Here is a 72,089-nt window from a genome sequence, read left to right on the forward strand (position 1 = left end):
AAAGACTGTCATACTGCTGTTTTCTATATTTTTGTTTCTTCTTTCAGTTTGACAGATACAAATCTGTTCTGTATTTCCTGCTTGCTATTTGCCTTTTTGTAATAAATAGGTTTTAAAAAACATTTTCCTACCCTACTTTGTTAACCTGACTTGGTCGTCTGTTGGCATTTTCCTACCTTTCTGTTAATTCTGCTTTCCAGGCAGAAGCAAAGAGTTACCCCTCCATCAACTATACAAAATTCCCCCGTGATTCTCTTTACTATCTGGATGACATCATCATTTCAATTTTTCCACAGTTTATTTTAGAAACTTCCCTTTTCACCACATCCGTTTTTATTTTTTCCCTTCACATTTTTATGCAACTCAGCTCTGAACCGCCACGAATGGCTCTGAACTTGAAGATTCTGCCCTTATCATGCTGCTTCTACATGTCTGCTTTGTGGGTGGTGTTCTTACGAAGAAACTTTGCGAATATTTTGTTGGGTATAAACAGTCTATAGACTTAGTCTTTTAATTATGTATCTATACAATGCTTCCTTCAGCTTCCCATTCACTATACTTCTTAAACTTGCTTGACATTTTATTCTGTTAATAGCATACTTTCACATTTATTTTAATGCATTTTAGAAATATTCGTATGAATTTTTCCTTCCATTTTTCCTGCATGCCTTCGTCAGTCATTAATAGATTTCTAGTAGAGCCTGAAATAATAACATTTGATTTATATATCACCCTTCGAGACAACACCCACTTAGAGTGGTTTACAAAGTATGTTATTATTATCCTCGTGACAATCACCCTGTGAGGTGGGTGGAGCTGAGAGAGCTCTGAGAGAGCTGTGACTGACCCAAGGTCACCCAGCTGGCTTCAGGTGGAGGAAGGGGGAATCAAACCCGGTTCTCTAGATTAGAGTCTTGCTGCTCTTAACCACTACACCAAACTGAAATGAAACTTAATATGCATACGAATTTCACCATCTATAACTGTTACTTGTCTTTTTTAGACCAACTGTCATTTTGATATATAACCTTATTCCAATTAACAATTTCTCCCCCTGCCCCTGGGGAAGGCAATGGCAAAACACCCCGTAACAAAAAGTCTGCCAAGAAAACGTGGTGATGCGACGACCCCCCCCCACATGGGTCAGGAATTACTCAGTGCTTGCACAGGGGATGACCTTTACCTTTACCTTACCCTCTGCCCGACTTTTATTATTGACAAAGCTTTTAAAGGCTTCTAATGTGTTTTGCTCTTATAAGAGATATTTTTGTCTATGTGAGCGGCTCCTCTTTGGAGGGTTTGTCTCTTTTTTTTTTAGTCATTAGGATGGAGAAACCCCCATTCTTGCCTGTGGCTGACTAGGCTGACCATCTATGGATGACCAAAAGAAGAGGACGAAAACCTAAAAAGGGACAAATTTGCATGAAATTTTCATATGCTAATTTATTAAAAATATACCCCACCTTTCCTTTGTAGCTTAAATATCCAAATCTAAAACATCCAAAGTACGATAAACCTCCAAATCTCCCTCCCCCAAATGCCTGTATCCTACACTTCATTAAAGCCCTAGCGAAGAAACCCATCTTGCAGCATCTCCTAAATCTTCTAAAAATGGCACACCTTCACCTCAGGGGCGGGAGCTGTAACAGAAAAAGCATGGGGTCTGCTCGATGCCAGGAGGGCTAAACGGGAGAACAGCCAGTAGGTGGTAACCTGAGGACCACGGGACAGGGGGGGCATGGGAACAAGAGATGGTCCTATGCATTAAATTCATAAACTTAAACAATTACCATAATTTAAATTGAACTCACCATAGTGCCATCTCTGTTCAACAGACAGAGCTCAGCTCCTTGAGTGACAGGCAGCCTGTCTTTCAAATGTTTACAAAAAAAATTTTGACCAGGAAGCTCACTGCCGAGTTGATAAGTATTGGGTGACCTTTACCATTAGCTCAGAGCAGGACTTGAAGCTTGCTGAGAACTGCCCTCCTTGAGAATCTTTCCTTGCTGAAATCACACCAAACCGAACCTGCCTCCCTGGACACATCAGGAAGAGTTCAGATGATGGCTGACCCACCAAGAACCATGAGCAGAGGTCTGTCTGGCCCCTTGCAGGGCCCACACAGGTCTGGCTAACTGGCCCTGAGTTAAGAGGGTGACTGTGAAGGTTAAAGTGTGGCAGTCTTTTGAAGGAACATTTAAAGGAGGAAATTCTAATTCAGCTTGTTGTCTTTGGAAACAGAAGTCAAGGGTAGACATGGGCACGAACAGAAAAAAAAACCGAACATGGTGTTTGTTGTTCATTGCCATCCACGAACAACGAACATTGATAAACATGACCTGTTCATGAACATGTTTGTTGTTCGTGGGGGCCAGCAGGCCCTCCTCCAGCCATCAAGATCCCTACTGCACCACTCCCAGAAACCTTACCTGAGCAGGCAGCAGGAAACGTACCAATAATAAATAATAGCTTGGCCCCAGAGCCTGGGAGAAGCCCTGGAACCTGAAGGGGTAGCTCCCTACCACACCACTCCCAGAAACCTTACCTGAGCAGGCAGCAGGAAAGGTACCAGTAATAAATAATAGCTTGGCCCAGAGCCTGGCAGCAGCCCTGAAACTTGAAGAGGTAGATCCCTATCCCACAACACACAAAGAAAATTCAAGCTCTAATGCACTCACCCTGTCTCTCTCTCAAAATGCCAACAGCAACTGTCTCTCCATCACTGTCTGCAAAACCAGCGCTGGGAGCCCCCCTTCCCTCTGCTCTTTTCTTCCTTGTAACAAATTTGGAGCTCCACACTTGAAAGGAAGTCCTGCCTATCAAGTTAAATTGGGTTTAGATTGGGGTTTCCAGGTCAACAGCAGGAGTTCAGACAGAGTTCAGGCAGTCCCTGCCTCTGGTTGCCAAAGGAATTGATTGCAGGTGCCAGACTGTCTGGCTTGACGAACAGCAATGAACGAGGCTTGCAAGGACCACCTGTTCGTTTAGAATGGGGCCTCAAAAACAGCTTGTTCGCGAACAGCTGATTGGGCTGTTTGTGGCTTTTTTTAGTTTGTATTGCTGTTCGTGCCCATCTCTAGTCAAGGGCAGTCATCTATGATATCATACTACACTTTTGCATAGGCCACATGAAATGGAAACTAGCTCTGGTCCATGAGAAATCTCTAACTGCTATCTTCAATAGTATTTTAGATACAATTGTTTTCATAGATTAAGATTTAATAGGTTTGAACACCGGGCAGAATAAATCAGAACGCTCTCCTGAACACCACGAAAATGAAGGAGGGCTGAATAGTAGCAGATGGGGGGAAAGAGGAAGACTTGCTCACTATCTTCTGCTCCATCCATCAGAGGTCCCAAGTTACGTACCTTAACAATGACCATTCAGATTTGCTAAACTTGGCAAAATTCTCTATACTTTTACTACTGGACCTGGGAGGTTCTGACTCATTTTTTCTAGATGTTAAGGAACCAGCTTTTTAGATGAATGGTCCAATATTTATGCTCAACATTTTTAAAAATGCAGTTATTAACATTATTATAAAATATTTTTCTCCATTAAACATTTTCCTTTGTACAATCTGCTAATGTGATTTTTTTCTAAGAGTACAACCCTTGAACATTGCTGTTATCTACTGATTGTTTGTACTGGAAGCCTAAAGGCCCATGAAGCCACACACAAGTTCACAAGGCACTGACCCTAAACACAATAAAAGCCCTAGTTCTCAGACACGACCCTTGTGGAAATATCTGGGCCAACGAGAATGAGGCAAGACTCCCTGCTGATTAGTTCTCTACAAAAACAAAATGCACGCCCATTCAAAAGTCAAAATACCATACATGTCAGTTTGGAGAATTCCTTTTTTTTAGATACTGTTGTTTTTATCATTACTTTAAGGATCTCTACCACAGCCCTCTCTCCCCCTCCAGAACTGATCAGTTTTGCTTCTCAAGCACATTGCAACCTCTCTGCACATGAACCCCTCACAATAAACCTTCACCCTTTTCCTTAGAGGAAGCCGTTGAGCTGGGCACTTCCCAAAGTTTACAGGACTTTGCAACCTCTCCTGCTGTGGCCCTGAGAAACGGCTTTCATCCCCCCTGGATACTGCTTCAGAAAATGGTGACTCAGCCAATTGAAAATAAGGATTGCATCCCATTTCTGCACATTAATTTCAACACATGTAATATCACCTGTAGAGTGTTACTGTTGTGATCTCAATTTTTGTTTGTTCTTGGTTCAGCAAGTGCCATTTGACACAACTGACACGAAATAATGTTGACATTTGCATAAAAGTAACGGGGGGAATTGACACAAGGAAACAGAAAATGACATAAAAATAAAGACTCATTTGGCACAAGGGAGAAATGAAACCAAATATGGGGGTTTTCAAGTCGAAACAGTGGGGAATGCCAAAATGAGTAGCATCCTTAGCAGGGACCAAGTTCCCTCGTGCCAGTTCAATGATGCTTGAAAAAGCTGAGGCAGATAATGAAAATCCTTTATGGTATGTATTTATTTAGGAGATTTCTATGCTGCCTTTTCAGACTCCTGTTTACAATTTTGCTTGGTGAGAGCTGAAGAGCCTCCATACCACTTTTCAAAAAAACCTGCAGATTGCGAGAGACTCTAACCACAGCCACCTGTCAGCATACCGAGCTGTACCTAAGTGAGGGCAGCCCAAAGCCCTGCTAGCAAAATAAAAATCAAAACTGGGGGTTTGTTTACTGTAACACCCAAATGACCATCACATCACTTCTTTAATACCATAAGTCAGTACCTTCTGGAATGGCATATGCAACTTACACATTTTCTCCCTGATTTGGCTGATCAGTGATAGTTATTCATGATTTTGTAGCTTCAGGTAGGTGTTGGGTGGCACATTTTGCTGGGGACAAACAACAGGCTGTTTGGGGAAGGCAGAGAAAGATCTGCTCTGCTAACTCCTTCCACGAACCCTTCTGCCAGTTCGAACCCATAGGACTGTCCTTAAATGTTATTCAGAAGCTACAGCAAAGTCATAAAGAGGAGGCCTTCCTCCTAACAAGGACGCCTCTCCAGGATGGCGAATTATACTGGTGCTATGAAATTTTCACTTGTTTCCACTGTCTTCTCATACAAGTTGAGATGCTGGCTTTAACTAGGCAGGATTCTTCCCAGCAGGGAAGAATTGGTAGATGGTGTTGGGGACCTTAGGAGGAAGTGACCATGTCCTCCTTGAATTCCAGTTGCTGTGGGGGGCCAAGGAAGTTCATGGCCAGACTCATAGATTAGATTTTCGTAGGGCCAACTTCAATGAACTCAGAGGCTTGATGAGAGTCATTCTGTGGGGGAGTGTGCTGGACGGGAAAGGAGCGAGTGAAGGGTGGGCCCTTCTCAAACATGAGCTTTTGCAAGCTCAAGCCCTCACTATTCCAGCAAGATGGAAATATGGTAAGGGCTCCAAGAATGTGGATGAACAGAGAGCTCCAGAATAAGCTAAGGGAGAAAAGGATATGTTCAGGAAATGGAGAGAAGGACAGACCTCTAAAGAAGAATATATGAGAGTTACTAGGTATTGCAGATCAGCCATCAGAGAAGGCAAAGCTCAGTATGAGCTGGGTCTGGCCAGGGGGGCTCGCCACAATAAGAAAAACTTCTACAGATATGTGAGAAATAAACGTAAGGTAAAAGAGACAATTCGACCACTGTTGGGAGTAAAAGGAGAAACTCTGATGGAGGACAGAGAAAAAGCAGACAGGCTTAATGACTTTTTGGGCCCTGTTTTGTCCCTGAAGAACTTGAACCCATCAAGAGTCAGTAGTAGACATGACAGGACACCTGGGGGGCTAGTTGAGATTAACAGAGAGGTTGTGAAGAGGCACCTGGCTGCACTGGACAAATACAAATCCCCTGGGATGGATGGTGTGCACCCAAGAGAGCTCAAAGAACTTTCTAGAGAACTTGCAGAGCCTTTCTGGTGATGTGCCGCAAGAATGGAGAAGAGCGAATGTTATCCCAATCTTTAAGAAAGGGAAGAAGGTTGACCTGGAAAACTACAGGCCAGCCAGTATGACTTCTGTTGCTGGGAAGATATTAGAACAGATTTTAAAGGGATTGATCTGCAAGCATCTGAAGGACCGCAGAGTGATCCAAGGAAGTCAACATGGTTTTGTCCCCAACAGATCTTATCAGACCAACCTGGTTTCCTGCTTTGATCGAGAGATGAGCTTACTGGATCGTGGGAACTCTGTTGACGTGATTTACCTGGATTTCAGTAAAGCTTTTGATAAGGTTCCCCATGACATTCTAATGGGTAAACTGGAAGACTGTGGACTGGACTATAGGACAGTTCGGTGGATAGGGAACTGGTTAGAGGACCGCACCCAAAGAGTGGTAGTCAATGGCATTTCATCAGATTGGAGGGAGGTGTCCAGTGGAGTGCCACAGGGCTCGGTTTTGGGCCCGGTACTTTTCAATATTTTATCAATGATCTGGATGAAGGGGTAAACGGGCTACTCATTAAATTTGCTGAGGATACCAAATTGAGAGGAGTGGCAAACACCCAAGCAGATAGAGTTAAAATTCAACAAGACTTGAATACTCTGGAGAAGTGGGCGGTTGTGAACAGGATGCAATCCAACATAGATAAGTGCACAGTTTTACATATGGGCCACAAAAATGTGAAGCACAAATACAGGATGGGGGATATACTTCTGGGTAGTAGTGTATGTGAAAGAGATCTTGGAGTAAGAGTGGGCTGTAAACTAAATATGAGCAGTCAGTGTGATGCGGTGGCAAAAAAGGCAAACTCAGTCTTGGGTTGTATCAAAAGGGCCATAGCGTCAAAATCGCAGGAGGTCATAGCCCCTCTCTATACTGCCTTGGTCAGGCCGCGCCTGGAGTATTGTGTGCAGTTCTGGAGGCCTCACTACAAAAAGGATGTGGACAAAATCAAGAAGGTGCAGAAGAGAGCGCCGAGAACGATCAGGGGTCTGGATGCCCTACGAGGAAAGACTGCGGGCCTTGGGAATATTTAGTTTGGAGAAGAGGAGATTGATGGGGGACATGATTGCTCTCTTTAAATATTTTAAAGGCTGTCATTTGGAGGAGGGCAAGGAGCTGTTCCAGTTGGCAGCAGAGGGTAGGACCCGAAGCAACGGGCTTAAATTACATGCAGAAAGGTACCGGCTGGATATTAGGAAAAACTTTTTCACAGTCAGAGTAGTTCAAAAGTGGAATCAGCTGCCTAGGGAGGTGATGAGCTCCCCTTCACTGGCAGTTTTCAAGAAGATGCTAGATGAATACTTGTCAGGGATGCTTTAGGCTCATCCTGCATTGGGCAGGGGGTTGGACCAGAAGGTCTGTGTGGCCCTTTCCAACTCTGTGATTCAGGGCCTATTGCAGAATCAGGCCACAATGTGCTACACCTCCCAATACCCTGTGTGATTTTGCCCTGATCCCAAAGCATCGAGGTCTTGCTACAGATACACTCCCGCACAGATGCATCACACTAAGTCATGGCAGGAGACTTCTGTGGCAAGGCTTGTGTGTTGAAAAAACTGCTGTAGTCCAGATTGAGGGTCAGTCCTTGAACCTTGGAATAGATTCAGACAAAAAATCCATATCTGCTGCTTCCACAGAGTAGAACAAGCTGTATTGTCGAAGGCTTTCACGGCCGGAGAACGATGGTTGTTGGGGGTTTTCCGGGCTGTATTGCCGTGGTCTTGGCATTGTAGTTCCTGACGTTTCTCCAGCAGCTGTGGCTGGCATCTTCAGAGGTGTAGCACCAAAAGACAGAGATCTCTCAGTGTCACCGACACTGAGAGATCTCTGTCTTTTGGTGCTACACCTCTGAAGATGCCAGCCACAGCTGCTGGCGAAACGTCAGGAACTACAATGCCAAGACCACGGCAATACAGCCCGGAAAACCCCCAACAACCATAGTAGAACAAGCTGTCTATCACGTATATTCTTTTTATGATGTATCATATTTTATTTTATTTGAAAATTTTTAAATTTTATTTATTGTATTTGTATTTATTTTGTTATGTATCACATTTTATTTTATTTGGAAATTTATACATTTTATTTATTGTAATTATAGTTATGTTGTTGTATTGAAATGCATCAAATATGTGTCTATCTATAGATTTTTATATTTAAGTCGGTGTTCCATACATTAAATACCATCTACTTCCCTAATTCTATTACATATAAATAGAACGCTTTTGTTTAAAGCTCCTTGAGTCTGCCATCCATGCGGCAGTTTGCCAGAGAAAGAGCAGAGGCGTTCTTGCCCTGTGCCCTTCAATTGCCGCTGCCTTGTAATTCTTTTCCATAAGACCAATAGAACCTAAAACCATTCTAGAAGTGCTGGAAAGCATTCTTATTTGGACCAGTATTCAAAGAGATGAGTTTTTGTTTGATATTACCGCAATTTCAGTAAATATTTTGGCCTCATTTAAGTACTTTTCAGGTTATAAATTAGATTGCCCCCAAAGCAAGGAACAAAGCGGGCTAGAAATTAAAATAAAAACCCATAGCAGTATTTTAAGTCACTTAAAATATACAAGAACATCTCAGAGTAAAGCCAAGGGCTTGCAGACAGTACAAATGATTTAATTTACTGATATAAGTCCCTTTAGTAAAATTATGAAAACATAATTAATGTGAAGCACATGCATTCCATCCTTTGCAATGAAAGTGAAACCCAATTAAAAGGACTGGTTTTTTTCCTCAAAGAAACAATCCAATTATGCCCTTTGAGCAGGACCTCCATGGTGCAGAGTGGTAAGCGGCAGTACTGCAGCCCAAGCTCTGCTCACGACCTGAGTTCGATCCTGGCAGAAGCCGGATTCAGGTAGCCGGTTCAAGGTTGACTCGGCCTTCCATCCTTCCAAGGTCGGTAAAATGAGTACCCAGTTTCCTGGGGGTAAAGTGTAGATGACCGGGGAAGGCAATGGCAAACCACCCCGTAACAAAAAGCCTGCCAAGAAAACATGGTGATGCGACGTCCCCCATGGGTCAGTAATGACTCTGTGCTTGCACAGGCGACTACTTTTGCCTTTATGCCCTTTGAGCATAATTCAGACTAGCAATGCATGGTGTGCATTATATGTAGTCTGACATTTTTTCCTTTGGCAATTGTTTAAAGTCTAATGTTGTATTTCCCCACCTTCTAGAGTAAGCAAAGGATTTGAAATATTTAAGAAACTGGTGCTGGGGTGCTTGAGAGACTCAGCTTGCTCGAACACGCAAAAGGCTCATAAAATAAATCTAGTCAATGAGCCCTGACAAACCAGGCACAGAATCTCTGAATGGACACAAAGGAATGTTTAAAATAGGGGGAAAAACAAGGGTGATTTCCCATATTCAAGTCATTACAAGCCTGTTTAAGGGATTATCAGTTGTACTTCCAACAAATGCTATAAAGGACATTGTTGTATTTAACATCTAGTACAGCAAAGCAATACCAAATGAAACAGAACTTAAAGAGATTTAGAAAATTAAGTGGTTATCCTGAATCACAATATTGGAAGTGTTCACTGTGCCTGTGGTTTGAAGCTGAAACAAAAAAGAAACACAACAGCAAAAACCTGATACCACCAAAGAGGTTTTGTTTTTTTTAAGAATATAGAATCATAAAGTTGGAAGGGGCCTTACAGACCATCTAGTCCAATCCCCTGCCCAATGCAGGAACAGCCTAAAGCATCCCCAACAAAGATTCATCCAGCCGCTCCTTGAAGACTGCCAATGAGGGGGAACCCACCACACCCCTAGTCAGCTGATTTCACTGCTGAATTACTCTTAACATGAAGTAGTTTCCCTAATGTCCAGCTGGTACCTCTCCTCCTGTAGTTTAAACCTATTGTTTCGAGTCCTATCCTCGGAACAGCTCCCTTCCCTCCCCTAAGAGCCAAGCTACAAGTGACGCCTGACACAAGTTGGACGCTTGTCAGCTTCCCTCAAGTTTTGATGGGAAATGTAGGCGTCCTGGTTTTACAGCTTGGCTCTCCATTACAGCTGCAAGACCAGGATGCCTACATTTCCCATCAAAACTTGAGGGAAGCTGACAAGTGTTCAACCTGTGTCAGGCGTCACTTGTAGCTTGGCTCTAAGTGACAGCCTTTTAAATACCTAAAGAGAGCGATCACATCTCCCCTCAACCTCCCCTACTCCAGACTGAACATTCCCAGGACCCTCCGTCTTTCCTCGTAGGGCTCGGTCTCCAGGCCCCTCTTCATCCTGGTTGCTCTCCTCTGCACCCGCTCCAATTGGTCCACACCCTTTTTGAAGTGAGGCCTCCAGATCTGCACACAATATCCCAGGTGGGGCCTGACCAACATGGTATATAGTGGGACATTTTTTTAGAAGTCAAGATTAACAGGTCTAGGCTACATGGGAGTGGAAACCTGGATAAAACAGGCACATCTATATTCATCATGAAATTGCCACTGAAAGCAACGGAGTTTCTCCAGGGAGGAGTAACTAGCAGAATTCTGCCAGTTAACAGTTAACATGAGAAAAATCATACGATAAAGAATCCGTGCCAATTCAAGCTTCAATCCTATATGCACTTGCCTGAGAGTTAGTACCACTGAACACAATGGGACTTACTTCCATGTAAACACACAGAGGATTAAGCTGTTAGAATTTTTTTTTCTAATATGAGCTTTCAGAGGCATAAGTTGCTCACATTTTGTTTCCAGCGTTTGATGTAAAATAGGGGAGTTCGAGATGCATGATGATTCAATGAGACTTGGGTCCCCTTTCAGATGTTGCATTCTGAAGTGAAAATCATTTGCAAGCGGTTTCCTTCATTATTACTTAGGAGTTTATTAGCTGCTTTATGCAGAAAGTACAGAAAAGGTGACTTACAAAATAGTGTTAAAATCCTACATTCAGAACAGTCTCCACGGTTCCAACATCCCAGGATAGACCGAACTAGTACACAGCCAAGGGAGTATGGTTGCAGACGACTGAGGAAGCCTTCAGTGGAATTCCTGCATGCTATGAACCCCACCGGATGACCTTGGCCTAACCCTGGGGCTTTTTTCCAGCTGGAACATGATGGAACGGAGTTCTGGCACATCTTGAAAATGGTCACATGGCTGGTGGCCCCGCCCCCTGATCTCCAGACAGAGGGGAGTTTAGATTGCCCACTGCACCGCTGGAGTGGCACGGAGGGCAATCTAAACTCCCCTCTGTCTGGAGATCGGGGGACAGGGCCACCAGCCATGTGACCATTTTCACCTAGGGCAACTTAAACTTTAAAAAACTCCCCCCTTGTTCCACTGACCCAAAGTGATGTCATTGTGCAGTCCTGGGAGCGTGTGCGCACTTTGCGCATGTGGTACCAGGGGCACCACCTCCCACCAAGAGTTGCCCCCTGTGCTGGCAACCCACTGAGTTCCACCATCTCTTTTCCCAGAAAAAAGGCCCTGCCGAACCCTATTATCTCAGCATAACCCATTTTCGTATGACGGTAAAAATGGGGTAACCCCCTTGCATAACACTTTGGATAAAGGGTGGGATATAATTGAGGGCATAGACAGAACAGGTACATTGTTTCTAGAGTGATCACGGTCCCACTGACGTTTTTTTTGGTGGTCTCCCTTAAAGCCTGTTTTATGCAGTTAGAATTCATCTCAAACTGTTATTTCAAAAGAGTAAGGAAGGAAAAACTGAGTCAAACGAAAGACAAATCTCATAATAATCCAGTAATGGGTATTTCATTTAAAAGCTAATTTAAATGGATTTGAAGCACAAATGTGGTACAACTCCACCCTATGCCTTTCTTCCCAATCTTTTGTGGCAAGTTATATTCTGTTAAGTATACACCATTTCTTCTACATAGATTTTTTCACTTAAGGATTACACAATAAAACAGCAATAAGACCTAGAGGAAAATGTGTAAAAAGCACATAAAGTCCCCCCCCTACCTCCTGCTCCATACGCACAATGAAAAAACTGGACAACTAGACTGATAAAGGCTAAAAATGAATTTGTGGCCAAGTGAAAGAAATGTCCTTGTACAACTGATGTGTTGGAGGGGGGAAGGCCGAAGCTTTAAGGGTTAATCTTTGTTGAGTGCAGTTGATTTGGGGTTGTCTGTAGTATTTTTCCTAAAAACACAGTCTCGGGAGAAGGATTTTTCTTCAAGTAAGCAAATCTTCATCAGACATGACTTCTGCCAAGCCTCATTTCAGAAAACAATGTGGGATTCGGTGAAGACTTCTCCAAAAGATCCACCCCCCCTGCTCCCAAACCAGCGGGGTTGCATGTCTGGAAACAAGAGTTGATCCTGCCTCAGAGCCGCTTGTTGCTCTTGCATTCTCAGAACTGTCTCTATGCTGTTTCAGTCACCCTTTGACTTTGGTTTGGATGTGGCAATGCTGACTCACAGCACCACGGAGGGCTCCAGCTTAGAAATCTTGTCTAACCATGCCGCAGAATGAAGTTTGTGCTGGCTGCTAGCGCTGCTCGGCTGTCTCCAATTCACATCATTGTCCAATCCCAAAACAGGAAGCCCCAAGCCGCTCTCAGCTGTATTTATGCAATCCTTTGGTTGTCTTATACGCCTACGTCTCGCTTTAGACTGATCGTTGGAAGGAGTGGGACATACATTCTTCCTACTCCCAGCCTGAGCACAGAAAGCCAAGGCAGACGTCCACGGTGCCCTTGCTGAGCTGAGGTTTGCTCCCTTCAGCTCTCTTCGTTTTTGTCCTCTTCACTCTAATAAGAAAATGAGTTTTAATAAGTGCTTCAGCTCAAGCCCTTCCTGACAATTCTGAGAAACGAGCTAGGCATACGTCTGCTGTGATACACTGTGATAAGGACCAATGCTTGTCCTTCCCTTGATTACATTCAGCTGTGGTCACCTGCATTCCAGGGACGCTATTTAAGTTTTGAAAGAGCTCAAAATCCAGACAAGACAGTGGTGATACTGGTCAGGAAGGCAGAGGTATGTATCCTACCAGTCATTGCATGGGACACAAAGTTTCCATATGTTCTGTTCCTGCAGCCCCTTCAATCCCCGGGAAAGATCACCCCCAGGGTCACAGGATCTGCACAAAGGAACAGTCCCATAAGAGGGTGAGGAGATGGAGTGAGGAAAGACAACAGTGAAATCGCTTTTGCCTTTCTCTTTCAAACACAGCTCTGCTGACACAAGGGTGTCAACTCTACCCATTTATCAACAACAACAATAACAACAACAATAACATTTCATTTATATACCACCCTTCAAGGCAACGTAACGCCCACTCAGAGCGGTTTACAAAGTATGTCATCATTATCCTCACAACAAACACCCTGTGAGGTGGGTGCGGCTGAGAGAGCTCCAGAGATCCATGACTAGCCCAAGGTCACCCAGCTGGCTTCAAGTGGAGGAGTGGGGAATCAAACCCGATTCTCCAGATTAGAGTCCTGCTGCTATGTAATACAGGAAAAACTCTGTGTGCTTTCTGTGCATGGATGGTTGGAAATACGCCAGAATATTTGGCTGATACTTTGTCAGAATTGTGGGATTATCTTCTTGAAAGCAAGGGAAAAGTTACCCGCATAAAAAACCCGTGAAGCCCCTACTGACAGAAGTTCACATCTGACTATACAAAAAATGTTGTGATTCTCATCAAGTACACACACAAGAAGGGAGGGAACATGCTTAGTCCTTAGTACAGCTGAAAGATTTGCAGTTACATTCCGAGCCACTGAAGGCAAGATAATGTACAGAAAATGAGTATACTTCTCAAACAACCCAAGATCAGGGAAGCCGGAAAGGAAGATCTAGTTAACAATTATCAATCAATTCAGCCAAAATTTCAGATGGCTGCACTCCATGACATATCTTCTTTAAAGCTTATAGGAGGGGAACAAGTCTCCATGGTTTCTTCTTGCCAAATACAACACATTCAGTTGAGCAGCTGCCCCCCCCCACACACACACACCATTTCTGCCTTTTGTATCTGGATTTTCTACACTGAATTTGACAAAGTTGCATTATACAACATTGTTGTAGCGACCTTTGGGGCTTGTGAAGAGGATTGGAAGTGGAAGATGAGTGTACAGCAGGGGGGCAGCAAGGGGATCAAACTTATGCCACCCCAACTGCCCTACAAAAGGCCCAAAGCTTGCACGTGCCTTATGCACTCAAGCTGCCAGGCAACATCTCTGCCAGCAGAGAGCACTCTGTGAAGGCTAACTCTCTGCGGGAGGATGAGGGCTGCTTGTTTTTCTTCAGCCCAGAATAAGTCCTCTTAATAGCATGGGACGGCAATTCCCCCACCCCTTGACTGCTGAAGCCGTTGCAGGGAGTGGAATTGCTAAGACTTTGGCTCTCTAGGTTGTTAGGAGAACTTAAAACTAGACATGGGCACGGACAGAAAAAGAAAACAAACACGGTGTTCGTTGTTCATTGCCATCCACGAACAATGAACAACGAACACTGACGAACATGATCCTGTCACGAACATGTTCGTTGTTCGTTGTTCATGGGGACCAGCAGGCTCTCCTCCAGCCATCAAGATCCCTACCGCACCACTCCCAGAAACCCTACCTGAGCAGGCAACAGGAAATGTATCAATAATAAATAATAGCTTGGCCCCAGAGCCTGGCAGCAGCTCTGGGACATGAAGAGGTAGATCCCTATCCCACCACACACAAAGAAAATTCAAGCTCCAATGCACTCACCCTGTCTCTCTAACAGCAGCTGTCTCTCCCTGAAAGCCAGAGCTGGGAGCCCCCCTCCCCCCTGGTCTTTTCCTCTTGTAACAAATTTGGAGCTCCAGTCCACACTTGGAAGGAAGACCTGCCTATCAAGCTAAATTGGGCTTAGATTGGGGTTTCCAGGGCAACAGCAGGAGTTCAAACAGAGTTCAGACAATCCCTGCCTGAGTTGCCATGGGAATTGATTGCAGGTGCCAGACTGTCTGGCTTGATGAACAGCAACAAACGAGGCCTGCAACGACCACCTGTTCGTTTGGAATGGGGCCTCACGAACAGCTTGTTCTCAAACAGCAGATTGGGCTATTCGTGAGGTTTTTTTTAGTTCGTATTGATGTTCGTGCCCATCTCTACTTAAAACCCTTTCCTCAGGTTTCAGAGGGGGACAAACCAAAGAGTTAGAAAGACAGACAGGTCAGGGCATTTGTTTTCTGCTCTGACTATCCTTTGATGTGTAGACAGCTATTCTCAGGCCTTCCTCTTCTCTTCCTGGCTTTTGTCACACTTCTCCCTTTTCTCCATCTTGCAACCATGAACACAGGACTTGTCCTCCCATCCATGTCAATCCTTAGATTAGATGGTAGATATGAATCACTCTCCTCTTTTCCTATCAGAGAGGGAGTTCCTATAATAAAGAACTCTTTTTCTCTAAATATAAACCAAGTGTAAGTTTATTATTTTCTCTCACACATTCACATCAGCCAGCACGCAAGCTCAAATCACCCATCACACTTACTCTGCAATCAATATTACTGTGCTAAAGGCCCAATTATGGATTCCTTTAAATAGGTTTCCAAGGCCATCTTATTGCTTTTACTTTTAATAGGTCCATGGGCCCAGTTGCCCTGACCTTATTTTAATAAAGGTGTTTCCTTACTACTGTCTCTACTGGGCCAGAGATCAGGAAAAGGAACCATGGTTGAGAGAAAGGGGTGGTATCTGCAGGAAGCCTCTTTGGTGTCTCCTTCCATAGTTGTGCACTGTCTGTGCATAGCCCTGTCATATGCATAATCAAGGAAATCTCATATGCATAATCAAGGCATCTCAGCAGGAGAGAACCCTTCAACTGCACTGAGGAATTACTCCCCTCCCCAACACTGCTTCAGGGATAGACCTCCATGGCTGAGAGCCAAAACAGACGAGATGCCTGACGCATGGAGGACACGCATCAGTTTCCCACAAGGTTCCACAGGAAGTGTAATGAGAAAGAATCTCTGCCAGGGAGAAAAGGGAAAGAATCCCTGGTAGAAGTTCTTTCTCTAGGCGTCTCGTCTAGTCCACTTGGCTCTCTCTTGCCACCGCCAACTCCCTTGCTCCACCAGCACTGGCAGCAGCAAGAGGGACAAGGAGCTGATTGCCGCTGCCAGCTCCACCTGCCGCTGGCATAATCGGCTTTCTTTCACCGCTGCCAGCATGCTTGGCTCCCTCTGGCTGCGGAGTGTTTTTAGGGGAGCAAGGGGAGCCAGCAGCAGTGAGAGGGAGCCAAGCAGACTGGACAAGATGCCTAGAGAAAGAACCTCTGCCAGGGAGAAGACGGATTCTCTCCCTCTTCTCCCTGGCAGAGGTTCTTTCTCACTACACTTCCTGTGGAACCTTGCAGGAAACTGATGCATGTCCTCCATGTGTCAGGTGTTTTGTCTGTTTTGGCTCTTAAGCTACTGCTGATGTGTGTGGGGGGGGGAGGGAGATTGGGTCCATAATTTTTCTTTGCAAAAGATGAAAATTGCTGAGGACGAAGGAGTAAAAAGCGAACAACTCCTCATAAATTCTAGCTTGACTTTTACACAACCTGTTTCTCTTGAAATAAACAACATAACATAATGTTCTTACACTAAACGGAGCCTCCACATTTAGAGGCAGAATACCTCTGGGACAACAAAGAGATGCCAAGACCTGCCTGTAGGCATTCCAGGAGAATCTGATTATTCACTGCATGAAGCAGGATGCTAGATCAGATAGACCATTCATTTGATGTAGCATATTCATTTGATGGGCATATTCTGCTGCAGTGTCAACATTATGATGTTCTATATTCACACAATAAAAAATATATATAATAGAGAAGGAGACTTGCATCTTTTTCAGAGCAGATTTCTTTTTTTCTTGTGTCAGGGAAACCTTGTACTTTTCTTCATCAGATTTTCCAGAATATTCAGATGTTCCAGTGGGCAGGTTCTCTTTCTAAATCAAAAGGCAATACAGATTTTTTAAAAAAAAATAAAGAGACAGGTGCTATCAATACTAGGGCATACAGGTGTTCATATTGTTGTATCATCTCTAGTTGGGAAAGCAGACGGAAACAGAATCGGGCTTAAATCCCCATAAAGCCTCTGACTAGACACGGGCATGAACCACATTACGAACCAAAAAAACCCACGAACCACCTGATCATCTGTTTGCGAACTGGCAGTTCATGAGGGTCCATGGCCAACAAACCAGCGTTCATTGGAAGCCCGGTTCGTTGCGTTCGCCCATGGTTTGTGAAGCCAGACAGTCAGGCACTATCAATCAATTCCCTTGGAAACGGAGCTGGGGGAATGCCTGAACTCTGTCTGCACTCCTTCTGTCGCCCTGGAAACCCGAATCGAAGCCCAGCTTACCTTGATCAGCAGGTCTTCCTTCCAACCATGGAGCTGCAAATTGGTTACAATTGGTTACATGGGAGAAGACATCCGGGGGGAGGGAGGGGGAAGGGGGGTATTCTGTAGCCATGGGCACTCCAATCTCATCCCTGCAAACCTTGATAGGCAGTTCTGACAGCCAACCCCTTGTACACTGGGCCAACGTCAACTGGTGGCTCTAATTGTATCGAATGGGAGTTTCCTGGGGGCCTCGGATTGGAGAGGGTATAACTCCAAGATCCCTATTGCAATCTTGACCAAACTTGGGTGCTGGCTGGAGGAGAGCCTGCTAAACGCTCCCTGGGAATATGGGCTCTCTAAGTCCAATGTGGGACGTTCTGACGCCCATGAACCACGAACCTTGAATCAGTTCGTCAGTGGGAAATGTCCATTTCGGTTCAATAGTTGGGGTTCGGCGGCGCCACCAAACCACGAACCACTGGTTCATTAAATTTTTTTGGTTCGTGCCCATGTCTACCTCTGACCCCTCGGCTGGGCTTCCCTGCATTAACCTTCCGCTATATATTTTTTCATCCATTAGATTGCACCACAAATAAAACAAAGCCACCAAACTAGTTTCCAAACCATTCGAAGAAACTGTTGGCAAACAGTCAATGTGACAAATGCCAAGAATCAGAGCAGCAGACAACAGCGTTGTTGTGTCAGTTGTTATTGAAGAGACTGAGAGGCGCAGCCGTCTCGACCTGGGTTCTCTGAAGGATTCCCAGGATTTTCCAGATTTGCTACATGCGACAGAGAAATGTTATTGCATGTCTCTACAGATGTAAATAAACAAAAAATGCAACACAGATACAAATGAATCGTCTATTGATTATAGGGCTGCAACTTGTCATTAATTAATTAGTTAGACTGATTAAAAGCATTTTGATCATCTAAAAGTTTCCCAATTAATTGGGCTAATTCAAACAAAGAAAAAAAACTATTTAAAAATACAGGTCTTTACAGATAACAAACTAGGGTTGCCAGCTCTGAATTGGGAAATTCCTGGAGATCTGGAGGGTGAAACCTGGAGAAACCTGGAGAAAGTGGGATTTGGGGAGGGAAAGGACCTTGGCATGGCATAATTCCATAGAGTCCACCCTCCAAAATAGCCATTTTCTCCAGGTGAACTATTCTGTGGCCTGGAGACCAGTTGTAATTCCGGGAGATCTCCAGCCACTACCTGGAGGCTGGCAGCCCTATAGCAAGCGCTGTTTTAGATGAGGCATTGCCCTCAATTTAAGTGAGAAATGGGAATGCCTCTTCTAGCCCACACTGCTGTTCTGGGTTACATTCCTCTTTCTGTCACACTTGTTTTCTGTCTGTACACACACAGTTTTCCGTCTGTACACACATGCACACACAGATGTTCCTGATATACAAAACAACCCTGGAAACGTAGTGATTTTGACTTGCATTTTGACACGTGCATGTTCTTAAAAGGGCATCTCTCCTTCAAAATACTGAAGACAGAGTGAGGGAGCTAGTTTCAAGTGGTGAAGCCCAGTGTGAGTTGAAGGACACCTTCCCCTTTCCCTGCATAGCCTGGAGCCAAAGGGAGGCCACACAAGCCTGCACTTTGCATTATTTTATAGACAGAATGAGGCCCAAGGTTTTTGTCTGTTTGATCCCTGAGTGATGCTGCCCAGGCACTGGCTTAGCCCCTCCATGAAAACCAGGCCTTTCAAAAGCAATCTCATAAGGCATAAGTCTAGAATGTGTAGTTCAATGCCCCCTTTCTTTCTCAGCTGTAAGAAACACAACAGGGGAATGGTTAAGCGTGCACATGTGTGCTCACACACTTCCAATAAAATTCAGAGTCCTTAAAGCTGTATTGATGTTTTTTAAAAGTGATTTTTTTTCCAAACTTGAAAAAAAATCAATATATCTCCCATATCTGCGTTGGTTCTACTATAAATGAGACAACTGGAATTCTCAGCATTACTTTACAAAAAGGCTCAGGGTTGAACCCAAATCCCAGCCGGCATGCTCAAGCCCTTTGGGTGTTCCTCAAGTAGCTCTTTGGACCTAGTATGAAATAGTGGCGCCAGGTGCCTGTGAACAGCTGGAAAATAAAAACCCCACCAGAGAACAAAAGTTTGACGTGGACACTTTTTTAATGAAAGCCAAGAATTCCAATGGTCTTGCTAACTGCAGAGAGAGCCAAGCCAAGCTATATGTGATACAGGAGAAGATACATTGAGTGTCTCCTAACAGCTCTTCTTTTAAAGCATTAATGATGCTACTGAGGGCCAAGCTACACATGACGAATGACACTTGAATGGCAAGTGTATTTCTCCCTGTTCACTTGCCCGCCACTCAATCCACTTGCCGTTCAAGTGTCATTCGTCATGTGTAGTTTGGCCCTGAGAAACCCTTGTTTGATTAAAACAGACAGGGCAGGTGGGGGTGAGTGCCCTTCTCCTTATGGGCTATTTTCCTAATCAAAATCACTCCTCCCAGACCTCTTTCCCACCAAGGGGAAAGCTACTGGGTTGTATCGTAGCACACCACTCAGCTAAGGGTGGTGCTTTCCTCCAGCCAAAGGGGCTTTTCTCCGAAGGAAGACCATCTTCAACTGGTGGGAGCACCTTAGGACAGAAGTAGGTTCCAGGCCCTTAGCTGAGCAGCGGGGTTCAGTACAACCCACCAGTTCTTACGTATCTTTTCTGGGGCTGGGGCAGAGAATTGGAGGGATTTTGAGAGGGGAAAGAGCTTGCAGAAAAAAAGGGTTAAGCATTAATAGAAAGAGTAAATCTTGGGAGATCAGTAGACCGGCTCTTCATGACATGCGAGGGAGAATCTCCAAGGGCTCGGACGGGATGGTAGTTTCTGTTGTGGCCTAAACATGCTTTGAAACCAGCCATTCATATTTGACCTACTTAAAAAAAAAAGCGAAAGGGTTAAAGTTTTGAAAAATAAAAAGGAGAAAATGAAGTATATGTGAAACACTTCTCAACTTGCCCTATAAGTACAGTAGATTTTCCCCTTGGAGCCACACCCTATAAGTGCTGTATTTTCAGGACTGAACAATTAACATAAGGAATATGAGTCATTCTTTGAACGCCTCTGTGGGAACCAGCGTGCCTCTTGTTTTTAGGACGGATGAACAAAGGCCTGAGGCTGGAAAAACTCCACAACTCAGGACAATAAAGAAAGGGGGGAGCGACGAAGAAGACAGCGCATGTACCAAAAAGATACTAGAATATTAATGGTGATACTTCCTTCAATAATTAGTTCATCAGAAAGAGAGAAAAATAGCTTGTTTGGGGAAGGTGGGGGGGAATACTGTTTATTTCCTGTGGGAATGCCAAGGCTTGTGAAAGAAAAATAGAAGATTAAATCTGTTCTCATCCTGTCCAGTAATCCCAAATTCTTTTTAACCAGTTAAGATAATTAAAGAAAAATATTGTTGGCATTAAAAAGGACAACAGAAAGAGATATCATATGAACAGTGTTACCATGGCAGAGAAAAGAAGGAACAAAAATGAGCAAACAGTTGGAGCATCTTCTCTTCAAGGGAAAGCTGAAGCGCTCATTTGTGTGTGTGCGAAGAGAGGGGGGCTAATGAATGGGAAAGATGGTCAAGGTTTTTAAAAACTATGCCCAGTATGCCCAGCCCCATAAGCTCTTCCTCCTCAGCCCTGCTGTCTGTGCCCCCTGCCTGCAGAAGTGAGGCAGGTAGTGGCTATAGACGGGGCGTGTTCAGTGGTGTCACCTGTGGAATGCCTCCCCCCCCCCATGAGGTCTGCCTGGCACTTACCTGCTTTCTTTTAGGCACCAAGCTGAAACATGTCTTTTTACCCGAGATTTTAACTGAGGTGGCTGTTGTATGGTCTGCTTCCAGTCTGAGGACTGTTCTGTTTTTAGGCTGCTAAATGGCTGCTCCATGCCTCGGCTTGTTTTTCATTAGGGTTACCACCAGCCTCCAGGTGGTAGCTGGAGATCTCCCAGAATTGCAACTGATCTCCAGGCCACAGAGATCAGTTCACCTGGAGAAAACGGCTGCTTTGGAGGGTGGATTCTATGGAAATATACCATGCTGAGGTCCTTTCCCTCCCCAAACCCCACTTTCTCCAGGTTTCACCGCCCCAAATCTCCAGGAATTTTCCAAGTTGGAGCGGGCAACTCTATTTTTCATATTGATAATTTTGTGGGAGTTCTTAATGGTTTGGGGGTGTCGTTTATAGTTGTCACCCACACCTTGAACAGGTCTCTGGAGAGGCAGCATATAAATTCCCTAAATAAATAAAGGGGAAGGGTGAAAAGTGCAGTGGGGCTTCCTGCCCCCCCCGTCACCCTGGCCTGGCCCTCCTCCCTGCACAGCCTCATTGTGAGCTGTGTTGGCTTCTTCCCTCGGGCTCCCCCCCAACACCCTCCCCCAGTGTCGGTGTGGCTGCTTGCCCTCGCTCCTGGGGAAACCTTACATTTGCTGTGGCAGCAGCTCAGCCATTTCCACCAGCCTCCTTACTTTTGGGGAAAGTCCCCTGCATGCTGCAATGTCCTTCCTCATTCCCCCACCCCACCCCGAATTGCTACCTCCACCGGGCCCTCCGGGCTTCCTCCTGAGCATGACGCTGACACTGGCCCTGTGGACCTGCTAAAGTGGGCAAGGATGGAGGAAGAGCCCCAGGGCCAAGCTACACATGACGAATGACACTTGAACGGCAAGTGGATTGAGTGGAGGGCAAGTGAACAGGGAGAAATACACTTGCCGTTCAAGTGTCATTCATCACTTGTAGCTTGGCCCCCAGAGAGCACTTGGCACTCCACATCAAAGATGTGGGGGGGGGGGCAATGGAAGCTTCCTTGAAGATGGGGGTGAGAGGGAAGATGGTGGCACTGAGGCAAAGATGGGAGCACTGTTGTTGTTGTTGTTGTTGTTTATTTATAGTCCTCCTGCCTCATTACAATCAAAGGCAGAACTAGGACATTAACAGAGCAAAAATACAATATGATCAACAGTTGGGACATTCCATGAAAACACAGTAGGGTATGGTAGTCAAAAATGTGAAAATTAGCAGAAAGCTGAACACAGAGATGAAACCTTTCTGAATTAAAGTGTAAGTAATTAACATGACATCTTTAGCCACATCAAACTACCCAGTAGGAATACACCTACATCAGCAGACAGTACCCAATAGCCTAGTCTATAGTCCTTGTTCCTCATCAAGGTAACTCTCTAAGTTATTACTTATCACACAGTTATTACTTATTACTCTAAGTTATTACTTATCACATAATCTAAGCAGAATATGCAAGAATAATTGTCTTGCAAAGTTTGCAGAAAGTCAGGAGAGGGGGAGCTTTTCTGAGCTCCTCCAGCAAGCCGTTCCACAAGGTGGGGGCTACCTCAGAGAAAGCATTTGCATGGGGAGTTGTTGGTTTAGTCCAACTGCAGGGTGGTATCTGCAGAAGGACCTGTTCAGATGAGCGAAGCTGCTGTGGCAGAACACAGGGACAGAGGCAGTTGTGCAGATATGACTGGCCAAGGCACGAAGGGGTTAGAATGTGATAATCATGACCTTGAATTGAGCCCAGTAACCAACAGGAAGCGAACGGAGTGACTGCAGAACAGGAGGGATATGCATGCTCTGCCTAGCTGCCATTATTGTTCTGGGGGACATTTAACACTTGCTCCACCAATTTTGCAAGGGGGGGGGGGTTGTCAGATTTTTCTTGGAGTCCTCCGAGGTTGCCGAAAGACCTGTTTTATGCCAAAGTGGCCCTGATCCGTGGAATTAAGGATCCACACATCAAGGGATATAAGATGGAGAAAGGAGAGAGAAACTTCTCTCTTTCTCTCATACAACAGGAGAACTCAGGGTCACCCAATAAAAAAGAATGTCAACAGACTCAAGACAGACAAGGGAAAGTCCTTCAGACAGCGCATGACTAATAGATGCACTGCCACAGGATGTCTTGGCTTAAGGCCAAACCAGACATGATGCTCGGCAGTCTGTGAAGGGAGCTCCCAGTGGCTCCTCCCACCCCTTTAAATAGTAGGCACATGTGGGCAGATCCAATTCAGACTGGTAGTGTGGGACAAGAGGAGAGGCGGATTAACCCCTTCCCTTGTTATGGCACTGCAGATCTGTTATTTCCCCACTGAGAACAACACATCAGTCCCTGTATGCTTCCCCAATGAGGAAAAGCAGCAGCCCTGTTGCATCTGTTCCAAGTCTGGACAAAGGCTTAACTCAGCATTCCCTTGCACCACGGTCTCAATCCATGAGCGTCTGACCTTTGAAAGGGGCAGGGCTTTTTTTCAGCTGGAACGCGGGGGAACAGAGTTCCGGCACCTCTTGAAAATGGTCACATGGCCGGTGGCCCCGCCCCCTGATCTCCAGACAGAGGGGAGTTTAGATCACCCTCTGTGCCACTCGGCAGCACGGAGGGCAATCTAAACTCCCCTCTGTCTGGAGATCAGGGGGCGGGGCCACCGGCCATGTGACCATTTTTGCCGAGGGCGATTTAAACCTTTAAAAACTCCCCCCTTGTTCCAGCTGACCCAAAGTGACGTCATTGGCCCTGGGAGCATGCGTGCACTTTGCGTACGTACATGTGGTATCTGGGGCACCACCTCCCACCAAGAGTTGCCCCCTGTGCTGGCAACCCACTGAGTTCCACCACCTCTTTCCCCAGAATAAAAGCCCTAGAAAGGGGGAAGCTGGAAGCTCTATTCAGAGAACTCGCACCGTCGTGCCTGATGTGGCCCTTGGATGGCTTTAAAAAGGAACCAGACACATTCACAGACGACAGACCTTTCAACAGCTATTACAAGACAGGATCTGTAGATGGAAGGAACTTTGGGAGTTCAGAGATAACACACTTATAAAATCTGTAATTTCTGAGAGCCAGAGTGTTGTGGTGATCAGAGTGTCAGGTGAGGATGAGAGAAAATCAGGTTCAAATCCCCACTCTGCTATGGGAGTTTTCTGGGTGACCTGGGCCGATCACGCTCTCAGCCTGACTTAACCTACTTCACAGGGTTGTTGTGAGAATAAAATCAAAGAGACGAGAACAACGAAAGCCACTGTGGGTCCCCACTGGGAAGAAATAAAAAGGAGGGAGCATAAAAAGGAGGAAAACTGTTGCCTTTGTGTGGTGTTCAGTTCTTCTGTCTTCTAGCTGTGGTCGCTACACCATGAGCCATCAAGAGAGAGGAGAAGATTATCAGTTCGTAATGAAATAAATGTGTAGCTAAAATCAGTCTCTCTCCCCAAGGAAAAACCTCTATTTCAAATAGTCTGAAAAGTTTCACTGCACTCAGAATGCAAAGCTGTTGCTGGAAATATACCCTTAATTCCTCCGTTTGCAGGACAGTTTGGAGTTTTGCCCACAGGGTAAGTGCACAAGTGTACATGAGCACCTCCTGATAAGTATCCATGACATTCCTGATGACAAGTGCTAATGCTTTCTCTCTGTGCCTGCATTACGTTATATCTAACCTGCAAAGAATGGACTCAAATGGGAACTGGAGAAGGCCCTTTTGTTTCACTGCTTTCCACCCACACTAGGACTCAAAACAGACATGATGAAATACCTAGGTTCAGCTCGTGTTCTCTTACCTCAAGGTTTGTCGGGAAGTGTAGGCGTTCTTGCAGCTTAAAGTTTAGCATTTACAGAGCAGCAGGGAGGGAAGTACAGGTGTCCTTGCAGCTTAAAGTTTAGCATTTACAGTGCAGGCGTCCTTGCAGCTTAAAGTTTAGCATTTACAGAGCAGCAGAGAGGGAAGTGCAGGCGTGGGGCACCTTTCCTCCCGCTCTCAAGGTGCATCGCAGCATTTTCCCCTCCCCTCACCTGGCCTGGCCCTGCAGAGCGACGCCTGGCTGCACCGGGAGACGTTAAGCTGCAAGGACGCCCACACTTCCCTCCCTGCTGCTCTGTAAATGCTAACCTTTAAGCTGCAAGGACACCTGCACTTCCCTCCCTGCTGCTCTGTAAATGCTAAACTTTAAGCTGCAAGGATGCCTACATTTCCCAACAAACCTTGAGGTAAGAGAACACAAGTTGAATCTAGCTATTTCATCTCGTTTGTTTCGGCTCTAGATTTTGCCTTGAGATTTGAGAACTGCTCGAAAGTAAGGACATGCTTCTTCAGTACCTTGAAATGCGTCAGTTTTAAATCTCATGCAAGTTCCTTTTTTTGCAAAGGGCCCTGGCTCTTTTGGGGAGGAAGGTTCTCCATTATTGCCTGGCTGGACAAACAGATAGTTTCTTCCCACTTTTTCCTCAAGGTAGTTAGAGCTAGGCTCTAGCGTCCTCCTGGAGCAGCCAGGCTATACAAACTGGATGTATATCTTGCTCTGTTCCTAGATGGCGTATACAAATTTGCATCGCCTTTCCTGGAGCGAAAGGAGTCTTAACCAATCTGGATGCCTTCCCCCACTAAAGGAGAACAAAGGCCTAAGGCAACGTAAGATTTGGAGGAGGGGAGCATTAAGCAGCCCCCTCAGCAGTTTTTCTCTTGCAAATGCCCAGAACTACTGTTTAAAATAGAATCTCCCCTCCAACCCTCCCATTCCTCCTTTACATCGTTGAGGAAGATGTTTATAAGTAATAATGTATGTAGCAGGGTTGCCAGTTTTCCCAGCAGCCAAACTGGGGGACTGGGGTGGTCTCGGAGTAGCAAGCCTGTGCGCCTGCAATGCCAGCTACTGTCATTTTTTATGACACGATGCCGAAGTGATAGCTCGTGCCGGAACCTGATGCTGTAAAAAAAATCAGCCCAAAACTTAGAGTCTGGGCGCAATTTTTAGAGAATAAGCCCCTGGTGCACACCATAACTTCCAGGTTACATTGGAAATTATGTCATCGGCCAGCAATGTGGAAAGCACATGCACTCATTTCAGCCACAAGCCTCCTGGCTCCCCCACACCATTCCCTGAGCCTTCCCCCTGGTGGGCCAGGTGAACAGCGGTGAGGGGTGATGCCTAACGTCTGCCAGAGATCCCCCATCACCAGCTGGGGGACTGGCAACCCTAGTATGTAGCTCAGAAGCCCCTTTTGCTGGAGTAGAAGAAATCCTTTCTTTTTACCCCCAAATGGACCATGGATGAGGGGATGGAACCCTCCCCACTTCGACTCCCTATGTTCCATGTTGGCTTCATGGACTCCTTCCGTTGCTTGACTCCAATACAGATACCGGAAGGGTGCTGAGCTGGGGAGACAAGTGCTTGAAACTATGGAGCACAAGGAGATAAAGGGAGTATTGCATATTGAGATTAACAGCTCTTTATTATAAATAACACCTTTATTGGAGACTGGGAGCATACTGGAGACTCAGGCTCAACAGTAACCAATTTATACTTGTAGAAACCACTCCCACTTTTACGACAACCAATACAATGTAAGCAGCTAGAATCCCTCGTCTGCATGATCTATATACAAGTATCTACTTTTCAGCACAGCAATTGGACTACAAAGCAACAATTCTAATTGGCTGCGCCAGCACCCAAGCACCAATAGCTTTGTAGGCCTCAGGACTCGCCTTGGTTCTACTCAAGCAATACAGAACAGGGAGGGTTTGTCTTTCCTCACAATCCAAAACTCAGCCCCCCTCTTGTTTTTGTGAAAGAGTCAAACAAGAGAATAAAAAACATGTCTGCCTCTCATCATAGCTTGTTTGGCCCTAAAGGAGCAGAAAGTTTAGGGTCCGGAGGACACGGGAGGCTCATTGCCAAAGATAACTTCATCCTTTGGGCTGAGAAAAGGGAAGAGCAGTCTCAAGAACGCATCTACAAGAGCTAACAACAAGCAACAGAAGCTCGTTTTTGGAATCCTTCAAAATGCAGTATTTTTATGATGGACTGAAGTCATATAAATTCATCACTTATTAATTTATCTTGACAGTAAGAAGAGTGAGCCTTTTAAAAATATGTAGATCTACGTATTAACAATCAAAACAGTCACACCAGACTGGTAAACTGTTGAAAGCCTTGGCTGAAAAAACATTAACAATATTAATTCTGCCCATTTTCTCTCTTTGCTTGGAAGAAAAAGGACCAGTCAAGAGAGCAAAAAGCTTGTATCTAACCATTCATGGACACAAGAAGACCCACAGGAGTTTTTCCATTTTCCTCTCAGTTCCTGCTGTTCCAGCCAACTCCCAGAAAAATAATTCTTGAGGGTGTGAGACCCTCAGAGGAATCAGCTCTGTGAAATGGGGGCCGGAGTGAGGAGAGACAAGGGGATGAGGACACCTCCCCAGCAGAAGAGGGAGGGGGAACGATTGCACCTCCTGGTCTCTCCTTATTCCAGTCTCCCTCCAACCCACGCAGCCATCCTTTCGCACGAGTCCTGCAATCTTTCTGGGGGTAAGAAGAGGATGGAGGAATAGACAGAAACATGAGAAATCTCCATACTCTCTGCATGGATAATTAGATGCAAGCAATATAAGACCTTTAAAAAAAAAAACCCAAAAACCCTTCATTTAAAGCATTTTCCTCCTCCTAAGTTGTGAGCTTGACGCCAAGTCACCATCTGCCCCTCTTTATTATTTACTTCAAGAGACTCAGTTACTGGTGGCTCCTCCCATTGTTCAACAGTTTGGCAAACTCCAAGTTTTTCTCACTGCTGAGAAGATTACACATCAAATTAAAGCCAGGGCGGTCAGAAATAAATCAAAGCCCTTTCCCAGGATTCAGCAGAGATCTTGATAGATCGGTGTCACAGAGCACAATATGTATGTTGTGTGCATACGTAACTTTGTATAAATACACAAAAATATATTTTACATATTAAAAAATCATTTCTCTCTGATCTAGAACTTGCTTCCTGTACAGTTATGATAGTAATCATGTCAATCATCCTCACCGTAGTTTTGAGTTTTGTTTACTTTACAAGCAGGTTTTAACCTTTTGTTTTTCTTAATGTCCATTTTTAAGATATATTGCATTTTGTTTTGGAAAACGTATGAAATATTTTTTTTTTTTAAAAAGTGTTACCCTTTCAATGCTCCCTTGTCTTATTCTGCATAAAAGATTCAAAGCAAATTTACTCTGCTTCTGTAAGGCAAGTTTTCAAAAGAGAAGCCATGCTTTGGTCAGCCCTAAAAGAACAGAATGATGGGACACTCGGGAGATGACTGGGGGGACTACTGGGAGAGGGGCCTTGGAACAGCAGCAATGGTAATCAGACAGGAAGGCCCCTGGGATTCTTGTCCCTCCAAATTTAGATCCAAGGTTCCACTAAACACCGCCCAAAAGTTTTCAACTTAACTATAATATCAGAAAAATTGCTTTTAATTTTTTTTAATTGCTTAGATACTTGGAAGAACCAAGCATCTAAGAACCAACCACAGTTCTCTCTAATGAAGAGAGCTGTGGTTCTCGAAAGCTTATGCTACAGTAAAGTTGGTTAGTCTTAAAGGTACTACTGGAATCTTTTCTATTTTGCTACTGCAGACTAACATGGCAAACTCCTCTGGATCTATGGTTGTTGGGGTTTTCCGGGCTGTATTGCATCTTGGCATTGTAGTTCCTGACGTTTCGCCAGCAGCTGTGGCTGGCTTCTTCAGAGGTGTAGCATCAAAAGACAGAGATCTCTCAGTGACACTGAGAGATCTCTGTCTTTTGGTGCTACAGCCACAGCTGCTGGCAAAACGTCAGGAACTACAATGCCAAGACCACGGCAATACAGCCCGGAAAACCCACAACAACCATCGTTCTCCGGCCGTGAAAGACTTCGACAATACATCCTCTGGATCTATTTCCTAGGACTGATACCAATTTGGATCCAGTGCAAGGAACTTATGTAGGGGTGTGCAAAGGCACACTGTTTCGGGATTCTCATTTCGGGTATATCTGAAACGAGAATCTGTTTCGGCAACTGCTAATACTGAAACGGCAAACCGTTTCGGTATTCGCGATTCGGGTGTCGTTTCGGGTTGTTTCGGGATGCTTTTCAATGGGAAAATGCCTCTGGCTTCCTGGAAGCCTGGGGGAGGCATTTTCCCACCGAATCAAGCCAAAATTAGTGGGGACCTTCCTCTAACTCCTCTCTAACAATCCCCCAAGTTTCAGACCGATTGGACTTTGGGGGGGCCATGTTATGGCCCCCCAAACCAGGTCCCCCTATCCTCGCCTAAAAAAGGGAAACTTTTTTTAGCTTGCTGCTGCTAATCTCTTTTTTTGTGCTTGCTGCTGCTGATCATTATTTCCTATGGGGAAAAAATGAAGAGGCAGGCTTGTCTTGCCAGGGGTGGCATTTTGCATGCAAAATGCCCCCCAACCCTCAGGGGCCCTTCTCCCACCCCTCCTCCCACCCCCCACCAAGGCTCAGCCTGATCCCACTTGCGGGGGCCATTTCATGGCCTCCCCAAGTAGGTGCTCTAATCTCTACCACTGACAGCTGGGGGAGGCTTGTGTTGCCAGGGGTGGCATTTTGCATGCAAAATGCCCCCAAGCCCTCAGGGGCCCTTCTCCCACCCCTCCTCCCACCCCCCACCAAGGCTCAGCCTGATCCCACTTGCGGGGGCCATTTCATGGCCTCCCCAAGTAGGTGCTCTAATCTCTACCACTGACAGCTGGGGGAGGCTTGTGTTGCCAGGGGTGGCATTTTGCATGCAAAATGCCCCCCAACCCTCTGGGGCCCTTCTCCCACCTTTCCTCCCACCCCCCACCAAGGCTCAGCCTGCTCCCACTTGGGGGGGCATTTCATGGCCTCCCCAAGTAGGTGCTCTCAGCCCCCAAAGTCCACCCCCTACAGCCCCACACAAACCCAATTCCCCCCCAGCTGCCACACACAGACCCAAATCCCCACATTAGCCCCTCACAGACCCAAATCCACCCCCACCTGCCCTACACCCATAACCCCAGGAACAGGCTGGCAAAGGCCAGCCCTCCCCCTTTGTCCCCTATGCTGGGAACTTCTAAACTCTCTTTCCCAGGGCAATTCTGCACAGCCCAGGGGTGCCACAATGGTGGGCACACTTCTGAGCGCCAACTTGTCCCTGGCACACAGACAACCTGACACACAGACAACCACCCCCTGACACCCCCACCACCTACAGAGAAGGCTGGCCAGCCTGCCCCATTGTTCCCTATGCTGGGAACCAACCTCACATCAAAGAAGGAAACACACACACAATGATTCAAGTTTAAAAAAACTTTATTTTCTCACTTTCAAAGTACAATAGGTCAACAAATCACGTCAAATCACACTAATTGTCCCCCACACAAAAGGACTACACAATTAACTACACATCAAAGAATCCTTAAAACATATTTTTTTTAACAAACTCTAAATTTTTTGAACAGATTTAGGTGACATAAACTGAAACATCTTTTTGCAGAGGCAGGCCACAGCAGCACATTGGCCCAGCATCAATAAATTTACAAAAATTTTAAAAAAGATTCCTACTAGGCCTCCTCTCCAGATGTCCAGCACAGTTGATCCTCCAGGCAGATGTCCTCCAGGTGCAGTCTCTCTCCTCTCTCAGTCAGCAACAGAGCTGTCCCAGTCTTGCCACAAATTTAAATCCCCTGCTGCTGCCTCAGCCAAAGATTTGAATCTATTGGCTGGCAGAAGGATGCAGCAGTGGGATTGGTGACCTGACTCCTAAAGTCCCCCCTTCCTTGCATGACCTCCCACACACTCTTACAGTCACCCTCCCTCCTGCTCCCCCTCCCCTACCTGGTCATTTTGGCGGGAATCTCTGCTTGCTGTCATTGCTTTGCAAATGCAAAGTGCAATGCCATCAATGCACCTTGCATTTGCAAAGCAAAGGAGTCCCTCCTTTGCAAGAGGGGTGAGAGGTGAAAGAAGGAGTGAGTGACTCACTCCTTCTCCCCCCCTCCCCTCTTCTAAGAGCCTGCAGGAAGCTTTAGCTTCCAGCAAGATTTTGCTAGACGCTTGCAAATGCAAACGCCTAGCAAAAACAAAATGGCGATTCTCAGTATCCGAAACGATTCCCGAAACAATCTGAAACGTTTTGGGAATCGCTGTTTCAGGTTACCTGAAAAGTTTCGGAAAACCTGAAACGTTTCAGAAAACCCGAAACAACCCGAAACAGGTTTGTTTCGAGATTTTTTTGGTTATCTGATAACCGAATTGCACACCCCTAATCTTATGAGATCCACCCAAGGACTGCACATCTTTCTGGTTTTCCTCTCCCACTAACAGCCAATCCAACCCCAGGAAAGTTTATTCCCAGGGTCATGGGACCTGCATGGAGTAATAGCCATGTGAGTCAGGAGGCTACAGTGGCACTCAACTGACAGAAGAGGGGGGACGCAGCAATTTTCCCTCTGGCTCAGTCCACTGCAGCCTCCCAGTCTGCATGGCTATTACTCCACATGACTCCCAAAATCCTAGGAATAAATGTCTCCAGACTTAGAAGGAATTTCTGAGATGAAGGGACAGCCGGGAAGATACCCATTGGTGCCTTCTGCAGATAGATGGTGGGATCCAACCCAATCTAGAAAACTAACTGCATGTATATTTATTTTAGCTGGGTAGTGGTATTGGTCTGCAGTAGAACAGTAGGATTTGAGTCCAGTGGCACCTTAGAGATCAACAAAGTTTTCCGTGTGTAAGCTTTTGAGAGTCAGAGAGTCAGTGGACTGAAGAAGGGAGCTCTCACACTCCAAAGCTCACACCTTGAAAATTTTGTTGGTCTCTGAAGTGCCACTGGACTCAAATCCTGCTGCATGTATGTACTATTGCTACCACAACATTAGATTTTCTCCTGTGAACTCTCTCAGCCAAACTTTAGAAGTTGTGGTATTGAGTTCAAAATGAGAGGAGTCTGCAGTCACATGGCTCACAAAACTGTTTTTCTTCTGGTACAGAGAAACTAAAACCTTCCGTCCCTACTCTATCGTGTTATGCTTGGCATAAGACTTTCCAAAACTGGCCACATATTGTGCACATTTACAAAAAGAGAACGAGGTATTTTTCTGGGACACATTTACTCTTTGATTTAAAAATACATGGAGGGTCTCTTCTGTTCTTTGTGCACACTTTCCACTAAAATATTTACCAGTGGTTTGTGATTGTCCACGGCTATCGAACCAGCGTTCAGGAGAGGCCTGGTTCGGTGCATTCAGCCACGGTTCGGGAAGGCAGACAGTCAGGCGCCATCAATCAATTCCCTTGGAAACGGAGCCAGGGGAATGCCTGAACTCTGTATGCGCTCCTTCTGTCGCCCTGGAAACCCAAATGGAAGCCCAGCTTACCTTGATCGTCAAGTCTTCCTTCCAACCACGGAGCTGCAAAGTGGTTTCAAGTTGGGAGAAGACACCCAGGGGAGGGAGGGGGAAGGGGGTGTTCTGTAGCCATGGGCACTCCAATCTCATCCCTGCAAACCCTGATAGGCAGCTCTGATGGCCAAACACAGACCTCCTGCATTGCTCAATGGGACCTGTGCTTATAAATAGCCGTGGGCTCCCAGGCTGGGTTTCACTTTCAGCGAGCAGTGGAGTGGGACAGAGCTCTTGCTTGCCACTTGCTAGCCTTTGGGGAGAGAGACTGAGAGTATAACTGAGCTTAGATTTTTGTGAGAGTTTCCTGGGGGCGTTGGATTGGAGAGGGTATAACTCCAAGATCCCTTTTGCAATCTTGTCCAAACTTGGGTGATGGCTGGAGGAGAGCCTGCTAAATACTTCCCGTGAATATGGGCTCTCTAAGTGCCATGGGGGCCGTTCCGTGCTCCATGAACCGTGAACCACGAACCAGTTCAACAACGGAAAATGTTCATTGCGGTTCATGACTTTGGGATCATTGTCGGCACCAAATCATGAACTGCTGGTTCGTTAAATTTTTTTGGTTCGTGCCCATGTCTAGTTATCAGTACAGCTGCGTCCAACCTTGAGAAACTCTGCTCTGTATCTTTTCCAGGACTTTCACGCTTTGCAGCTTTGCACCAACTTCAACTGACTGTTGTTTGAACTGGGAGGAGGGGACTAGGGGTATAACTTTTCTGGGAGGACTTTGCTTTGGCATTCCAGGCAATTACTATGTACAGTGTACTTCTAGGGAGCAAATCTCTAATAAAGACCTTTAACTCATACAGCTGTGTCTGATGAAGTGGAGAGTCTGAGAGAATCCCCTAGCCAGGCCTGACACTCCCTTTCCCATTTGATCCTCACAACAACCCAGGAGGATAGGTAGGCTAAAGGAGAGTGAGTGGCCCAAGTGGGCCAAGGTGCTTGGTCTCCCTGGTCATAGTCCAGTGCTCTAGCATCTGTACCATGCTGGCTGTCTTACAGGTACTGAAATAAGCTTTTGAGAGCCACAGCTCTCTTTGTCAGATGCATCTCAAAAGCTGACGATGCATCTGATGAAGAGAACTGTGGCTCTCAAAAGCTTATGCTACAATAAAGTTGGTTAGTCTTAAAGGTACTACTGGACTTTTATTATTTTGCTACTACAGACTAACACGGCTAACTCCTCTGGATCTATTACAGGTACTGCACAGCTAAAGCTTTCTGATGAATTTGATTATACTGGATGTATAAACTAGGTCTGTGTCTGGCGAGAGCACACCCCACCCTTGGGCAAAAGTGCAAATTCAGGGTGGTCCAGTATAAGTAAGTGGCAAGTGGCTTACTCCCAGGAAAGAGCCCTTATGAGTTCACTGTAAATTGCAGATTGCCCAGAAGAACAAAACTCCACCTTCCTGCCACATCCCTCCAGCACCCTGTTACTCCACACATCCTAACATTTTCTTTCTCTTCCTTCTCCACCATGTTCCCTCTCGTTCTACATTAACCTTCACTCAATACTCCTCTCTGCTTCTGGGCAAGACGACATTACATTTCCCTGAGGTTAGGTTAGTTTCAAACTTTCTAAACTTTTCACATAAGGGTAACAATATTTTGAACAGCAATAAGAAACAGGAAACAGCATCTACTTTGAAAGATGGATTTAAAAAAAAAAAACCGAAAAGGATCCAGCCAGTTTCTGCTGAAAAGGTTGTTTTCAGGGGTGGGAGCTCTTTGCCTTTAATATTCCAGTCAAAAACCTGTCCTATCAATCTCTCAAAGTTCTCGCTCGGCATTCTGTTTTGAAGTTATTTTAAAGTTGTGCTTTATTTTTCAAAAGGCAAGGCACATTTTAGAATGTATAACCTATTTCCTACATAGGGAATTTTAAGAACTTGTAAACAATATACAAAAGACCACCAAAGTGAAGGGTGACAGGAAGCGGTAACAGTTCTTATCCCCTCCCAAAAAATCTCCCTCGTGGTGAAGGAGAGCACCTCACTGACTCCATAACTCAGTCTGAAAAGTGTACCATGACCTTTCCTAAACTTTGTGCATGTTTCAAAAGCATTTTTTTCAGTTAGAATAACGGGATCTCCGAAAGATGCAACACACAGTTGAAAAATGGTAAGATTCAGTGGGCAAAAGGCATCAGGGTTCGATTGTAACAGAGAACAGTATGAAAATTCTTCCGATGGGCAGACTGCCCAACAATAAAATGTGCAAAACTAAGGCAGAGTCTAATCAACTCTAGAACCACTGAAGGAATACAGAGTGAAATTTAGACAAAAAGGCAGAAAAACTTACTCTAAAGCTCTGAGAGGTGAACATCTATCCAGTATGAAAACAGTATGAAAACAAAGCACACATATTTTCAGCTGCGCCATCCAAGATAGGAGATGACATGAGACGCTGTGCACCATTTATCATTTCTGTAACGACAGAAAAAATAAAGCTGTTGGGGTGTGTGTGTGTGTGTGTGTGTACGTGTGTGTGTGTGTGTGTGGAAAAACTGCTATCGTTCTCCATACCCAACAGATCAGAAACAAACTGCTATGAACATTGCGCACAAGAGATTCAGACCTCAACCACAAGATGAGAACACCACCTACATTCCTCCTTCCTAGAAAATCCCTTAGGGAGTCACCATTACTACATATCCTGGCAACGCATACATCTGTCAACGGGAAAAAAAATGGTGTGCATGCTTTTCATACAGATTCCTGCACACTAACAAGAAACTACAAAAATTCAGCAAACCCCATGCCCGTTCTACACACCTGTCTTTTCCAATACCATGCCAGATCCCAGTTGTGGGAGTGTGGATGCAAAGAGAAGGTTTTAATGGCACGCCTGAGTCCTCCTGCATGCAAAGCAGAAGCTCTACCGCTCAGCCACATCCCTCCCCCCTGGACTGACTACTCTGACCGGCAGCAGCTTCAGACAGAAGCCTTTGACAGCACTCACTGCCTAATCTTTTCAGAACTGGAGAAGGCCAGGGAATGACCCTGGGAGCTTCTGTATGCCAAGCAAAGGTTTAGACAGAGGGACTCAGTGGTACACCAGTTGCTTTGCATGCACAGATCCTCAGGTGTAGCCTCCAGTTTATTCCATTTCTCCCCACCAGGAACTCCAAATGGCTTGCAACAGTCTCCTCTCCTTCATTTTGTCCTCACAACAACCCTGTATGGTAGGTCTACCCAAGAATGTGTGACTGGCCCGAGTTCACCCAGTGAGCTTCCTCAGTAGAGCGGGGAATTCCAAGCTGGGTCTCCCAGGTACTAGTCTGACATTGTAACCCAGGGGCTCCACATGGGTGCCCACCAACACCTTTCTTGGTATCCAACAATTATTTTTAGAAAGCGGTTGAGGCCAGGAGGGGCTTCTGGCTGGCCCTTGGAAACCTGACTGGCTGTGCGGATTTTTTTTTAAAAAACATTCTTCAGTAGCATTTGTCACCACAGCACAAGGAATCTTCTCTGAGTGACTGAAGGTAAGCAGTGCAAATAAATTATTTTAATAATAATAAATAATAACAACATTTGATTTATATACCACCCTTCAGGACAACTTAATGGCCACTCAGAGCGGTTTACAAACAATGCAACAAACAATGCGATTTTACAGCAATGTTCCTTTTTAAAAGCCTACGTTTAGCCTCACTCTTGGACATTTTGTGATTGGCTCCACCTCCTCTGGCAGCCGTTTTGTGGTTGCGCCCACCACCCTGTGTCAGGATTCCGAAGACGTCCACAGGCTCAAAAAGGTTGGGGACCTTTGCTCTAACCACTCTTCTCTCTAAAAGGATCAGGGCGTCGGTGATGTGAAAGAGTTCTACCTGAGACTCCAGACAGATGCTGCCAGTCAGAGTAGGCCATGCTGACTTTGAGAGGCCAAAGCCCTGACTCAGCAGAGGGCCGCTTCTCCTGCTCTCATAACAAGACATCTAACCAGACAGGAGCAACTTCTGCTGCACTTGGGGATCCTCTGCAGACAGTAGTGAGAAAGGCCAAGTGAAAAGCAGACTCACCACAGCCGCTGCCTGACTCATTAAGCGGACGGCGGTTGACATGTAGGCTGGTGAACCCACTCTTAGCCACCGTCAGCTGTGGGCTAGCTCCAGTTTAATGCACAAGTGTTTCCAACCTTAGTAAGTTCAGTAATAATAACTTTAAGGTTACTAACTCACCACAACAGGAAAAAAGCTTTTGCAACTATCAAGATGTACAGGTTTTTTACAAATCATAAGAATGACCTTCCAGACACAAAATACATGAATATGAAATTGAGCTTAAGCATGGATCATGTTGGACCAGGGTCTGGGAGACCTTTGACTGAATCCCCAACACTGAGACTCTCTCTAAGGGCCAAGCTACAAGTGACGGATTACACTTGAATGGCAAGTGAACAGACTCACGCGTATTCCTCCCTGTTCACTTGCGCTCCACTTGCACTCCACTTGATCACATAGTGGAGCGCAAGTGAACAGGAGGAATACACGTGAGTCTGTTCACTTGCCATTCAAGTGTAATTCGTCACTTGTAGCTTGGCCCTTAGCCTAACCTACCTCACAGGGTTACTGTTGTCAGGATAAAATAGAGCAAAGGAGAAGAATGGTGTAAGCTGCTTTGGGGAGAAAAACAGGCTATGGAAATCTGAATAAATACATATATTCAAAATTAGTTGTTTTTTTAAAAAAGATGCAGCCATGAAGGTCCTATACCTTAAGGAAGAGACCGATTCTCAGAAGGCCTCAGCTTCCCAGAAGCTCTCATCATTTTCTCAGCCTGGGTGTGTAGCTGATGAATTCAGAGAATAATTTTGACTCCAAGTTTTAAACAACTTGGCCCAAGCGTGTATGTAACATTTTCCACTCCAAGCACCTGCCAAGAATATCTGAATGGCAAAGCCCTATAGAAAACCACCCCTGTTTCTAACCAGCACACAGTAAAATCTTAATACTCCTTCGTATGTACTTGTGCCACATACTCACTGACGTAAAGAGGTGAACTGGATTCAAGCCTTGTGACACAAATCACAAACCGGTCTGGAAAAACACACAACTCTGGGTAGGAAAAGAAAGTGCAGGAACAGGGGATAGGGAATCAAAAAACGGGCAGATCAAGTGACATGCTCAGAAATACTCTCGGAATTGGTTTAAATTTTTAAATGTAATGCAAGCATTGCTTTCTCCTTCTTTCTTTATTCCTCCCTTGAAAGGATAGAGCATTCTGCCTTCCTAAGCCCAGTGAAAGAAGTTCAAGTCCACAGCTAGAAACACTCCAGCCTCCAGGCCTGCTCACACCGAAAGAGCAAAGAGCTGGGTAGAATCCCACAGGTCTGTCCTGCTCGTGGCGTCACTTTCATCCAGCAGGAGGATCTTTTCCCTGATGCGGGCCTCTCTTGGGTCAGGGGGAGATGCCTCCCACTGGATGAAGAGATCCATAGGATCCCACCCACCTCCTAGAGTGTAAGCGGCACTCACTCCGTGGCTTATGCAGAGCCACATTCATGATCACCATCACACAAAAAGAGCCTCATAACTAGAGTTATTTTTCAGCAGGAATGTGGTGGAATGGAGTTCCAGCACCTCTTGAAAATGGTCACATGGCCGGTGGCCCCGCCCCCTGATCTCCAGACAGAGGGGAGTTGAGATTGCCCTCCACGCCGCTCTAGCGGCGTGGAGGGCAATCTAAACTCCCCTCTGTCTGGAGATCAGGGGGGCGGGGCCACCGGCCATGTGACCATTTTCGCCAAGGGCGATTTAAACTTTAAAAAACTCCCCCCTTGTTCCAGCTGACCCAAAGTGACGTCATTGTGCAGTCCTGAGTTCCACCACTGGGTTCCACCACCTCTTTTCCCAGAAAAAAAGCCCTGCTCATAACTATTGTGTGTCCTCTGTACCACCTCACCAAGCACACACGCAAGATCTAAACTATTAAGATTAAATAAATAACCTTTGTAGATTCCAGAGTAATTTTAAAACAATTATTTCTCTAAGAAGATAACCATACCAACAACTTTATTGCAACTTAAAGGAAAGAAGTAATTCCAAGGGCATGCTCTGATGGAAGAGTACATTTGCAGATACAATTAAATGAATGAGCAGCAGAGAAGCCAACGGGGGCACTCTACTGGGGGTTACGAGACCATCTCGGGGCAACTCAGAGTTCTGCTTGGTCTTGTTTGATAAGCGGTTCTCCAAAAATATAGTGTGCTTCTGGATCAGACACCACTGTGTAACATTTTATTCTGAACTAAACAACTAGTGGACTCAATCAAGGCAAAACAATCCCAAAACAGCGCAGAAAAAGACTCAAATGGTGTTTCGTTTCTGAGGGAGCCTAGCGTTTAAAACTCTGCAGGGTAGAAGCTTATAGATGCAGCAGATCTAATAAGCCCCCCCCACTCCAATATTGCCAATGCTTTAATTGAGCAAAACAGAATCGTCAAGTAGGGCTTTCCGCCCCCCCCCCCAGCCTAAACTCTGAAAGTTCCAAGGTCCTTGTTATTTTTGGCAGCCCGAGGGTTTGACGTCACATCCTCCGAGTAGCAACTTGGCTTGGAAAAACACGAAACAGAGCTCAGGTCCAATGACCTCACTGAGAAACAGCCTCAACAAAAGCACGTTCTTACACACACTTGACCCACCCACTGACAACGTAGCCCTAACTCACACCTCTACTGATCAACCAGACCCGACAAAACACCCCAGCTAATTACTCAGAGGAACGTTACAAGCAACCTTTTTTTTAAAAAAAGCGAATGGGCAGGGTAACATGCTTTTAAACAAGAAACCATCTGCAGTAAGGTCGGAACATAAATGTGTGTTCTGAATCAGCAAACGGGTTTGCGTGTGTGGGCTGCCCTTCCTGCACACATGCATACACAAACACACACGCCAGGGTGCTGTGCAGGGGTGGAAATATCATATTTTTCACACCTGAGAGCCAAAACACACGTTAAGAAATACCTAGGCTCAGCACGTGTTCTCTTACCTCAAGGTTTGCCGGGATCTGTAGGCGTCCTGGAAGCTTAAAGATCTGTAGGGGTCCTGGAAGTTTAAAGTCCTGGAAGCTTAAAGGATCTGTAGGCGTCCTGGAAGCTTAAAGGCGTCCTGGAAGCTTAAAGCTTAAAATACAGGCGCCTGTATTTCCCTTCCCCTTTTTGCTGCTCTGTAAATGCTAAACTTTAAGCTTCCAGGACGCCTACAGATCCCGGCAAACCTTGAGGTAAGAGAACACGTGCTGAACCTAGGTATTTCTTAACGTGTGTTTTGGCTCTGAGAGGACAATCATCCAGAGGACCTGTGTTGGTCTTCGGTCAAAGAGACTCAGATTCAAATTCTATCTTACTCTTGAAGTTTACAGGTTGAAACTTGGGACAATCACTGACTCCCCACCTAATATGGGAAGATATTTGCTAGCCGCTTCTCTGGAAATAGCTTGAAATGGCATTTGTTGTGAAGCCAGAGGCAAGTTGCAGGGACAGAGACAGAGAACTGTGTGTGCCATGCTGAGTTCTGTGGAGAAAGGATAGGATTTTCAAAATCTTGTAAATAAATATGTTCCAAGGAGCATGATTCAGAAAGGGCAGCAAAGATGTTTGGGGTCTAGAAAACAAGTCCTCTGAGGAAAGGTTGAAGGAACTGGCTGAGAGAAGACAAGACCAATGGAGACACCTGAGCACACACTCTTGAAACATCTCAAGGACTTTAACATGGAAGAGGGCAAATTCCTGTTCTCTGATCTTCCAGAGAGGAAGCCTATATCTAATTTAATGTTTAATTCTCAGGAAAGTAGGTTTGAGTTGAACATCAGGAGAAGCTTGAAAATAGTAAGAGCAGGTAATGAAACTCGTTAACTGGAGGAAAGGAGCTCTTCATGAATGGAGATCTTTCATCAGAGGTTGGCTAGTCACCTGCAAGGGAAAGCTGTAGTTTTGGAATTTCCTGCATTTAGCTTGGATTTGGACTAAATGGCCTATCAAGCCCCCTCCAGTCTAGAATGCTAAATATTCTTTTGTGGATGACCAGGCAACACAAATTCTTCCATGCATGGTTACCGAACAGTCTCCTTTGTGGTAGTAAACAACAAAAAGTATATTGATGACGTTTTCCTTATCTTTGAAGGAATGGACCAAGTACAGTACTTTCATGACTGGCTTAATAGTATTGACCCCAATATACAATATACATGGGAGTATAATCAAAAATTTGTTAGCTTCTGGGATGTAGTGGTTTATAGGAATACTCGTGACACCATAAGTTTAAGACCTTACAAAAAGCCCACAGATCATAACTCTTACTTAGACTATGGGTCCTGTCACCCAAAACATCTCAAAAACAACATCCCCTATGGGCAATTTTTGAGACTAAAGAGAAACTCCTCAGAACCAACCAACTACAGGAGGGAGGCTAATCTTACGAGTAAAACCTTTTTAGATAGGGGCTATCTGGTTAACATTATTAATAAAGCCCTATGCAGAGCTGAGAAAGTACCTAGAGAGAACCTTTTTACCCCCAAAACTAGATTATATTCAGAGCATTTAAGGTGGGCACTTGACTTCACACCCCTATCTAATAAGATTTTAAAAATCATTCAGAAATACTGGGTTTTGGTGCAGGATATTCCTGGCTGTAATATGCCACTCACCATAGGCTTTAGAAAGACCATGAGCCTGAGAGATTTAGTTGTTCATTCAGATCAGACTAAAACCCAATCCAACAAGACAGACAAACTGACTGGGCACTACCCCTGTGGACATTGCAAAGTATGTCCCCTATCTTCATCAAGGAAAACAGTCACCTTAGAGAACAGACATTCCATTACTTTACAAGATTTTTTGACCTGTCAAACTGCAGGGGTAGTATACCTAATCAGCTGTGAGTGTAACTATCACTGTGTAGGGAGTACACCACAACCGTTGAAGGTCCATATTCTGGAACACATGTCTAGAATAACAAATAGGATTATGGCGGCTCCTCTCACTGAACATTTCTTACAATACCACAGAGATGGGAGAGCTTTCTGTTTTACAGTTTTGTATGAAGCTACGCATAGTTCTCCAGAGTTCAAGCAACATATTTTATTACAAAAATCATGGATTCGTTCTTTGGACACTGTGAAACCTAATGGTCTGAACAGTTTGCTTGATCTATCTGCTTCTTGTAAATAGTTGCACTATTCATTATAAGTTTAGGAGTTATAGTGGTATGTGTCACTTTAAATATGTCTCTGTATCGAGTGCCATTTGGTTTAACAGCTCTTTCGAAGAGAGAGTGTTTGTGCATGGCTTGGTTTATGGTGCGCCGAGACAGACACACAGGAGTTTGGTGATTACGTATATTCTGTAATTTATTAAGACTACATTGAAACTGGATTGTAATGTACAAATTCCTTTATTGTAGTACATTTAATTTTTAGATCTTTGGTGGAATGGACTGAGGACTTCTGATGAAATAATATGGTATGAAACAAGTGTAAATCAGCCGGCCACTTGTCGGGTTCTTAACAGGATTTTTTCCTGACTCTTCTGGATCCACCTGTACCAAAAGAAAAGAAACAGTGAATATTCAGGCCAGATGGCAGACTCTGGCCCATCCTTTACTAACCAGTGGAAGTTATACATACCTTACTTGGAGCACTTTGTATCCATGTGCCTACAAAAAAGCCAAAAACATATATCAATAGGTGCTGGACTTATTTATTTGGACTTTCTGGCTGTTGCCTGTCTCATTGAAGACTTGTGTATATAGATGTATTTTTGTATTGGGATATTACCTCTGTTTATTGTGGAATATACTATTTATTGTAATTATATTTATTGAGCACTTGTACACTTTATATAAACATAACTAATATTGTTAATTTCAGTTATTTCCCCCCCAAATTGTGGGTTTCCACTCTTTGTTCTAGTTCTTTATTTGGGTAGGCTTGTTTCGTGTGACCACCTGGAGGCTGACAACACTAGATTCACTTTCAGCATCAGTGAGAAGGGTGGACTATAAAAAACATAATTTAAAATAAATAAATTTTAAAAAGGCTCTCCTGAACTTCAAACAATATATAGATGTTTGTTGTCAGGCATTATGTCAACACACAGATTTATACCACGAGGGAAATGCTGTCCACCCTCTAAAGAGAATGCCGTGCCTTTGAGAGAAGAGCCCCATGGCGCAGAGTGGTAAGCGGCAGTACTGCAGCCCTAGCTCTGCTCACAAACTGAGTTCGATCCTGGCAGAAGCTGGGTTCAGTTAGCCAACTCAAGGTTGACTTAGCCTTCCATCCTTGTGAGGTTGGTCAAATGAGTACCCAGTTTCCTGAGGGTAAAGTGTAGATGACTGGGGAAGGCAATGGCAAACCACCCCGTAACAAAAGTCTGCCAAGAAAATGTTGTGATGCGACATCTTCCCATGGGTCAGTAATGACTCAGTGCTTGCACAGGGGACTACCTTTACCTTTACCTTTATGCCCTCAAGAAATCGACAGAGAAAGTTGTCGCAATCTGGTTTGAGGGGTTAACAGAGTTCTTCAAATAGGAAGAGCATGCCAGAAACCAAAATGTGATGGACATGAGCTCAGGGTTGAGGTAAATTAACTTGCTCGATAAACTTCATGGTTCCAGAACGCAGAGGAATTATCATTTAGAACCTTTTCTGCTTAGTGTCCCCATAACACAAGTTTACCTTGGGCCAAGCTACACATGACGAATGACACTTGAACGGCAAGTGGATTGAGTGGAGGGCAAGTGAACAGGTAGAAATACACTTGTCGTTCAAGTGTCATTCGTCATGTGTAGCTTGGCCCCATGATTCAGGTGACATAAGCATCTTCATGGACGCCAGTAAGAGTCTGTGGTTGTCTCGCACGGCTATTAAAAACCGTTCACCTGGGAGCCTGGAAAAATGCCTTTCAGTTGCTGAGTTATCTGCAGTAGCCTGCCAGGTGTTCACTTCCCAGCAAAATCTGCCACTTGAATAGCTCAGAATTCAGCAGTCTTCTCCAAAACCACAAGACAGGCCTAAGGAGGCCCACTGATCACAAAAGGAGTTTGCCCCGATAGTCCAAGCCAGAATGCTTTTTCCATGCTCTTTTCTCAAACAATTCAGTCCCCTCCACTTCACATTTTAGACTGTTTCTCTGTCATAAAATTATATATATTTTAAAGTACAGCTGAAACGTAAACTGAAATATCTGGGGAAACTAATCACATGGGAGGAGGTTTATGTTTTTAAATGGAAAGCAGAAGGGTTTGTCCCAGAATTTCATGAAGGTGCTGAAAGACATACTTGATTGTTTAATCTGGTTTAATTCTTTAAAAGGAATCATACAATTCTTGTAAAATTTATTACTCCACATGGTTTATCATTATGTAAATATTTCACATTACCAGTATATCCTATCCTTTGTTTTCAGTGCTTGAATTACTTCTAATCCCGTAATTATCTTTCTTTGCTCGATATTTCAACACTAAGCTTGGAGCTATAGAAAAGCTCACTCCCTTGAATTCTCTCTCTTAGTTTTTTGTAAAAAATTCCGAAGCCAGTTGAATTCTCAAAATTCATCCTGAAGTAGGATGCCTTTGGGAAATGCACCAATAGGATTCAAGAGTCAAACAACCAAATAAGTGCCCTGGCACTTCACAGTTACTGCTCTTATCTATCTGGGGAAAAGGACTGGGACTAGGGTTGCCAGCTCCAAGTTGGGAAATTCCTGGAGATCTGGGTGGTGAAACCTGGAGAAACCTGAAGAAAGTGGGGTTTGGGAAGGGAAAGACCTTGGCATGGCATAATTCCATAGAATCCACTGCCCAATGTAGCCATTTTCTCCAGGTGAACTGATGTCTGTGGCCTGGAGACCAGTTGTAATTCCGGGAGATCTCCAGCCACTACCTGGAGGCTGGTAACCCTAACTGGGACTCAGTGGTACAGCTCTGTCTGCAGAAGGTCTCAGGTTCAATCCCCGGTACCCACAGTTGAAAGAACCAGGATCTAAGTGAAGCAAAAGACTTCTACCTGCAACCTTGGAGAACTGCTGCCCGTTAAGAGTAGACCATCATGTCCTTGACAGACCAGTCATCTGACTCAATATAAAACATTCTCATGTGTTCATGCACACTGCCCCTATGTATGTGGCATGTTATAGAGTAAAGTAAGTCACGTTTTTGGTGCTTTCAAACCAGGAATGACTTGGGTGTTGCTTCCAATACATGTTTTCTTAAACATGGTTTCAATACTGCTCTCAAGAACATATGCATCATTTAAAAAAGAAAACGAAATAAAAAACATGGCATACTCCAACAGAAATGCAACATCAACAGAGTATTTTCTTTGCCTCTTTCTTTCCCCCAGGATAGATGGTATACAAGGAGAGGGAAGGAGAGGGCACGTTCTCCGAAAATCTCTTAAACTGGGCAAATCTCCCCTCCCCGGATGGCATTACCAGATTCCCACTTGTGAAGATTAACCAGCAAGTACAACTGGATCTTAATCTCTTAATTTTAACCACAAGAACTGCATTTTTAAAAAAGTTATTTATTTATTTATTTATTTATTTTATTCGGTTTATACCCTGCCCTCCCCACAGATGGGCTCAGGGTGGCTAAAAAGTTGATGGTTTTTAAGCCATCAAATCTAGTTTACCCTTTGGTCATCATTCACTAAAAGTTATCTAAAACAAAAACAGAACGCATAGCATTTTAACCCTGACAATTGTCTTCTAATTGGCTTCTAGAAAAATTTTCAGCCCCAGCCAATTAAAGAATCTGGACGAACACACAGTAATAATGACAACAACAACAACATTTGATTTGTATACTGTCCTTCAGGACAACTTAATGCCCACTCAGAACAGTTTACAAAGTATGTCATTATTATCCCCACAAAAACAATCACCCTGCGAGGTGGGTGGTGTTGAAAGAGGTCTGGAAGAGCTGGGACTGTCCCAAAGTCACACAGCTGAGGAGAGAGTAATAACTCTCAACCCCTGTACTCTGCTTGTGTGGCATATTATAGTTGCTTATAAGGATATCTGTCTCTCTTTTCTCATCTCACCCCACTTTCCTGCTGCGCAATTGCCCACACTATGGGCTCTACAAGGACCCTTGTTTTTAACCTGAAATCTGACACAAACATCTGGTCAATGCAATTCTGATGTTATCAAACCTTACAACCTTCCCAACTCAAGCCACTTGCAGTATCTCCAATTAACTGACTGCCACCACACTGGATCTGACATGGATAGGAGATCCAGCCAGCTTTTTCACCCAATACTACAGCTCTTGCCCCACGTGGTTTTCCCATGATTCTCAGAACAGGTTTTGAGCGGCCAGTGGATGCCTCCTTCTCTTTCATCAGCAGACAAGCTGGTTGGATTAAGCCCACTGACTTCTTTGACATTTGAAGAATTGTTAACCAAAGCTCTCTGATCTTTATATGCCTGTTTGAAACATGATCATGAGCTTACAATTGAGGAACTTCAGCAAAAATGGAATATGAAATGGAACATACAAACTCAAAAAGGAATCTGGCAGCAAGAAAAACTGTATGTAATGTTCAACAATGTTATTTAGACGATTAATACGTTTTTGGCAGCGAACAGATGCCTAGTAAATTATTTAAACTGAGGTTAAAAGACTTAACTGGCTGTTGGAGATGTAAGCACTGCGTAATCCACCTTGGATCTCAGTGAGAAAGGCAGACTATAAATATAAATATAAATATAAATATAAATATAAATATAAATATAAATATAAATATAAATATAAATATAAATATAAATATAAATATAATCTCCTACTACTACTACTACTACTACTACTACTACTACTACTACTACTACTACTAATAATAATAATAATAATAATATGCTACAGGTATGTCTGATTATTGTGCCATTTGGGTTAGAAATTAATAGACAAATTACTTTTGAACTAGAACACACACTGGATTCACTTAGGAGAACGTTAGGGTAGATTCCTTCTTACTGGAACCTCTTGAAAGGACGAAAGGTCTGGAGATTTTGGCAAAAGCTAAATAAATAACTCTTCAAAACTGAAAAACAACCCTTATATTGAATTACGGATTGAAGCAATGATACGTCTTGCAGTCAAAAAAAGACAAGAAGCAAATGTGAAATATCTTGACATTTGGTCTGAATTTGCAAATTTATTTGGATATTAACATATATCCCTTCTTTTGGTCTAAAGACTGTATAATTTATTAATAATGCACAATCTGTTTTTGCTCAGGCCTCTGTCCTCTACCAAATTTTCTACTGTTTTCTGTTAAATATAATTTCATTTTAATAAACCAAAAAATCTAGACAATGTCATGTAGGTTCCTTTGACGCCTTATGCTGGCTTGACCCAATTTTCGGGCATGTGCTGAGCATAACTGAGCCCACATTGGCCTGACCCAACAACTGCCAGCAGGACATATTAAAAATGGTGAGCACTCCCAGAATCCTCAGTTCTCTAATTGTGAAACTTCACACTATGGAATGAGAAGAACATCAATGATGTAATAAAAAGGAATTGATAAGAAATTCCTTACCTTCCAGGGACAAAGGATTCACTTGAGCGTATTCCCTTTGCTTCCTTGGGCCATGTTGCTTACAAGCTTTCAGGTACTGCTTCACTCGCGATTCCACTGTGTCTTTTAGCAGCATGCAGACTCCCTGGAACAGAACTCCCTTTCAGAGGGTCTGAATATATTCTACAAGGCCCAGCAGCTTCCCATCAACAAACCAGAACAGAAGAGAATGGTTTGTCAACACAGAAAATAAACTTTTCTGCAGCCACACATCCCTGCCTGGACCAATGCTGTTCAGGCTACCTGAAGAATCATAAACTTGTACACATAAACATGTACACAAGCAGGGCTTTTTTTCAGTGGGAACACAGTGGAACGGAGTTCCAGCACCTCTTGAATATGGTCACGTGGCTTGGCGGCACGGAGGGCAATCTAAACTCCACTCTGTCTGGAGATCAGGGGGTGGGGCCACCAGCCATGTGACCGTTTTTGCCAAGGGCGATATAAACTTTAAAAAACTCCCCCCTTGTTCCAGCTGACCCAAAGTGACATCATTGTGTGGTCCTGAATTCCAACACTGAGTTTTCCACCTCTTTTCCCAGAAAAAAAGCCCTGTACAAAAGTATTACTTTTAAGACTGATTAATCAATTCAAAACATCATATAATGTCAGTTTACAGAAGAATATTTGCAAAAGTGTAAACACAGCTAAGACACTGGAGCTGCAAAAATTTATTCCGGTGAGGTATCATCTGACATACATTCACAATCTGGATGAACTAATATAGGTTCAGTGTTTTTTCTCTCAGAAAATTATTTGGCCATACCTCTCTTTTATGATTTGAGAACCACAAAGTGTCCTTACTAGAGTCTTGTGTCATAACATAACACGTCACCTCCAGATTAGACTACTGTAACTCGCTCTACGCAGGGCTTCCCTTGGGCTTGATCCGGAAACTGCAGCTGGTTCAGAATGCAGCTGCACAAGTGGTTGCCAGAGCTCCAGTCATGGCACATATAAGACCCATCCTCCATCAAATGCACTGGTTACCAGTTGAGTACTGGATCCAGTTCAAGGTTCTAGTATTGACCTACAAAGCCCTATGCAGACTGGGCCCAGCATACCTTCAGGACCGCCTCTCCCCATATGTTCCTTGGAGGTCACTTAGATCCGCTAATAAGCAGTTGCTGACGGTCCCTGGCCCCAGGGAGGTCCGTCTGGCCTCTACCAGAGCCAGGGCCTTTTCAGTCCTGGCTCCGACCTGGTGGAACTCTCTGTCTGAGGAAACTAGGGCTCAGCGGGATTTGTTATCCTTCCACCGGGCCTGCACGATGGAGATGTTCCACTAGGTATTTGGTGGGAGATAGGCTGTCCTCTTGCCAGCCATACCACTGAAGACCATCCACCACCCATGCAGGAGCTCATAAAGTGTGACACATACTTACAGGGGTCATTTCGTAGAAAAAAAGCTGGAGGAACTCATTAGCATAACTCATTAGCATATACCATGCCCCTTGACATACCTGAAGTGTGTCATTAGCATAAGTAATTTGCACATGCCACACCCCCTGACATCATCTATCCTGGCTGTTTTGGACCCAATCCTGGCTGTTCAGGGCCGAAATTGGGCCCAAAATGGCAAAAGGGGGCTTAAAATGGTCGAAGAGGGGCCCAAAATGGTCAGGATCGGGCCGCTGCTGAGGAGGAGAGTGATCCAACACCCGTCAGAGGCCTAATCCGGGCTGTTTTGGCCCAATCCAGCCCAAACTGGCAAAGAGTCAGGTGGGCAGGGCCACCTGTCATGTGACCTCTTTAGGGAACTGCCAGAACTGCGTTCCTGTATATTCCCCCTCGAAATGAGCCCTGCATTCTTATATCCGCCATCTGAGAAATTTTATTGCACATGGATAATGTTTTTAAATGTTTATTTATAATGTTTTTATTGTTTTAAACTGGATGTTATAAATTGTATGTTACACCGCCCTGAGCTCGTCTGACGGGGAAGGCAGTCTAGAAATGTAATAAACAAACAAACACGGAAATCCATGAGGATGGCAAAGTTGCCACACTTTAGGAGGCAAGAAAAAGAGAAAGATGGAGAGAAAAAATGACACATCTGAAAACAATTTTTCAATGGAAGATTAAGTAGTCAAGTGACCACACTATATTTTATATACACAAAAACAATTTTAGGCAGATAATGGTTCCTGAATCTCAAGGTTGGGTTATATATAAACAAATGCAGCAAAATAGACCTGAACACTCAGGTGTTACAAAACCTTTACGAACATTTCCTATTAAGCCTAATCATCAATTTATTTAGCTGACAGGCATGCTTTTTTACACCCCCTGGTATACCAGTTCAATCCAAACCACCTTTAGATTCCAACAAATAGATGAATTCTTTTTTGAACAGAGTACAATTCTCTAACATTTCACATGAGCCTATCAAGTTATTTACATTACCCTAAGCAAATTGAAAATGAGTTTTTTACAAGACTGTTAGCTGAAATATATAAGGAAAAGACAACAGGATGAGCAAAGCAGAGGTTTGGGGCAGCTGATTAGACAGCAGTAGCCAACTGGAAGGCAGGCATTACCCCTTTCTTGCAGGCATCCTAAGGTTGCAAGATGGGGTCTGTGGGGTCAGGACTAGACAAGTGTGCAGCTGCTGACCGGCCAGCGGAGCTCAGGGCAAGAGCAAGTAACAATCACAGGACCTGGTGCTGGGTACAACTGGACAATGAATAACTCCCCGCCTGCACAGTGTTATTGATTTATTTATCAATTAAAATATTTACATCCCTCTTCGCCATCATAGCCCAAGACAGCTTACAATTTCAAGGTTAAAAAATATACAAAATACAATCAAGTTCCACTAACTTACCTCCCTGAGAAAATGCCTGCAGCTTAAACCCCATTTAAAGGCCTCACAAATAAAATGTCTAAAAATGGTATTCTCCCCTCCCCTCCTCAAGAAGCTGGTTCCACAAGTTGGGAGCCATTACAGAAAAGGTATAGGTTCCGGGTAGACATGGGCACAAACTGCATTACGAACGCAAAAAAACACATGAATCGCCGGATCGTCTGTTCGCGAGCGTCCATGGCCAATGAACCAGTGTTCATAAGAAGCTCGGCTCGTTGCATTCGTCTGCGGTTCGTGAAGCTGTTCTGCAGTTCGTGGAGCCGTTCTGACCCCCATGAACCCCGAACCACAAGCAGGTTCATCAGCAGGAAATGTTCATTATGGTTTGTGAGTTCGGGTTCATTGGCGGCAACGAACCACGAACCACAGGTTCGTTATTTGGGGGGGTTCGTGCCCATGTCTAGTTCTGGGTGACAGGAAGCAAGATACTTTAAATGGGGGGGGGCAGAACCAGAATGTGGCAACCAGAAGACTGCAGTGGGCACAAGGGGAAAGAGGCAGTCCTTCACATATGTGGGTCCTTGCTCATGAAGAGCTTTAAAGGTTAAAACCAGCACCTCGGACTAAATCAAAAAGAAACTGGCAGCCAGTGCCACTTTTTAAAAATAGGAAATACGTGTTGCCACCAGCCAGCCCCTGGAAATCACTGGGCTGCCATGTTCTGAGCCAGTTTTAATTTATACCACGCAATCCTAAACAGAGTTATGCTTTTCTAAACCTGTTGAGCTCAAAGGACGAAGAAGAGTCTACTTCTGTTTAGGTAATGTACTGCTAGTTGATTTCATGTAGGATGGGATGTTTTAAGATTCTTATTTTGCAATATATGACATTTCAAGGAAGATATTATTTACATCCCGTGAATTAATTTGTGAAGAAGGTATGAGAAGCTTTTGGAAACAACTGTTTTATAGAAGGTCTTTATCAGATAAACTTTTATTACATAGCGCACCATGGTAATTAAAGAAGTAAGCTCTGAATTACACATTCCTGCGACAGATGAGAGAGACAGACTTCTCACCCACCCACCCATTCCTCCTATCTCCCCCACTGGATCTTCCCTGATGATGTTATAATAGTATGGAATTTGGTGGTAAACCGGGCTTTCCCACCCATGCAGTCTGGCTGTGATCTAAAACAGTCACATGTATTCCTAACATTCTATTTTAACATTCTATTTTAACCCTTTAATAAGAAACCACTGACATGTATATAACAAATTAAGATTCTGGAATTCTCTCCCCAGGAAGGTTTGTCTGTTCCCTTCTGTCGTCATCTTTCATCAGCAGGTGAACATGAAAGGTATATGATCCAGCTCCAGGAACTGGCTTTCAAAGCTGGATTTATGCCAATTTGGCACAACCCAGCTTTGCCACTTCCCCAGGTCAGCCTTGAATCAGATCCAGGGGCCAAACTCTGCTGGGCCAGATTATCCAGTTGCAGAAGACAGCCATCACAGGCAGCTGCAGCAACAAGCAAGCATGAAGAGATAGAGCTGAGCCCCACACTGCTGCTGCAGGAAAGGGGCACAGGTCTGGCAGGGCAGGGGAGGAGGGCAGGCAGAATGGGTTCCCATCACATTCTGCCTCTCTCCCCCTGCCAAGCTCCAAAAGAGCCTTAGCTTGCTGCTGTCAGGTGCCTTTTAAACTCTGTGGCTTGGCGGCAAGCTAGGAATTCTTCAATCTTCATTGTTTCCATAGGAAACAACAGAGAGTTGGTGGGGGCAGCTTGTTCAGGGGTATAATTCACTTGACATGGGGAGTCTTTAGGGGGCAGTCAGGAGTGGGTTCCCCTGAAACTTAGTGGAGCTAGCTCAAAAAATGCACCCCCATCTCCTCAGACATTATTCCCCATTAGGGAATAATGGCTGGTTAAATCCAGGATTCTCTAACCCAGATCTGACCCAAATTTGACAAATCCTGGATTTAAAAAACAAACACCTGAAATGTGTGTGTGTGTGTGTGTAGCACCTTAAAGACCAATTAAACACACAGTAGCACCTTAAAGACCAATTAGATTTCCAGAGTAGAGCTTTCGAGAGTCAGAGCTCCTTCTGTCAGATATAGCTCATACCCTGGACCCAGATGTTTTGTTATTTTAATGTTTTTATATGGATTTTAGCTCTGGTTTTAAAGAAGTGTTTTTGTAGGTTGCCAAGGTTTTTTAAAATGCATTTTTTTTAATGTACGTTTTAATTCGTTAGCTCCCTTGGTGGCAGGACAGAAAGGCAGGGTATAAATTTTGTAAAAAAAGTATTCCTCTGTCACCTACAAAGATATACTCTGTGTCAGTTTAAGCCGGGACAATAAAGATGTAAAATCAAAGATCTCAAATCAAAAATGAGGGCAAGGAATGGAGCTATCAAGCACAGTCAGATATAAGAGATGTTCTTCATCTCAATATCCTCACAATCACGCCGACATGACCTAATGACCTTTGTGTGAGACACCACTGAACTCTCGTTCCTGCTGCAGCTAACAAAATCTGGATCAAGAAGAAGAAAAAGGGAAATCACCAGGCTGCAAGCCACCACATCCTTTGCCGGATGACATTTAGAAGCACCGAGGGAGATCATGAAATCACATGATTCGATAGCAGCGGTGTGTAGTAAGCAATTCCACATTTCATGGGTAAAGCTGAAGTCATTCTCAAGGGGAGGTGACTTGGGGTGTCACGCCCACTAACATATGCTTCATTCTGTTATGGTATTGCTAGCACCTGTGCAAACTATTATTCCCAGAGTTTTGTGAAAGACATGCTGTGGCACAGCAAAGCTACTCAAGGAGCACCAACAAAACTGAAAGCTGTGGCTTTGAATCCCATTTTGCTTTGGGACTCTGGAAGTCCAAGAGGAAATACAAAATACACTGGAGACTTTTAGAAGATAACCAGTGGTGCAGCGGTGGATACACAGCCCCAACCACCATTCATTACAGACGGATGCAAAACAGAGAACCATTGTGGTCTAGTGGTCAGTGTGAGATGAGGCTCTGGGAGACTGTAGAGAAATGTGCTGTATTCATATCAAAATCTTCACCCCAGGTTTAAAAAGTGGCTCTTAGCTGAGAACTGGTAAGAAGGGGAAGGGGAAGCCAAATACGTTCCAAGCTGCACCCAGCTTGGGGTTTCAGTTATACAGCTTCCCTGCCTGGCTGAAGACAAAGGGGTGGCCAGTTATGTCTTTCTGCTAAAAGCTGACCCTTCCAGGTGTGCCTGTGGGCGGGAAGAGATTTGGAAGACTAAAATGCCAGAGAATATTCTTCCTGTAGCTTCAGCAAAAGCCTCTCTGACCTACCACTTTGACCTAACCATTGGGTGAACAAATGGAGATCTTCTGGTACAGGGAGGAAAGTCTTTTTGGCTGACTTCATCTGGAGGCTGAAGGAGCTATGTACAGAGTGAGGGACAGAGGAATTGTGTTTTTACGATTTCCTTTGAGATCCTTTGCTCAAATCTGTTGCTGTGCTCAAAAGTATGCGTGTGAACAATTTTTCATTTTTTTAATAAATGCTTTTTAAATTCTGAAATGCTGGTAGGTTTTCTCTTCTCCACATGCTCAACCATGCTATTTAAAACAGTGGCCACTGGGATGAGGTAGCCCATTGGCAATTCGTTGATCGCCCAGTGGTACCCAAGTGCACAAGCAGTCCCTACAGAAATCAGGGGCTGGGTAGCACGAGACCAGGCACGAGGCAGGGCACAGAGGGCCAAGCTAGAAGTGACAAATTACACTTGAATGGCAAGTGAACAGACTCACATGTATTCCTCCCTGTTCACTTGCACTCCACTTCTACTCCACTTGATCACGTAGTGCAAGTGGAGTGCAAGTGAACAAGGAGGAATACATATGAGTTTGTTCATTTGCCATTCAAGTGTAATTCGTCACTTCTAGCTTGGCCCAGAGTGGCAAGCTTGCCCAGAGGAGTGGGGAGCCTTGGCCCTCCCCACGGGCAATTCACACAAAGTGATGGCAGCAGGTACAAGACAGAAGAAGCAAAAGCCCATCTGAGGGTTAGGAGGATTTGGGTAGGTGGCACATGCCAGATGGAGACTTGATTAATCCCAGAGGCCTCAGAGGGCAAGATGGACAGTGCTCATTAGTGCTCAGGATACTGTTCCATGAGAGAGACCTAGGCTGAAATCCCCCTCTCTTCCACGCAGACCACAGGGTGGTCTTGGCTAGCTCCCTCTTAACCTCCTCTAGCTCAGAATGTTATTGTGATGATAAAATGGGGAAGACAGAACCATGTACACTACCCTAAGCTCCTTGGAGAAAGGTAGGAATTAGATGGACATTTGTATTCTGCCCTAGAGTTGATATATAATATGCAAGTTTTTATAAGCCAAGGACATTTAAGCATAAGCAACTGAAAAGATTAGAGATGGGCACAAACCGGGGAAAAAATGAACCATGTGGTTCATCGTTCGTCAAATTTCACGAACCTTCACGAATCTGCCCCTGGTTCGAAAACCGGTTCATTTGGTTTGTGAAAAGTCACATCCAGGTCAGAAAATCATCACTTCCGGGTCAGCAAAAGTTCACTTCCGGGTCAGCAGAAGGTCTGCGGGAAGTCCATCCCCTGTTGCCTAGGAAACTGATTGATTGGCACCATGCTGTCTGCAGTGACAAACCAAAAAACAAACCAAATGAACCAGCCTAAAGTTTGTGACGGTGTGTCAGAAATGGGATCTGACGAACTGTTGGTTCATGAACCGCAAACTGGCCTGGTTCGTGCTTAATTTTGGTTCGTATTTCAGTTCGTGCCCATCTCTAGAAAAGATCACATCATGCCAACTGACTGAGATATTTATTTTTTATTAATAAAATTAATGGCTGGTTTCCCTGTTACTGCAGATATAGATCAATGTACTAAATGTGAAAAATGTGTTACCTAAAAATTATTTGTTAACTTGCATCAAATATCAAAGTTGTTATTCTAAGATTTTTATATCTGCACACTCTACAGCCATATTACATTGCTGCACTTGCCGTGGAATCATTAAGGACATGAAAAGTTCCCAGTCAGTTCACTGCTAACTAGTGACTTTCCAGAGATTTTCAGGAACACTTTATCTCATCAAATTAAAAACATGAAAAGTTTTGGTATGGCAGCCATCTGTTAATTCTTTATTCTCTGGAGAAAAACAGAAAGCCATCTTTTGATAAACAGATCAAAGCATTCCGTTCTTTCATTCAGTGATACCTGTAACACAGGGGAGACTCGGCTAAATGATTTCACAATGGCTCGGTTGTAAAGATGCATCCCACTTATTTCTTGTTCTTGAGATTAAAATATTTTTAAATTACCTTAAATTGTTTGGCACTGCACACAGTGTCTCTGGACCTAAGCTAACTCAAAAATCCTGGGTAAGGGGGTCTTATCCACGGCGGCCACAACAACTGCCAATGTTCAACAGCACAGGAAGCAGACCTGCCGCAAGGCCTTTCTAGGGGTGGACCTCTTTCCACAAACCTGATTCTTCAGGCTTAGCACAGAAACAGCTGAGTTTCATCAAAGGGGGGGAGTGTGTCTGTGTGTTTACAAATTCCCAAGGAAAAATTGCAACACACACAGGGAATTTCATACCATATTTCTACCTGCAAGAGAGAATTTTATAATTAAACTTTTAACAACGCCTCTTGATCTTGCCATTTGACTTCTCTGGGTTTTGATGCAGTCCACTGCACGCTCCATTCGGTTTCACTGGGTTTATTTATTTATATATGTCATTTATAATATGCCTTTCTCACTGAGACTCGAATGTAGGGTTAACCCTACATTCTCCTACAAATGCACCTTGAGCTTGTTTGGGAGTCCTAGCAGGGGAACACAGCTATCGTATACACTGGACCAAAGAACAATCTACTCCTTCTATCTGAGATGATTGTCCTCTTCCACTGAGAGTGCAGCTGCAGGAGGGATGCACACGGAGTAGTGAGGGAGGAAGGGGACACTTAGCCAGTCGGGTCAGATGAATCAACTCCGGCAATCAATGGGGTGACAGATGTCCTGGCCAGATCACCCGCACATACTTAGGTAGTAACTGAACTTTTTATCATTGATTGTAACTCGTGCCTAATAAAGGCTTGGCTTGCTCGCTTGCACCGGATTATCCCTTCTCAAAAAACATTCTAGCAAACAGACATTTTCTGTTTTTCACTACCATTTTAATACCTTCTCATTGTAAATTAAATTTGTAAATAACGGCTAATTTCTGCAAAAACAGCACAGAAGTTGTCTAATCCGACAAGGGCTTGTTTTCTTTCTGATGCTTCTGTGAGGGGAAAGTCAGAATATAAATCACTGAACTAACTTTCTATCACTGAATAAAAATGTTTTGTGGACAGGCTTTTTAGAAATGTACTCAGTATAATTAAGGCACAATGTTGGAAATGGTAGAGAGATGCTAAAAGAACAGGGTTTATACTTTCGGAGGAAGACTTGTAGGGTGCCAGGTCTCCCAGGGACTAACCGGAGGGGTGGGGGTGAGGGGGAAAGGGCAGCGGGAACTTACCTCACCCGCATGGGCACTCCCATGCCCATCCATCACTCCAGAAAATGACATCATTTTCCAGCACAACGTGGCAGCTAAGGGTCGCACTGGGCAGCACTTTGCTCAAAATCATCCCTGGTGTGACCCATATCTTCCACACTGTGCTGGAAAATGACATCCAAATACATGTGGAGGCACATGTACGCTTTGCACATGTGCCCCCCCCCACTGCCCAGGTGGGTGGAGGCAGGAGGGCAGGGGATCCTCCACCCCCAGCCGAGGTTTGGCAGGCCTGGAGAGTAGCCAGTATTTCTTTATCCGCTCTATAGGCCAAGCTACAAGTGACAAATGACACTTGAATGGCAAGTGAACACTCACGTGTATTCCTCCCTGTTCACTTGCGCTCCGCTTGCACTCCACTCGATCACGTAGCGACCACATGTATTCCTCCCTGTTCACTTGCACTCCACTTGTCCTCCACATAGTGATTGAGAGCCAAACTACAAGTGACGCCTTACACAGGTTGGACACTTGTCAGCGTCCCTCAAGTTTTGATGGGAAATGTAGGCATCCTGGTTTTACAGCTTGGCTCTCCATTACAGCTGCAAGACCAAGCTGCCTACATTTCCCATCAAAACTTGAAGGAAGCTGACAAGTGTCCAACCTGTGTAAGGCGTCACTTGTAGTTTGGCTCTCAGTGGAGGGCAAGTGAACAGGGAGGAATACGTGTACATCTGTTCACTTGCTGTTCACTTGCCGTTCACTCGCTCGTCACTCGTCACTTGTAGCTTGGCCCTATGTTTCGGTGCACCCTGAGGTCTTGGGCACTTGGCAGTTATTAACTCTTCTGCAAAAACCTTTCTAGGTATCCTCCTTTTGATCATCAACTACTGCACTCAGGGCCACCCCCACGTGCTTCATTAGCTACATCTTTTCTACCTCCTCCCCCTTTTAAGTTTCAGCTAAAGGAAGATTTCTATGAAACCCAAAAACCAGCTCACCAAATAAAAGTATTGTCCTATGGTGGAAAGAGGGAGGCTGCCTTGGAGAGTTCCCAATCAGCAATCAATAAACTGCATTCAACTTTTTCTTCCCAAGTTCTGCTCTGCTGAACTGTGAAATCTTTGGTGACTGGCTGCAAACTGAAGCATAAATGAAGCTACGGTTCCCTTAGCAACCAACTGCCTCCCCCAACCCGGTTAGTTATTAACCAAAGAGAAAGATAAGCAAGAGTTTTATGGGGGACAAAATTCTGTCTGGAAACTGAAAAAAGAGCCCATGATTTATTACAGAGGCGCTATTTCTCACGCACAGTCAACTTAAAAATAACTTATTTGTAGCTAAACGTTGTTGATTTGTAATCTTCAGTGCCGCATACAAAGTTTTCCCTCTTCTACCACATAAAGCTGTCAGAATGCTTTCCTCCCTGGCCGGATGGCATTCAGTTAGGTAGACACTTGCGTTGGACTTGTCCACTTTCCTTAACAAACGCAACTATTTAGAATGCATTGTAAAAAATAGTAGACATAACGATAGTATTCTCCGTAACTGCAGAGAGAATTACACCAGTGGCCAAAGTTTCAGTTAGCAATACTTCTGGGGATCCTTTGCGGCTGTCCTGGCACGTGTGACTGATGTCTGGCTGCATGACAGTGAAGGATCCGGCTCTTCTCAGTTGTGTCTGGTGCAATAGCTGGCATGATCTGGTGGTCCACGGGTGGGCTGGAAGGGTTGGATTTGCTTGGGTCTAACTGTAATTCCCTGGCCAGATGATCTGTTCCTTATTCACCAAACACTGAGTTTATTCTTGAGGCTGGGCTCTCAAGATGGAATCGGTGTTCTCTTGGTTTACCCCTCATCCCATTGCTGATGGTTTCTTTGACTGAGCTGTCGCTGGAGAATCCCAGTTTTTTGGTTCTGGGGGACTTTAAGATCCACATTGAGGCTGTGCTGTCTGGAGCTCCTCAGGATTTCACAGCAACCGTGCGTCTGTCTCAATAGCTCCAACACATGTAGGCCACACATCTTGGATTTGGTGTCTTGGGCAGGTAAAGAGAATGGAGATCTGGAAGTGCACTCAGTCACAGCACGTGAACCTCTCGCTTACTGCGCACTGGTGGCAACTCAATGACCTTCAGGGTGGGGGTGAGATAACCAGCATCAGGCAGGACCAGACGGGAGACCACCAGGCTGACTACTGCAAGGCGTTGCTCAACATGGCGCACACGGCAAAGAACGTCACTGTCGCCATCGAGAGGGAGCTACTGGACCAGGTCGGTGAGGGCAGCGACACCACGGGATACATGGTGACAGAGAGTGGTGCATACATGAAGCAAGTGGCAGTGCAAGTGGGCCTCAGGTGAATTTACTGTGTGGCCCACAGGCTTCACCTTATGTGAAAGACATGCTTCGTTTGGGTTCCAATGAACCTGCAGAGGACTCCGCAACTCACGAGTTCTAGTGTCTTCTCAGGAAATGCCAGCTACTCATGACAAGCCACTTCTCAAGCAGCGTGAAAGCAACTCACCCACTGCACCAGAAGCAAGCTGACACAGCCGTGCCAGAGCATTGCTTGACCTCCCATGTTGTCACTTGCTGGAACTCCACACATGCCATGCTTGAGTGCTTGGGGGAGCAGCAGACCGTTCTCACGTTGTGGTCACTCTCTGACACTTGGAGGGCAGAGGGTGAGTGCATCCCAGAGGATCGGCTCTGTCTCCCAGACACTGGAAGTCCTGAGGCCTTTCAAGGTCCTTGTCTGACACCACGACCCTGGGTCTGGTCATTTCTCTGGTCATATGCTACAGAGTACTTCCTGGACCTGGACACAAGACATGCAGTTCTCATTCCAGGAGTGTGTGCTTGTGAGAAGGTTGCAACAGGGTATCACGTCCCGGCTGCAGCCTCTAACTGAGAAGGAGTTGTACATGTTGGTGACCATGTGCGACCCACACATCAAGGCTAACTGAAGGCCAAGCACCTCAGCAGCACAAGAGATGCCCTCTCTTTGAGGGTACAGTGAAGGCAGGCCAAGAGGGGCTTCCTGCCAGCAGAGGGGGAGGACCCAGCTCTTTGGTCCTGGGGGAATTCTATTCTCTTGCTTCAGTGTGCTTCTTTTTGCAAGACTGCCTCTTGCTTCAGTTTGGTTTGGGTGGAATGGATGTGATTCTCTGGTATGAAGATTGTCCCCTTACTTCACTTTGGTCCTGGGGAGATTCCATTCCCTTGCTTCAGTGTGCTTCTCTTTGCAAGACTGACATTCGCTTCAGTTTGGTTTGGGCGATTCTCTAGTGTGATGTTGGTCCTCATAGGGAACAATGGAAAGTGGCTGGTCAGCCTAGTCAGGGCGCACTGGGGTTTTGGAGGGGAGACATCAGTTCGGTTCTGTTCGACTGTCTGGTACGGAATTTGCATTTGGGAGTGTGCCTCTGGCCATGGCAACCTTGGTCCATGTGTTTCTGCAGTGGGAGTCAGCTTGGACTTTCCCCCACAATAGGAACAAATAGAGTGGTTGGGAGCACCTTGTTCAGGGGCCCACAGAATTGGACTCCGGGGTCCCATCTCCCTGAAATGTGGGAGGTCTGGCAGCTATCCAGCCACCTGGATAGCCCGCCAGATACTTTTCCCCATAGGGAACAACAGAGATTGGAGGGGGCTGGGGGCACCTTCTTGGGGGGGGCATAAAATGGCCACTAGTGGTCCAATTTTTATGAAATTTGGGGGTCTTTAGAAGATAATCAGTAGTAGGTACCCTGTGAAATTTGGTCAAAAATGACCCCTCCTCCAGGCCACTGGGTAAACCTGAATTGAGTTTCCCATAGGAAACAATGGTTGGATTTTACTAAATTTGGTCTGTTAACAACACATTTGATTTATATTTATATTGTCCCTTCAGGACAATGTAATGCCCACTCAGAGCGATTTACAAAGTATGTTATTATCCCCACAACAATCACCCTGTGAGGTGGGTGGGGTTGAGAGAGCTCCAAAAAGCTGCGATTGACCCAAGGTCACCCAGCTGGCTTCAAGAGGAGGAGTGGGGAATCAAACCCAGTTCTCCAGATTAGTCTCACCACTCTTTAACCACTACACCAAACTGGCTCTCCAAACCAAACTAGAGAATCAATTCAGTATTAGGAGAATATTAAATTTTTCTCCAGTTAGTTATTACCAAACCAAATTTACCCATTTTTTTCCTGTGCACACCCCTACTGGTATTATTATGTTTCATGACTGACTAGCCATCTCATTATTTGAAATATAGGCATTTCCCAAGTGTATATACTCATTGCTAGATTTCATCACCAGCATTTATTCCATTGTGGACTTCATTAGGGTTCCCTTGTAGTCAACCAATGAGACCTACTTAGTTTCAGCAAAGTCACTGTACCTCACACCTTCAGACCACACCCTCTCTTGCTCAGCTATGTAGGAGGAGCCTTCTGGCACTCTCAGCCAATGATATGCACTGGTAGACAGCTCAAAAAAATCTGATGCTTCTCTAGAGTAGAATTCCAAAAAGCCATGTTGCAATCAACCTGTGAGGCTGAGAGAGCTCTGAGAGAGCTGTGACTGACCCAAGATCACCCCTGGGCTTCAAGCGGAGGAGTGAATGTGATTGACCCAAGATCACTCCTTTGGGCTTCAGGCGGAGGAGTGGGGAATAGTTCTGCCGCTCTTAACCAATACACCAAACTAGAACTCTATAGCTATCATTTCATTGGATAAGAAAATACTAATGAAACTCAAAAGATATCTACTGCTTGTTTTCAATAGCTGAAAGAAAATATATAGGTTGCAAAGGAGGCCAGCCCCCCAGGACCCCTATATTTAGTCACCTCCCAAAATCCTCTGACAAATGCCAGAGGCCTGGATTGAAAATCTGAAATAATTCGATACCAAAGGGGGTGCGTGTGGTTAACTAGCAGGAATTTCCCTTGGATGCTCTCACACAGGAGGAGCTCAAATGCTCCAAAGGGAACACAGATGAAAGGCCTTTTGTCCTCAGCCCTAGCAGCTCTTCAAATCCAAGACAAAGTGACTTTGGTTTGCTGGTTAATAACCGAACGCTATAGAACTCTTCTCTTCATTCAGCTTTCCCATATCTTAGGGAAACATCATCAAGCTGTGGCTCAGCCTTTATTGAACCAGCCCAAGCTCACCTACGGTGTCCCAGTAGCTCAATCACTCCACCTAGACCCACTCTACTTTCCCCTCTTTGCTCCCATGCCTACTCCTGAATTCAGTAGCCCACATTCGTGATTTAATCCTGATGTGGATTCTAAACTCTGCCGCTCCAAATCCTATAAAAACAGCATCTCAAGCTCCTCCAACTGTACCCAAGTATCTTCCCCCTCTTGCTTCCTGGGCTTTGCAGAAGCAGGGTAGGGGCCACGGCTCAGTGGAAGGAGCTCTGCTCTGCAGACAGAAAGTCCCAGTTAAAAGGATCAGGCAGTAAGTGATGTCTAAGACCTGAGCCAGGGCCTGATTCAGTATGAGGCAGCTCATGTATGTTCATGCGCCCTTTTGCTGAATCACTGAGAGCCAAGCTACAAGTGACGCCTGACACAGGTTGGACACTTGTCAGCTTCCCTCAAGTTTTGATGGGAAATGTAGGCACATCCTGGTCTTGCAGCTGTAATGGAGAGCCAAGCTGTAAAACCAGGACGCCTACATTTCCCATCAAAACTTGAGGGAAGCTGACAAGTGTCCAACCTGTGAAAGGCGTCCCTTGTAGCTTGGCTCTGAATCCCTCGCCTTGGCTCTCCACCCTCTAAGTTGGTTTCAGTTCGGATTTTTCTTTTGCCCTGGACTGCCTGGCCTTCTCTTCTGCTCCAGATCACAGCTCAACGGACTCTTCTTTTCAGAATAAGGCAATGTTTGCTTCGTTTTCACCTTTTATTTCCCCCTTAGATTTCTTACTCACCCCAACCAGGCAACAACCAAGGGCAGCACTGCTAGGACGAAGTGGCTGTACTGCAATGTTGTTTCATGTTTTTGCTCTCCCTTGCCTTGCAACTTTCTCATCTTTTATCTTGTTAGAGGAATAAATATGATTTCTTCTTGAGATTTTCTTCCTCTGTGTCTCATTCTTCCTTCTAAATTAGAGAGTTGTATCAAATGGGAACCTTGGTATACAGTGAACTGTTTGACTCCAGAATAGTTATGTTGGTGACACGCTCTGACCCGAAATGTGTAGAGGAAGCTTTGCAAGTTATCAGCCAATTCAGGCGGCATGAGTACGCATACACTTTCATATGAAGTTAAAAAAATAAAACCAACGAAGGGGGCCATCTTTACCTTCCTCTTGATGGTATTCCACATTGGAGACTAGTTCCAGCCACTGGCTTGATTCCCTCTCCCCCTGTCCTCCTGGAGCAGTATTTGGGGGAGCTTTTTAGACTTCAGTAAGGACTGAGAAATGACGCTCTGCAGATGGAAATTTCTTCCATCCACAGAAACCTTCCAGAGAATTCAAATCACTGTTTTATAACATCACTCCATCTGACACGTTTATCACTAAACAACCAGTTTGAGAATTAATCTTTATGTTATTTCTTAATTTACATTATTTATATCCTACCTTTCTCACTAGGACTTAAGGTGGATTACACACAATAAGTCAATACAATAGAATACAGATTGCAAGATCCAGAAAGTAATGCAACAGGAATTGTATTCTAGAAATCTGGAAATACATCTGAAGCAAAGCATAAACATTACCATGAGGCATTAAAAGACTGAAAAATTATATAGCAGGATCCTACTTAAACAAACCTACTTAAACAGATGTATATACCATAGTCCCTAAATGTTTACCCAAGTAGCTATATAAACTATTCTGTACAATACAACCCCCTATTACCTGTGCAGAAAAGCACTCTTGAATAATTCAGTTTTGAATAGTTTACAGAATGCAAGGAGAGTGGGAACTATCCTGACCTCATCAAGGCAGGTCATTCCATACGGGGGTAGCCACCATATGGGCATGTGTACAGGCCGCCGTTGCTTATGCCCCTTTGCAGAGTGGCACCTGCAGAAGGCCCTGTTCTCGTGTTGGAGCAATGAGGGGGGAGGCAGTCCCACAGATATGAGGGCCACGGTCATGAAAGGCTTTGTATGTGATAGCCAATACCTTTAATTAAACCCAATAACTGATGGACAGCCAGTGGAATGACTGCAGAACAGGAGTAATATGCATGCCCTGTCTAGCTCCTAATAATAGCTGAGCCATGGCATTCTGCACCAACAGCAGTCTCCAAGTGAATTTGGGGGGGGCACCCATGTAAAGTGCATTACAGCAACTCGTCTCAATGTGACCATGGCATGGATCCAGGTAGCCAGATCAGCCACATTGAGGTAAGGGGCAATCATCCAGACTAGACTGAGTTGGAAGAAAGCATTATTTTTTGCAGCTGCATCAATTTTGCTTCTCCAGCAGTAATGCTGGATCCAGCCAGGAGCCCAAGATGCTTAACTGAGTCGGGCAGGGTCAACTGAACCCCATCGAAAGCAGGAAGCAAAAAGTCCTTCAAGGTCTCCACCTTCCCAGTCAGCATGATTGCTGTCTTTTCAGGGTTTAATTTCAATCTATTTGTTCTTAGCCAATTTACCGTAACAGCCAGGCAGTTATTCAAAATCTCCACCACATCACCAGGAGATTTGGATAAGGATATATAGAGCCGGGTATCATCAGCATATTGATGACAACCAAGCCCAGAACTACAGATGTTTTAAAAGCATGAGGGATAGGACTGTATCCTGTGGAACTCCACGATACAGGTCCCACACTGCTGATGACTGGTCTCCAATGGCAATCCTCATTCATCCATGAGGAATGATTCAAACCAGTCCAACACATCTCCCCTGATGGGATCATCCACTGTATCAAAGGTTGCTGATAAACCCAGTAAGAGCCACAAAGAGGTTTAGCCTTTGTCTACATTCATGGAATGCATCTGGCGAAGAGAACTGTGATTCTCGAAAGCTTATGCTACAGTAAAGTTGGTTAGTCTTAAAGGTGCTAGTGGACTCTTTTCTATTCATATGGAAGTCACCAACAAAAGCTAGGAGGGCCATCTCTGTGCCACAGCATGGCCTGAAGCCAGACTGAAAAGGGTCCAGAGCACAACAGTTGTCCAGGAAAGCCTGGAGTTGATCAGCTACTGCTCTCTCAATCACTCTGCTCACAAAGGGCAGATGAGAGACTGGTCAATAACTGGCAGCACAATTTTTCTGCAAGGACAGTTGCTGGCTCCCGCTCCTCCTCTCCTGAGAGACAGCCAATGGGAGCAGGTGGGATGCTGGGCCAAGGAGAATAAGTGTGGGTTGGGGAGAAGAATGGCTTTGGAGGCTGCTGAAGAGAGCTGCTGAGATATTGCTGCCTGATTCCAAACCTATTCTGTCCCACTGGAATATTCTCTGTTTAACTCCAGTTTGTTTATTACGTTAAAACCCGTTCACTCCAATGTTCCATCTCGTAAATAAAGCTTTTTTTTTGGTTTGTTTTGTTAATCCTGGCTGGCTTGAAATCGTTGGCTGAGGGAAAATCTCTCTCACATAGCACTAAAACACTCTGTTCATGTAGAACGGGCCTAGTTTAAATGCTGGCAGTGGACATACAGGGAAAGCACTTCTGAGTTCCCTTTTCCCCCACAGCCCTGGGCTGCAGCTGGGTAAGGGGAGGTACATAGAGGGAAGGGGCGGCCTGTCTGGTGGAGCCTCAGGAAGATAAGAGAGGGAATCCGGAGAGGATTTGGCTCAGGGCTCTCTGCCTCAGAAAGTGGAGGCTAGATAAATTGCATGTGGTGGTGACCCAGCCTTTACCTGCCTGGGAGGCTCCAAACCTGTGAAGAGAGGTTTGGAATGGGCGGGAAGGGTCTGAAAAGCTGAAAGAGGGTCATCGCCATAGAGGGGTGCACATCTAAAAAGGGGAGGGGGCTGGCAACACTGCCCACACTGTGGTTTATATGTTAAGAGGATAGTGCAGCAAATAAAAAAAACTTCACAGGCAGTTAAGCCACTAAGCTCCAAAGGTGGCTAAAGCCTGGTTTTCCTTTTCATATTGTGAAGGGAGTGTTTCCTTGGCTCATATGGATGGACCTCTGCCCCCTGTTGTCTTATCAGTGAACAATAGATCTATTCTCCAGTTATTCCCTCTTGATATTTTGAGACATCGGATATCATTGCCTGTGAAGGCTGGCAGCATGTGAAAGGCTGAGAAAGACTGTCGTCATAGATGGCTTTCTTTAGTAGTGGGTAGATAACCACCTCTTTGAATAGCCAAGGGAAGTTGCCCTGAGAGATTGGTTTTTATCAGGGGTCATTAGCATAACTTATTAGCATATGCCACACTTCTTGCCATCACCGGAAGTATGTTATTGGTATAACTGATTTGCATATGCCACACACCCCTGACATCACCTATCCTGGCTGTTTTGGACCCAATCCTGACCATTCAGGGCCGAAATTGGGCCCCAAATGGCAAAAGGGGGCTGAAAAGGGGACCAAAATGGTCAGGAACAGGCCGCTGATGAGCGGGAGAGTGATCCACCACCCATCAGAGGCCTGATCCGGGCCGTTTTGCCCCCAATCCAGGCTGAAATGGGCCCAAAATGGCTGAGAGTCAGGTGGGCGGGGCCACCTGACATGTGACCTCTTTGGAGAACTGCCGGGACTGCATTCCCCCTCGAAATGAGCCCTGGTTTTTATCATATACCAGGGACCTTGTTGATGTGGTCCATACATGATTTTAGCAGTCAGGATGAACAGGGATCAAGGCCTTTACAGATCCCAGAATCTTGTCAACTTCCATCAGAGAAACAGAGTCAAAATGGTCCAAAAACAGGCCAGGCAGCATATTAGGCATATTTTCTGGAAGACCTGTGTAATCTCCCCATTAAGAGTATAGTTGGGAGCATCCTGGATGGTTCTTTAGTTACACAACTCAACTAAACACATTTGCACAGACTGCCAAACCTTCCTTACAAATGCAAATCATTAAACAGTTCAAAGTCTTAACAGAACTTCCCGGTCAAGAGAAACAATCCGAAGGCCTTGTTCAGCTGGATTTTCAGAGACCAGCTGCAAGCAATGAAGAACTACAAGTAGAAATGCTTGCATAATACAAACTGTGACGCAACAGAAATGTGTGTGTGTAGGGGGGGGTGTCAGCTACGGGCTCCTATTTTAATGAAGTACAACCTTACATTTAATTATTTAAACTGCAATAAAATGTCTATATATGGAGAAAGGAGATGATAATCTTTGCACCTTTTGATGTGTGTTATTATTGTACTAAGACACTAATTTCAGCAGACACTCTGAGAAAGGCTTTCAAAGCTCCAGAAGTTCAGGTAAGGTGACACTGAATGGGAGACTAATGTAAGGGTTTAACCCCCTTGAGGTGAGTTTTGAAAGAGTTAACGCCCGCCCCAGAGTTCATTGGTAAATGCAGAGAAAGTGAGGGGTGACGGAAGGCTTACTCTTTTACCTCACGACTAAAGTATTGTCACTTCCTCAGAACTTGCAATTAATTCTTTTTAAAAACCAGACTGCCCAACTGGACTGAAAGAGGGGAAGAGAACACCCCATGGGACATGGTTCTTTTCACTGCCCTGTTATTTTAAGAAGTTACCTACCGCAGCAATCAACTCATTAAGTCATCATGTGTACGCCATATTTCCACACTGAAACATCTGCAGATGTTAACATCCCTATGGCAGACGACTTCAGTACATTTTAAAAAGATATGTTGATTACACAGGCATAAACTTGTAACATTACAAAATTTCAGTTTAAGTACTGGACTCCATTGGTGATCTTTCTTTATAGAAGAGTCCTAGACAACTTTTTGCTTTTATCGCATTTGTTTCCCACCTTTCCACCAAGGAGATGACAGATTTAAGGCATGCTACTGTAAGACAGCATTTACTGGTACCTTTCAGCTTCCTGAGAAACTCAGGTGGAAGTAGTAACCTGTACGTTTCCGAATGGCATGACCTTGCCATTCTTAGGGAATGTTTCTTCCTCATAGAGCCTGCTTAACTATCAGGGTGACCTGAGAAATCGATATTGCATATTCATGTTTAGTGTAGTGGTTAAGGGTGCGGGACTCTCATCTGGAGAACCAGGTTTGGTTCCCCACCCCTCCGCTTGAAGCCAGCTGGGAGACCTTGGGTCAGTCACAGCTTCTAGGAGCTCTCTCAGCCCCACCCACCTCACAGGGTGTTTTGCTGTGGGGATAATAATAACATACTTTGTAAACTGCTCTGGGTGGGCATTAAGTTGTTCTGGAGGGTGGTATATAAATCGAACGTTATTATTATTATGTTCTAATAATGAAGCAAAGTTTGCAATAGTTTCCTTCATGACCTTTTGTGCAACACTCCCCATGAAAGTCTTTGTGCTGAATTTGATAGCAAGGACCTGAAGCGGACTATGGATCCCTCAGGAGCAGGGCCAGCACCACAGCTTCCAAAGGGTCCAGGCTACAGTCTAGGGAGCTGGGTCCAGGCTTGCAGTAGCATAGAAGCCCATGAGAACGAGCTCTCTGCTTACCCCCAGGGCTTTGAATACCTTGAAGAGTATGGCTCCCCACCTGTTCTTGGGCTTTCTCCAGACTGGACTGGACTTGAGACCCTATCCTGCAAAGCGCTGTATGTGCTCAGGCCCCAGGCAGTGATCTGGCTCAGTTACTGGAGCCTGGGCTGCCAACCTGGGCTGGGCTGCCAACAAACTGCCTCCTCGTGGGCTCTTTGGGCAGGGGGAGATCCTGGGGGGGCTGGAAGTCTGGGGACTGGCACATCAGCAGCATTGCGTGGAGCTAAGCCTTCAAAGGCAGGCCCCTCAAACTGGAGCCTCAGGATCTAGGGGCTCTGGGTTTGGACGGGGCTCTGTGTTGGTGGTTGCCTCCTGATATTCCCCCAGGGAGGTCCCTCACTCCTTCAGTTCATCCAGCCCAGAATGGATCACAACCGTCTTACCTATTTATTATAATGGAATCTTGGTGAGCATCAGTTGTAATTGTTCTTATCATTATTTGACTGTATATAGGCAATTATTAGCTGCCCTGGTAACTATGGTGAAGGGTGGGTAAAAAAATAAACTTCCTATGGAAATGCAGTACTTGGGAGCTCCTAAGAGCCACTTCCCCCAAGGTATTTTGTATGTGAAATCCAATATCTAAATGCAAAATAAATGTTTATAGTATCAGTTATGAAAGACACACGTTTATCAACCACAACCAATTCCTTCCAAATGCAAACGAACAGCAAATTAAGAATGGATTTGCCTCCACCCCATAGTTTTAAACAGGAAATGACGCGATTTATATGCAAGTCTGACATTCAAAACTGAGGCAATACACACCAGAAACCACGTTTAAAAGAGTAAGGGGAGTCAGGAAATCCACGCAGTTCGAGTTGTGGAGTGTCAATTCTTCCAGTGTTTTGTCTGAGAAAAAAAAATCCATTTCTAAAGATGCATTTGTTTCATAAAATTAATAATGACAAACTAATGTCATCGCCGATACAATATTAATCAAGCCCGGCAGTGTCAAAGTTGCAGACAATGTTTTTTTGCAAGTGATTATCTCTAGGTATTACATGGGAAAGTACATGCGAGTTTTAATGATTTGCAAATATAGGGGGGAAAGAAAACCACAAATAAGCAAAACTTTAAAAACTGAGTTAGGGATTCACCTGATTGTCTGTGCAGGTCAAATAAAAAAACAAAACTAGAATTGTTATTTAGCTGTCTCCTCTTACATGGTGGAAGGGATATTGTAGCCGCCAATCCAATATGGAACTAAGAAGTTACGCAGGTCATTAGGTGCCCTAGCGACCTTCGCTGAGGAAATTAAAGTCTGTGAAAATAGGGACATTCCCTCCAGGGCGTTTCATCCACAGGTCTTTGGCTGTGCTAAACTCAGACAACAGTTTTCAGTGTCTTCCCTCCCCTACATTCAAAAAAATTAAAGGGAAGTAGATGCCATATTGTTCTTAAATTTTTTACAAGAAATATTCTAGTAAAAATAATGTCTATATAAAACTTTCAGTTTGTTTAAATACAATATTTAAGCCACAGTTGATTTTTTTCCCCTTAATCAAATATTTTTCATGTATTTGTTGCTATTGGGTCAGAAAATTAACAAGGGATACTTTTTTTAAAAAATTGCTTACTAAGCATAAAAGTGAAAATGAATATACAAAATATCAGATCATGTTCTATTTAGGACATCAGAAACGTCAGGCATCTTTCCTATTTCTATTTTCTGGGGAAACCAACATCCTACCACATTAAAGGCAAACTGTGTTGCCAACGACTCATTTTTATCCCCGCACAGGCGCAGTATGTGGGGATAAAAACAGTCAGGAACAATACGGTTTGCCTTCCCACTGCCTCCTTAGAGCCTCTAGAGGCCCAGAAAGGCCCAACACGGCGGTGGGAAGGCCCAACACCGCAGCACTGGGCCTTCTCACTGCCTTGGGGCTTCCAGAGGCCCGAGAAGCCCCAGCCCAGCGATAGGAAGACCCCAAGCTGCAACGCTGAGTCTTCCCACTTCCTCAGCGCTTCCAAGTAGCCCGCTGCCACTGAGGATCCTGCCACCATGGCAGCCGAGTAGCTCCGCCACTGCAGCCTGAGGAGCTCCGCCGCTGCCACAGAACCCAAGGAGCCCACGGCGAGGCCCTTTCAAGGTCCTGCAGGGGGGCAGGATTTCCCACCGCTCCACTGCTAGAGCAGAAGCTGAGCAGTGGCCAAGGAGCCAGAGGAGGAGGGAGCCCTCCAATCCCCTCCCCTCAACTGATGCCATGGGGGGAAGCACAGAGGGGGAGCACTACTTGGGCCTGTTGTATTTTTCCAAACAATGGGCCTTATTGCTAGTTAGTGATAAGAGGGAACACAGGCTTATGAACTTGCCAATGAGCCAGAACAGTGAAGATCAGTCCTTGCGCCCCCACCTCTGTGGAAGAAGGCAACACTTGTCCGTACATTTTCACAGGTTTCCAATAGGCAGATGAAATGTTCTCAAGAATCCACATGTTCCATTTATAGAAATACAACTGACCAAGGGCTACTGTTTCCAAACATACTTCCAAAGAAAGATACAAGCAGTTTTGAGAAATGCATTTCCAAACTTGCCCTTACAAGTCTAATACTTCAAAGCCTTATTTTTTAATTTCCACTGGATTGTGTTTCTAGGCAGAAAATATTTCCCACAGTTAACCATTATAATGTCAAGCGGCTGTGGTAATGGGCAGTAATTAGGAAAACTAAAACATACGCACCTGGGAAACATTACATTGGTTTAAATGATGAATATCAGTTTTCAAATAAAAAGAATAGTTGCAGTGAACTTCCTTTTGCTTTTTTATGAAGTTACTAACTTCACTGTAAAAATCCTAATAGATTCTGTATTGTCATAAATATACCCAATGAAAATTGTAGTGTAGAAGATCTTTAGCATTCTCAAGCGCACTTCACAGATCAAAGCTGCTTCTATGAATGGAGATGCCAATAAATCTTACTGAACTACCTTTATTACAGATTATTTTTTCTGACTTCCTAAATTTAAGTCCTTCTGTTGTCAGCTGGAATATCTTTCCAGTCCATTCTCATCTGCTTTATATACAGATGAACAGAAATCGGGTAGCTTTTTAGATTTCTTTTGAATGTGCTTTGTCATATATAGGGCTTTTTTTCTGGGAAAAGAGGTGGTGGAACTCAATGGGTTGCCCTCGGAGAAAATGGTCACATGGCTGGTGGCTCCGCCCCCTGATCTCCAGACAGAGGGGAGTTGAGATTGCCCTCCGTGCCGCATGGCGTGGAGGGCAATCTCAACTCCCCTCTGTCTGGAGATCAGGGGGCGGGGCCACCAGCCATGTGACCATTTTCTAGAGGTTCCGGAACTCTGTTCACCTGCGTTCCAGCTGAAAAAAAGCCCTGGTCATATATCTAACTCTTAATCAGGAACCCATACTGATTAAAAAAAAACACAGATAAATGGAGCCGGGGCAGCCCCAGGATCACAGATAAATAAATTTTTTAAAAATTAAGTAGTATTTTTACAAAACCACCAAGATTTCACAAAGCTACATTGTGAGATCTTGGCTACCATTTTTTACAAGTGAGGAACATGTGAAGAAGACTGCCACTAGGACTGCCAGTAGCCAGCAGGGGGGAAAGGCTCCAGGGACTGGGCCCAGGAGGCGGAAAAAAACCCTGGGCGAGTGTGCAGTAGGTGTACTCCCCAAGGGCGCAATTGGCTGCTGTGAAGGGGAGGAGCATGCCCGCTGCCAGGTGTGATGACATCACTCTCAAAAGTGACCTCATCATGCCACATTGGGAGCACACATGCACTTCACGCACAAGGGATCTCCAAGGGGGAGTGCCAGATCCACCCCTGTTCCCACAGGGAGAGTAAGGGAACCTAGCAACCCTAGCTGCCACTGCCCCCTCTGCTGCCTCTGTGAGGGAGAGAGAGGATGATATTTCACCCCCCACTTGCCCTCTAGCGGTTACCTGAAAGGTTTGTTGAAATTGGATGATATGGAAATAGTTGCTCACGTATGAACAGCCACAGAGCTGGTGATTGCATGAG

At 44.8% G+C, this 72,089-nt stretch overlaps 1 long non-coding RNA gene across 1 annotated transcript; it reads right to left on the reverse strand.

The window, feature by feature from the left end:
• Positions 1 to 41,982: 41,982 nt before the first annotated feature.
• On the reverse strand, positions 41,983 to 47,160 carry LOC129341065 (uncharacterized). The gene is made up of 3 exons (XR_008598087.1): positions 47,092 to 47,160; positions 42,170 to 42,198; positions 41,983 to 42,081 (listed from the first exon to the last, which is right to left on the reverse strand). It is a non-coding gene; the product is annotated as an uncharacterized LOC129341065 (long non-coding RNA).
• Between the last annotated feature and the right edge of the window lie 24,929 nt (positions 47,161 to 72,089).

Source organism: Eublepharis macularius, chromosome 1 (genome assembly GCF_028583425.1).
Source record: "Eublepharis macularius isolate TG4126 chromosome 1, MPM_Emac_v1.0, whole genome shotgun sequence".
NCBI classification, from domain to species: domain Eukaryota; kingdom Metazoa; phylum Chordata; class Lepidosauria; order Squamata; family Eublepharidae; genus Eublepharis; species Eublepharis macularius.